This window comes from Phyllostomus discolor, chromosome 5 (assembly GCF_004126475.2).
Source record: "Phyllostomus discolor isolate MPI-MPIP mPhyDis1 chromosome 5, mPhyDis1.pri.v3, whole genome shotgun sequence".
Classification (NCBI taxonomy): Eukaryota; Metazoa; Chordata; class Mammalia; order Chiroptera; family Phyllostomidae; genus Phyllostomus; species Phyllostomus discolor.
Window position 1 is genome coordinate 93622176 of NC_040907.2, and position 72089 is coordinate 93694264.

General features: G+C 40.4%; 1 protein-coding gene across 5 annotated transcripts; it reads left to right on the plus strand.

Annotated features, from left to right (window-relative positions):
• The first annotated feature begins 18379 nt into the window (after window positions 1-18379).
• On the plus strand, window positions 18380-56520 carry LOC114497501 (serpin B6-like). Of its 5 annotated transcripts, none has more exons than XM_036026591.1 (7): window positions 18380-18569; window positions 31001-31175; window positions 34214-34363; window positions 51451-51568; window positions 52498-52640; window positions 55604-55759; window positions 55978-56520. In XM_036026591.1, the coding sequence occupies exons 2-7, from the start codon at window positions 31011-31013 to the stop codon at window positions 56380-56382; spliced, it is 1137 nt and encodes a 378-aa protein (XP_035882484.1). In that variant the 5' UTR covers window positions 18380-18569; window positions 31001-31010; the 3' UTR covers window positions 56383-56520. The 5 variants fall into 5 exon arrangements, with proteins under 5 accessions (XP_035882484.1, XP_035882486.1, XP_028369087.1 ...); XM_036026593.1 differs by having other exon boundaries at window positions 18383-18540; XM_028513286.2 differs by lacking the exon at window positions 18380-18569 and adding an exon at window positions 18704-18726.
• Window positions 56521-72089: the final 15569 nt, after the last annotated feature.

Consider the following 72089-nt stretch of genomic DNA (forward strand, 5'->3'; position numbering starts at 1 on the left):
CTCCCTAATCTATCACCAATGGATTTCTTGTAACCTTCTTGGGTCTTCTCTTTTGATTGTAATGTATAAAATAAGGTGCTAAACTGCTGTTCTCCAGAGCATTTTTCAATACATTGACACTTTGCTTCCTGGCAGTTGTCAGTTTGGTTCAGATAAACTCACAAAAATTCTCTATAGGTTTGAATGTTTCTTATGTTGACAGTTGCATGCAGCATGGCACAAGGCACACATTGGCTGAAATTTGCCTTGTAACTGTTGAGTCCTGGCATTTGAGAGAGCAGATTCCTTAAACTTCTCATGCAAATATCTAGTTCCCTTCAGCAATGACCTGGGAACTCAGAGTATGGCTGCCCAGAGCCTGCTGCCCCGTCTCAGTTATTTATTTATCATTTAGCTGTATTTCAAGTCTTATGATGAGGAATTATCAGCTTTTTCCTATATTTATATTTATTTTTAATGATTACATATTATTTAAGTATTTTATTTATTATTTAGCTATTTATTAAAATTTTATGATCAAGTATAAAGGACACATGGACAAAAACTAGGGGCAGGTGGAAATGGGAGGGAGGTGGGGAGGGCTGGGTGGGTGGGCTGGGATGGGAGTAAAAGATAGAAAAATTGTACTTGAACAATAATTAAAATAAAATTTAAAAAATTATGATCCAGAATATTAAAAAATACCTAGAGTAACAAGATCCTCTTAATTTAACTGAGATTTTAAATAAGAGAGTATAATTTTAAGAGAAATACTGAATAAAATAACTGAATAAAGTGAGATAACTGAAACCCAGATTCTGAAAAACATTTTTCAGATTTTGGGTTTTGGGTGAAAAGTGTCACATACTAAATGTGGCAAGCTCAGGGGAGGCCTGTGTGGCAGCCTTACAAACTTGGAGACCTAAGTAACCACACAAGATGGTCTACAGTTAAAAAACTTTCTAACTGAAAGCAGGTTGTGGTGGACAGTCATATCCCAGGCTTGAATCTTCCTGACAAAAGTCAGTCTTTACCTTAATCGAGCCTGTCTATTGTCTTTCTGCATCTATGATAATATACCTTTGGAATGTCAGATTTCCTTTTTCTGGACCCCTCAAAGCACAGGGCATCACCCCATAGGAGCCCTCATATTGTCTCCTTGTTATTGTTATCATGTTCATTGTGACTGTTAACAATCCTGCACCCAGCTATATAAAAGAAGTATGTGCCTATCGTTTTATTTTTTATCCAATCTCAGAAGTCCCTCTGTCCTCCCACCCCCACTTTGCTTTCTCCCACCTCCCTAATCTGTCACCAAGGGATTTCACATAACCAATTTAGGTTTTCTGTTTTGATTGTAATGTATAAATAAGGTGCAAAAACTGCCATTTCCTGGAGCACTTTCTCAATCCATCGAGGTTTTGCTTCCCAGCAGTTGTCGTCAGTTTGGTTCAAATAAACTCATAAAAATTCTTACAGTCTTGGACCTTTCTTACATTGACAAGGTACAGTGAATCACACTACTTCTAAGTCTTACTGCCCCTCCCCCCCTTTTAATGGGCACCTGTCTTTCAGGTGCTAAGTTGACATGTCAATTGAAAAATGCAAACTCTATTTGAGATACTGGATTAAAGATGACCTTAGATAACAAAATAATTGTCAAGATAGAAATAAACAGAATTACTTGCTTCACTATTTGACTCTTGAGAAAACAATCATTTTTTAGTTTAGATATTTTTTTAAATCAGAAAACTTTCTAATTTCCTAGTATTTCATAAGTTGTTTGTAATGGTCAAAAAGCAAAAAACTAGTCAAAAAGCAAACAACATGCTCAATTCTGTTTTGTCCTTAAAAAACAATCTTCCTTTCTAGCTTACCTCCAGCCCTATCTCTCTCTCTCTTTCACAGCTAAGTTTCTTCAAAGAGTATCTTAAGTCAGCTGTCTTCACATTTATCTTTCAATGCCTGAATCCCACTCACTTTGGCATTTATCCCACCTGTCACTAATGTAACTATTGATCTGGGAATGAGAAGTGGTCTCTTTTCATTCTGATGCTCCACTTCCTCTCAAAACCAGCAGCCAGTGCTATTAAACTCTGTGTCCATTGTCCAGTCTTTTTTTGGTCTCCATTTTCTTTGCTGTGTGGTCTTTTTTCCAGAAGTCTTTTATGATATTGGTTGGTGTACTGTAGCTTCTGTCTTCAGACAGCTACCTTCCTGATAAACAAGCTTGGCCAGGCCAGTGTGTTCCTCTTATGGCTATTGGTGTGTATCCCATACCTCTGGCTTTATTTCTACCTGTCTCCTAGATGTGTTCACCTAAATGTTTTACAAGTGCTATAAACTCCTTTTGACTCAAAACAATTTTTCATTTGATCCTCAAACCTTCCCCTAATAGTCCCTCTTTCAGTTAATCATATCATCAGGTATCAAGTTACCTTAGTTACAACACTAAAAGTCATCTGGAACTCCATTCTTTTCCCTGTTGCTTCCCCCAGATCTAGTTGGTCACTATGTATGAGGTTTGTCCAGAAGGTATCCAGCCATGTAATATGAAAAATAAAGACATTTATTGAAGAAGATAGAAGATACAACAAACTTTGTGGACAATGACACCTCAGTCCCCTTCAAAGTAGGTACCTTGTGGCCTCACACAGTTCTTCCAGTCACTATCAGCTTTCCCATGGTATTTTCCTGAATCTCATTGATGATCTAAAATCTCTTCCCTTTCAAAGATAATTTTAGTTTAGGGAAAAGCCAGAAGTCACAAGGCACCAAGTATGGGCTATAGGTGGACTGAGACACCTGGGTGATTTGGTGTTCCACCAAAAATCTCTGCATGAAACTTGATGCATGAGTGGGCAGGCTGTTGTGATGAAGCTGCCAATCACCAGTTGGTCATAGCTATGGCCCTCTGAAGCATCTAAATAGTTTCCATGAAGGAATGTTCAAGATTAATGCAAAATTTGATGCAGATTCATTGCTTTACTTCCTCAGTCATTTTGAGTGTGATGGCCACACAGTACACATGTTCACTCAATAGTGTCGACTGCCCCCAATGACTAGTAGAGTGACATTGTCATTATTCACTCATGCAGGTTCCAGTCCATTCTTCTCAGATGCCAGGTTACATTGGTGTCGCACAAACTGTTCTTGTTATGTTAATAATACCTGGGCTATTTCCAGACAGGCCCCTTACTATGATTTATGCCTCCCAATTAGCTGTCTGCATCACCAAAATCAACACTGCCCCTTCGTAGGCCCCTGCTGCCACCTTCTTCTGTGTACAATGTATTCTATGGCTACAACTGGGGACAGAAAAGAAGGAAGAAGCCAGGAGCAAAGAAGAGAGAGAAGGAAGGAAGGAAAGAGTTAAAATATACATGAAAGGCCAAAGTGAGAGGCAACAAGCATTTATTTGAGATTTAAAAAAAATAACTGGTTGGGATTCTGGACAAGATGGAGGCATAGGTAGACACACTGTGCCTTCTCACAAAACCAAAAGAATAACAACAACAATTTAAAAACAAAAAACAACCAGAACTTACAGAAAATTGAACTGTGGAAGTCCAACAACCAAGGAATTAAAGAAGAAACATTATTCCAGACTGATAGGAGGAGTGGAGACCAGACAGTGAGGACTCAAGGCAAGGCAGCAGCTGGTGGACTAGGTGGTCCCACATTCATGTGTAGATAAATCAGGAGGAACAACTGGAGAGCGAAACAGACCTCATAACACAGGGTCCCAGCTTGGGGAAATAAAGCCTCAAACCACCAATTGAAAACACTTGTGGGGGTTGAGGTGACAGCGGGAGAAACTCCCAGCCTCAAAGGAGAGTTTGTTGGAGAGACCCATAGGGTCCTAGAACGTACACAAACCCACCCACTTGGGAATCAGCACCAGAAGGGCCCAATTTGCTTGTGGGAAGTGGGGAAAGTGATTGAAATCTGGCAGAGAGCTGAGCAAGTGCCATTATTCCCTCTCGGACCCCTCCCCCACATACAGTGGCACAATGCAGTGACATGAAGAACATCTGTTCTGCCATGCAGAAAATCGAAGGCTCCGCCCCTTACTATGTAACAGGTGCTCCCAGACAAAAAAAAAAGGCCCAAATGAAAGAACAGATCAAAGTTCCAGAAAAAAACCACAACTAAGTGACGAAGAGATAGCCACCCTATCAGATGTGCAGTTAAAAACACTGGTAATCAGGATGCTCACAGAATTGGTTGAATATGGTTGCAAATTAGATGAATAAATGAAGGCTACACTAACTGAAATAATGTAGAATGTACAGGGAAACAATGACAGGAAGGAAACCGAGACTCAAGTCAATGGTGTGAACCAGAAGGAAAAAAGAAATATTTAACCAGAACAGAATGGAGAAACAAGAATAAAGAAAAAATGAGGAGAGTCTTAGAAACTTCCAGGACATCTTTAAATATCCCAACAACTGAATCATAAGGGTGCCAGAAGGAGAAGAGGAAGACCAAGAAATTGAGAACTTATTTGAAAGAATAATGAAGGAGAACTTCCCCAACCTGGCAAAGGAAATAACCTTCTAGGAAGTCCAGGAAGCTCAGAGTCCCAAACAAGTTGGACCCGAAGAGGAACATACCAAGGCACATCATAATTACATTACCCAAGATTAAAGATGAGGAGAGAATCTTAAAAGCAGCAAGTGAAAAGGAGACAGCTATCTACAAAGGAGTTCCTATCAGACTGTCAGCTGATTTCTCAAAAGAGACCTTGCAGGCAAGAAGGGGCTGGAAGGGAGCATTCCAAGGCATGAAAGGCAATGATCTACACCCAAGATTGCTCTATCCAGCAAAGATTCCATTTAGAATGGAAGGGCAGATAAAGTGCTTCTCAGATAAGGTCAAGTTAAAGGAATTCATCATCACCAAGCCCTTATTATAAAAAATACGAACGGTAAAATGACAACAAACTCACAGTTATTACGAACTGAACCTAAAACAAAAACAAAGTAAGTAAACAATTAGAACAGGTACAGATTTACAGAAATGGAGATCACATGGAGGATTATCATCAGGGGAGTGGGAGGGGGAGAGGGGGGAAAAGGTACAGAGAATAAGAAGCATAAATGGTAGGTAGAAAATAAACAGGCAGAGGTTAAGAATAGTATAGGAAATGTAGAAGCCAAAGAATTTACTTATATGACCCATGGACATGAACTAAAGGGGGGGAATGTGGGTGGGAGGGGGTGTGCAGGGTGAAGGGGAATAAAGGGGGAAAATGGGACAACTGTAATAGCATAATCAATAAAACATATTTTAAAAAAAGAAAGTCCTGGGAAAAAATAACTATTTGCCCTGGTTGGTGTGGCTCAGTGGACTGAGTGCCAGCCTGTGAACCTGGAGGTCACCTGTTGATTCCTGGTCAGGGCACATGCAGGAGTCCAAAGCCAGGTCCCCAGTTGGTGTTGTGTGAGAGGCAACCGACTGATGTAACCCTCACACAGTAATGCTTTTTTCCCTTTCTCCCTCCCTTCCCCTCTCTCTAAAAATAAATTAAATCTTTAAAAAAATTAACTATTCACGGCACATTGATTCAGACAGAAAACCTAAACAGGTTTCTGATTAAGAGATAACAGCAAGGGGTATTCATGAGAGAGGGAAGGAGAGCAACTCTGTCAGTAGAAGGAAGACATTTCTATTGATACAGTTAAGCTAACACAATGATGCTAATTCTAAACAATGTTGTTAATTTTCAGCCTCGTTGTCACTCATCTAGTAATTTTATCTGTTTTCTTGTTATCCTTGCAAATAGTTGCTCAGCACATAACGGAAGTCAAGGCAAAAATAAATGAACTGGATTATATCAAACTAAAACTTTCTGTATAGCAAAAGAAACTGCAAACTAAAACAAAAAGTCAACCAACTGTATGGGGGATTTTGCAAACCAGAGCTTTGACAAGGGATCAGTATCCAAAATACATAAAGAACTCATACAACTCAACACCAAGGAAACAAACAATCCTATTGAAAAATGGGCAGAGAACCTGAACAGACACTTCTTCCAAGAAGACATACAAATGGCCAACAGATATATAAAAAGATATTAAATTTCACCAGCTATTAGGGAAAAGCAAATCAAAACTACAATGAGCTACTACCTCACACTTATTAGAATGGCTATTATCAACAAGACAGGTAATAAGTGTTAGAGAAATTTTGCATAAAAAGGAACCTTCATTCACTGCTGGTGGGATCATAAACTGGGACAACCACTATGGAAAACAATGTGGAGGCTACTTAAATTGAGAATAGAGTTATCTCCCTGGCCAGGTGTCTTTGTTGGAGAACTGTCCCATATACCAAAATGTTGCAAGTTCAATCTCTAGTCAGGGCACATACATAGGTTGCAGGTTCAATACCTGGTCAGAGTACGTAAGGGAGGCAAACAATCCATGTTTCTTTCTCACACTGATATTTCTCCCTCTCCTTTCCTCTCTCTTTGAAATCAGTGAACATATCCTCAGGTGAAGATTAAAAAAAAAGAGATACAGTTACAATGTGACCCAGCAATTCCTCTTTTAGGTATCTACTCAAAAAAATTGAAAACATGTATTTGCAATGACATATACACCCCAATGTTCATTGCAGCAATATCGATGGTGGCCAACACATGGAAAAAACCAAAGTGTCCTTCAATAGAGGATTAAATAAAGTGTGGTACACATGTACTATGAAATAATACTCAGTCATAAGAAAAAAAATGAAATACTGCTATTTGTGACAATATGGATGGACCTTGAGAATATTATGCTAAGCAAAATAAGTCAAAAAAGGTTAAGAACCGTATGATTTCACTCATATGTGGGAAATCAAACTGAAACTTGTAGCCACAGACAATACAGCATGTTAGCTACCAAAGGGTAGGGAATGTAGGGGTAGTAAATGGGTAAAAGGAGCCAATATATGGTGACAAAACATGATTTGATTTTGGATGGTGGGTACATAGTGCAATATATAGATCATGTGTCATAGAAATGTACACTTGAAATTGATTTGATCTTATTAACCAATGTCATCCCAATAAATGCAAGAAAAAAAGGGAAATAAACACAGAAGAACTCTGAGTCATGATAAAATGATCACCTTTAGACCTTTTTTAGGTTTTCAGCTCTAAAGTATTGTTTTCTGGGGGTGTTTATTAAAGAATTTTAGGATTTTCAAGATGGTGGCAGAGTAGGTGGAAGCTATGCTCATGTTCTACAGGACCAAACTGTAACAACAACTAAAGGAAAGAACAATCATTTTGAATAACTGAGGACTAGCTAAAGAGGAATCTTATAAACAAGGATTTAGAGAATATGACCCTAGTAAACATTTATGCACTGAACATAGGAGCACCTGAATATGTAAAGCAAATCTTGATGGATATAAAGGGAGAGATTGACAGTAATACTGTCATAATAGGGGATTTTGGCACCATATTGACATCAATGGATAGATCTTTCAGACAGAAAGTTAACAGAGAAACTTTGACCTAAAATGACAAACTAGATCAGATGCATCTAATTGATCTCTTCAGAGCATTTTACCCCAAAGCAGCCAAATATATGTTCAAGTACACGTGGACATTTTTCTAGAATATTACCACATGTTAGGACACAAAACAAGTCTCAATAAATTTAAGAAGACTGAAATCATATCAAGGATCTTTTATGACCATAATAGTATGAAACTAGAAATCAATTGCAAGTTTAAAAAAGTGCAAACACCTAAACACATGGAGACTAAATGACATGTCACTAAACAATTAATGAGTTAACAATAAGATCGAGGAAGTAATCAAAAGATACTGTGAAACCAATGAAAATGAGAACACAACAACCCCAAATCTATGGGACACAGCAAACTCATTCCTAAGAGGGAAATTCATAGCATCACAGACCTATATCAAAAAAAGAGGAAAAATCTCCAATAAACAATCTAACTTCACAGTTGAGGGAACTTGAAAAAGAACAACAAACAAAGCTCAAAGTGAGAAGGAAGGAAATGATACAGGTCATAGCAGAATTAAACAAAATAGAGTCTAAAAATAATCAAAAATTGATGAAACTAAGAGCTGGTTCTTTGGAAAGATAAACAAGATTGACAAATCTTTATCCAGACTCATAAAGAACAAAAGAGAGAAGACCTAAATAAATAAATATATTTAGAAATGAAAGAGGAGAAGTAACAACTGACACCAAAGAAATACAAAGGATTGTAAGAAAATATTACACACAGCTATATGCCAACAAATAGGACAATCTCAGACAACTGTAATAGACAACAATAAAATATTTAATTAAAAAATGGGACCATCTGGAAAAAAAGGATAAATTAATGGAAACATACAGTCTTCCACAACTGAATCAGGAAGAATCAGAGAATCCAAATAGACAGATTAAAACTAGATAAATTGAAGCAGTAATAAAAAAAAACTCCCAGGAACAAAAGTCCTAAACCAGAATGGCTTCATAAGTGAATTTCACCCAAACATTCAAAAAAGAATGAACACCTATCCTTTTTCAAACTATTCCAAAAAATTCAAGAGTAGGGAAGACTCTCAAGATCACTTTAATGAGGCCAGCATCATCCTATTTCCAAAACCAGGTAAAGACACTACATAGAAAAAAAATTATAGGCCAAAGATGTAGGTGTAGGTAGATAATGCTTTGTTTCCTCACACAACCAAAAGATGGACAACAACCAAAACAAAATACAACCAGAACTGCCAGAAAATTGAACTTTATGGAAGTTCGACAACCAAGGAGTTAAAGAAAAAACATTCATCCATGCTGGTAGGAGGGGTGGTATGGGCAGCCAAGGCTGAGAGAATACATGGCAAGGGTGCTGGCTGGAGGACCAGGCAGTCTCACATTCGCATGAGAATATACCAACAGGAACAACTGGAGAGTGAGACAAACTGTGGCAACCAGGGTTCCAGCACAGGAAAGAAAAGCCTCAAAACCTCTTGCTGTAAAACTCTCTGGGAGTTGCAGCTTTGGGAAAAACTCCCAGTCTCACGGGAGATTCCATTGGAGGTACCCACGGGTCCTGGAATGTACACAAAACCCACCCACCTGGGAATAAGCACCAGAAAGGCTGAATCAGCTTGCGGGCAGTGGGAGAAGAGACTGAAAGTGGGGGCAACAACTGAGCAGCAGCATTGTTCCCTCTTTGACCCCTTCCCCACATATAGTGCCAGAATGCAGTGTGTGGGTTGCCCCACCCTGGTGAATACCAAAGTGTCCACCACTTACAACATAAACAGGTACAACTGAGACCAAAAAAATATGACCCACATGAAAGAACAGATCAAAACTCCAGAAAAAGAACTAAGCAGTAAGGAGATAGCTAACCTATCAGATACAGAGTTGAAAACATTGTAATCAGGATGCACAGAGAAATAACTGAGTATAGCTGTGAAACAAAGGAAGAAATGAAAGCTACATAAAGTGGTATAAAGAAATACACAGGGGACCAACAGTGAAGGGAGGGAAACTGGAACTCAAATCAACAATTTGGAACAGAAGGAAGAAATAAGCATTCAACCTGAACACAATGATGAAACAAGAATTAAAAAAATATGAAAAGAGGCTTTGGAATCTCTTGGACAATTTTAAATGTTTCAACATCCAAAATCATAGGAGTGCCAGAAAAAGAAGAAGAGGAGCAAGAAATGAAAACTTATTTGAAAAAATATGAAGGAAACTTCCCCAATCTGGTGACGGAGACCAGACACACAAGTTCAGGAAGCTAGAGAATCCCAAAGAAGTTGGATCCAAGGAGAAACACACCCAGGCACATCATTTAAATTACTCATGATTAGAGATATGGAGAGAATCTTAAAAGCAGCAAGAGAAAAAGAGAGATTTACCTACAAAGGAGTTCCCATAAGACTATCAGCTGATATCTCAAAGAAACCTTGCAGACAAGAGGGGCTGGAAAGAAGTATTGGAAGGCAGGAAAGACAAGGACCTACATCCAAGGTTACTCTATCCAGCTATCATTTAAAATAGAAGAGCAGATAAAGTGCTTCTCAGATAAGGTCAAGTTAAAGGAGTTCATCATCACCACTCCCATACTATGTGAAATGTGAAAGGGACTTATCTAAGAAAAAGAAGATCAAACTATGAACAGTAAAATGACAACAAACTCACAACTATCAGCAACTGAACCTAAAAAACAAAAACAAGAACCAACTAAGCAAACAACTAGAACTGGAACAGAATCATAGATAAGGAGATCACATGGAGGGTTATCAGTTGGAAGGGGAGAATTGGGTAAAAGGAACAGGGTATTAAGAAACATAAATGAGCCCTGGTTGGCGTAGCTCAGTGGATTGAGCAGGGCTTTGAACCAAAGTGTTGCAGGTTCGATTCCCAGTCAGGGCACATGCCTCGGTTGCAGGCCATGACCCCCAGCAACCACACATTGATGTCTGTCTGTCTGTCTGTCTGTCTCTCTCTCTCTCTCCCTCCCTTCACTCTCTAAAAATAAATAAATAAAATCTTAAAAAAAAAGAAACAAATGGTAGGTAGAAATAGACAGGGAGAGGTTAGAATAGTATATGAAATGGAGAAGCCCAAGAGCTTATATGTATGACCCATGGACATGTACTAAAGGATGTGGGGAATGCTGAAGGGGGTGTGCAAGGTGGAGGAAGATAAAAGTGAGGAGAAAATGGGACAACTGTAATAGCATAATCAATAAAATATACTTAAAAAATTATAGGCTGATATTCCTGGTGAACAAAAATGCTAAAATCCTCAACAAATATTAATAAACCAGATCCAGTAATACATTAAAAAGGTCATACACCATGAACAAGTGGGATTTATTCCAATGGTGAAAGTTTGGTACAATATCTGCAAACTGATGAATGTGATATATCACATAATCAAAATGAAGTGTAAAACCACATGGTCATAACAATAGATGCAGGAAAAGCATTTGATAAAATCCAGCCATGGATTTTCATGAATCCATTTATGATAAAAATGCTCAGCAAAGTGTGAATAGTGGGAACATACCTCAATGTGATAAAGGCCATATATGACAAACCTACAGCCAATAGCATACTCAATGGGTAAAAAATAAAGGGTTTCCCTTAATATTAGGAACAAGATAGAGATGTCTGCTTTCAGCACTGTTATTCAGCATAGTACTGGAAATTCTAGCTACGGAAGTCAGACAAGATTAAAAAACAAGAGGTATTCAAGTTGGAAAAGAATAAGTAAAACTGTCATTATTTGCAGATAACATGATATTATAAATAGAAAACCTAAAGATTCGGCTAAAAAACTACTAGAACTGATCAATGAATTCAGTGTGTAGCAGGATACAAAATAAATATCCAGAAATCAGTGCATTTTTATACACCAATAATGAACTATCAGGATAAGAAACTGGGAAAATCTCACAATTTCTTCAAAAATATGTATAATAAATAGGAATAAATTTAACTAAGAATGTAAAGGAACTGCGCTTGAAAAAGTAGGAGACACTGAAGTAGTAAAATGAAAAAGATACAAATAAGTGGAAGCATATACTGTGTTCATGGATGGGAAGAATTAACATCATTACAAGGTCCATACTACCCAAAGCAATCTATAGATTGAATGCAATTCCTACATAGATACCCATGGCATATTTCACAGCACTAGAACAAATATTCCAAAAATTTTATGGAACCACACAAGACCTCAAATTGCCACAGCAATTTTGAGAAAGAAGAACAAAGTTAGAGGAATCACACTGCCTGATATCAAACTATAGTAAAAGGACATAGTAATTAACATATGTAGTTAACATAGTAACAGCATGGAACTGGTATAAAAACTGATAATTAGATCAATGGAACAGAATAGAGAGTCCAAAAATAAATCCATGACTTTATAGTCAATTAGTATTTCACAAAAGATCTAAAACATAATGGGGGTAAAGATAGCCTATTCAATAAATCCTGTTGTGAAAATTGGACACATAGGTGGTAAAAAATAAAACTAGAACATTTTCTTATACCATATCCAAGAATAAACTCAGAATTGATTAAAGACTTCAGTGTTAGATTCAAAACCATAAAAATCCTAGAAGAAAAATAGGCAGTAAAATGTTGGACATTCCTTGCAGCAATATTTTTTTCTGACATATCTCTTCAAGCAAGGGAAACAAAATAATTAAACAAATGGGACTACATCAAACTAAAAGTTTTTTCCAATGAAAAAGAAACCATCAATGAAAAGAAAACCTAGTCAATGAGAGAACATATTCACCAATACATCTGTTAAGGGCTTAATATCCAAAATTTATAAGGATATTATAAACTCAACACCAAAAACAAACAATCCTATTAAAAAATAAGCAAAGAACCTGAATAGGTACTTCTACAAAAAGGATATACAGATGGCAAATAGACATATGAAAAGATGCTCAACACCATTAATAATCAGAGAGATGCAAATAAAAACCATAATGAGATATCATCTCACACCTGTCAGAATGGCTGTCATCAATAAGTGCACAAACAACTGTTGGCAAGGACATGGAGAAAAGGGAATCCTCATGCACTGTTGGTGGGAAGGCACACTGGTGCTGCCACTGTGGAAAGCAGTATAGAGTTACCTCAAATTATTAAATATGGAAATTCCTTATGACCCAGAAGGTCTACTTTTGGGAATATAAGAAACCAAAAACTTGGGGACTTCTGGCCAAGATGGAGGCGTAGGGAGACACACTGTGCCTTCTTGCACAACCAAAAGAAGGACAACAATTTAAAAACAAAACAACAGCCAGTACTGTATGGAAGTCCGACAACCAAGGAGTTAAAGAAGACATATTCATCCAGACTGGTGGGAGGGGCAGAGTTGGGCAACCGAGGCAGAGAGGACTTGTGGCAAAGTGGTGGCTGGAGGACCCTAGGTGCGCAGGGTGGCATCTGGAAGACCTAGCAGGGTGGCAGATTGTGGAGCACAGTGCAGTGTGCAAGGCGGCGGGCAGTCTCACATTTGCATGTAGATGAACCAGGCAAAACTGGGGAACAAGATGGACTGTGCAACCCAGGGCCCCAGCACAGGGAAATAAAGCCTCAAAACACTAACCAACTGAAAACACCTGTGGAGGTTGACGTGCCCGGAGAGATTCCCAGCTTCGAAGGAGAGTTCATTAGAGAGACCCACTAGGTCCTAAAATGTACACAAACCCACCCACACAGGTATCAGCACCAAAAGGGCCCAATTTGCTTGTGGGAAATGGGGGAAGTGACTGAAATCCAGCAGAGAGCAGAGCAAGTGCCATTGCTCCCTCTTGGACCCCTGTCCCACGTACAGCGTCACAGCCCAGTGACTGGGTTGCCCCACCCTGGTGAACACCTAAGGCTCCACCTCTCACTACAAAACGGCATGCCAAGACAAAAAAAAAAAAATGGTCCAAATGAAAGAACAGATCAAAGCTACAGAAAAAATACAACTAAGCGATGAAGAAATAGCCAACCTATCAGATGCATAGTTCAAAACACTGGTAATCAGGATGCTCACAGAATTGCTTGAATTTGGTCACAAATTAGATGAAAAAGTAAAGGCAACGCTAAGTGAAATAAAGGAAAACGTACAGGGAACCAATAGTGATGGGAAGGAAACTGGGACTCAAATCAATGGAGTGGACCAGAAGGAAGAAAGAAACATCCAATCAGAAAAGAATGAAAAAACAAGAATTCAAAAAAATGAGGAGAGGCTTAGAAACCTCCAGGACATCCTTAAACGTTCCAACACCTGAATTATAGGGATACTAGAAGAAGAAGAGGAAGAGCAATAAGTGGAAAACTTATTTGAACAAATAATAAAGGAGAACTTCCCCAATCTGTCCCCAATCTGTGGCCTTCTAGGAAGTCCAGGAAGCTCAGAGAGTCCCAAAGAAGTTGAACCCAAAGAGGGACACACCAAGGTACATCATAATTACACTACCCAAGATTAAAGATGAGGAGAGAATCTTAAAAGTAGCAAGTAAAAAGGGGACAGTTACCTACAAAAGAGTTCCCATCAGACTGTCAGCTGATTTCTCAAAAGAAACCTTGCAGGCAAGAAGGGGCTGGAAAGAAGTATTCCAAGTCACAAAAGGCAAGGACCTACACCCAAGATTGCTCTATCCAGCAAAGCTTCCATTTAGAATGGAAAGGCAGGTAAACTGCTTCTCAGATAAGGTCAAGTTAAAGGAGTTCATCATCACCAAGCCCTTATTATATGGAATGTGAAAGGGACCTATCTAAGAAAAAGAAGATCAAAACTATGAACAGTAAAATGCCAGCAAACTCACAATTATTAACTACCACACCTAAAACAAAAACAAAAACAAACTACACAAACAACTAGAACAGGGACAGTACTACAGAAATGGAGATTTCATGGAGGGTTATCAACAGGGGAGTGGGAGGAGGAGAGCGGGGGAAAGGTACAGAGAATAAGTAGCGTAGATGTTAGGTAGAAAATAGACGGGGGAGGGTAAGAATGGTATGGGAAATGTAGAAGCCAAAGAACTTATAAGTATGACACATGGACATGAACTAAAGAGGGGAAATGTGCCTGGGAGGGGGTGTGCAGGGTGGAGGGAGTTGAAGGGGGGAAATGGGACAACTGTAATAGTATAATCAATAAAACATATTAAAGAAAAAAAGAAACCAAAAACTTGAAGCATGTATGCACCCTTATGTTCATTGTAGAGTTATTTACTCTAGCCATGATTTGGAAGCAGCCCAGGTGTCCATCAATAGTTGATTGCCGATAAAAGCTACAATAAAATTATACAATGAAATACTACTCAGCCATAAAAAGGAAGGAAACCTTACTTTTTGTGACAGCATTGATGGACCTGGAAGGTGTGATGCTAAGAGAGATAAACCAGTCAGAGAAAGACAAGCAACATATATTTTCACTTATATCTGGAGTGTAGTGAACAAAATAAACTAACAAACAAAGTGGAGACAGACTCATGGATACAGAAAAAGACAGACAGCTGTCAGAGGGGAGGGTGTTGGAAAGGGTGAAAAGGGTAAAGGAATTAAAGAAAAAAAAAGACTCATGGACACAGAGAACAGTATGTTGGTTGCTAGAGGGAAAAGGGGGATGGAGGGAGGTATAAGAGTGCAATGGGGGGATAAATGGTGATAAACACTTGACTTGGGGTGGTAAGCACACGAAACAATATACAGATGATGTGCTGTAGACTTGCTTACCTGAAACCTATATAATTTTATTATCAATGTCACCACATTAAATTCAATTAAAAAAAGATTTCTAGCAACTTCCTCCCCTCTGTAAATTAGTGGCTCAAAGGAGAGGAGAACAGTCCTGGAAGCATTTCCAGTGATGCTACATCAACTGGTGTTTTGTGTTTGGTTATAGACAACTAAAACCCAGGGCTTTGTCACGTAAACTGTGATCAGAATAGTTCGTTTTCTTTATTATGTACTCATTACTTATTTTAAAATATCTGATCCTTTCAGTTTTGATTATATTTGACTATATTTTAATTGTAAGCCTTTTAGGATATTAGTGAGATATGAAAATGTGAAAACATGCATTCAACAACCTCATGCTAAGATAACTCTATTTTGGAGAATGCTGAGCCTAGAATTACTAACCTATGTAATTTGGAACTAGTTCAACTTAATTTAAAACCAAGCAGGACAGTAAAGAATACTCGTCTACAGAACCTTGTCTATGCTTCCCTGCCAAGTAAACCTATTTCTATTTAGAAAAAGCAAATGAGGTTAAGAATGGCTTGTTTTTTGGAGAAGCCATGCTGGATTCTTGTGCTCACTTTTTTTATTTTATAAGCATTAACATCACAACTGATTATGTAATTTACTCTCTTGGAGGTGTTAGCCAATGCAATCAAAGAAGAGAAAACAAAGGTATGAAAATTAGAGGAAGAAGTTCAGCTATTTGAATGTGCAGTGATATTACATTGCTGTAGGACTCAAAAGAATCAAGGAACAAAAACATAAAACAAATAGAAAATTCAGCAAGGCACCAACCTATAAAGTAATGCATAAAAACAGTTAATATTTTTATATACAAACAAAAGAAAGTATAATGGAAAAATGTTTCTACCTATAATATCAATAGAAAGAAAATAAGTAGGAATACACTAAACATAAAATGTGCAAATCTTATATAAAGAAAACTTTATATTGATTTAAAAAATATTTTAATTACTAATTTACAGAGAGAGGGGAAGGGAGGGAGAAAGAGAAGGAGAGCCCTGGTTGGTGTAGCTCATTTTGTCGTTGCATTGTCCCATACACCAAAAGGTTGTGGGTTTGATTCCTGGTCAGGGCACATACCTGAGTTGATGTTCAATTCCCTTGGTCAGGGTGTGTACAGGGGGCAACTAATTTGCCTCTCCTACGTGCCCCAACCAGGGATGGCAACCCAAACATGTGCCCTGACTGGGAATTGAACCCATGACCTTTTGTTTTGCCAGGATACCCAACCAACTGAACCATACAGGCCAGGGCTATGTAGAAAAACTTTAAAACAATGGTCCAAAGACCTGAATAGACAGGTCTCCAAAGAGGACATACAGATGGCCAATAGACATATGAAAGGATGTTCAAGGTCACTAATCATCAGAGAGATGCAAATGAAAACCAGGATGAGATACCATCTCACACCTGTGAGAATGGCTACCATCAATAAATTAACAAAGAGTAAGTGCTGGTGAGGATGTGGAGAAAGGGAAACACTTTTGCAATGTTGGTGGGAATGCAGACTGGTGTAGCCACTGTAGAAAGCAGTATGGAGTTACCTCAAAAAATTAAAAATGGATATGCTTTTTCACCCAGAAGTCCCACTTCTGGGAATATATCAGGAACCCAAGAGACAAATTTGAAAGAACATAAACACCCTTATGTTCATTACAGTGTTATTTATAATTGTCAAGATATGGAAGCAGCCCAAGTGTTCACTACTCAATAAATGAGTGGATAAAACAACTATGGGGCATTTACACAATAGAATTCTACTTGGCCATAAAATTAAAAACAAAAGAAAATTTTACTCTTTACAACAGTATGGATGCAACTGGAGAGCATCATGCTAAGTGAAATAAGCCAGTCAGAAAAAGACAAATACCATATGATTTCACTCATATGTGGAATCTAGTGAACAAACTGAAATAACAAGCAAAACAAAGACAGACTCATAGATGGAGAGCAGATGACAGCTGGTTGGGTGGGGACGTTAGGGCGTGGAGGGATTGAGCAAAAAGGACTCATGGACATGGACAAGGATGTGGTGATTGCTGGGGGTTAGGGAGGTATAGGGGGACTAAATGGTAATGGAAAAAAATACAATAAAGATTAAATTAAAATAATAAATAAAACACTCCCCAAAAAGAAAAAAATTGAGCAAATATTCAGCATGTTCTTGGATAGGACAATTACATAAACATGCAGATGTGGATTCACCACGAAGTAAAATGCAGTATGATCTGAAGGGAAGCAGAGTATGCCTCCCAAAATTGTGCCACTTTGGCACGTGGATTATTTTTGCTAAAGGAAATAGAGACCCAGAAGATTTAGGGAAAACTATTCGCTCTCCCTTACCTACCTAAAAGAATTTAAATAGAGTGCCTGTCCCAAAAGAGAGCATTTACCAGAGGTAGTTTTTTTATTCAAAAGACTTACCAGCTCTGCAACAGAGCCAATATCTGATTATCAAATATCTGCTCTCCTTATCTCTGCCTTTGAATTGCCCTCCTCCCATTTGAAGGCCCACGCCTCTATCCCATTCATTAGCTCAGGATGGCAATAAACCTCAATTGCCTGCCAGCTTTTGGTTAGATTCTTTGGCAGATATAATAATGACATTGACATCTTAACAGGAGAAAATGAAATTTAATTTCAACCTATAGGAGCTCCAAAGATATAAGACTTAGGGCAAGTCAGGCTTTCATAGTATTTGCATGATTTGTCAGTTCCCTGGAGCCTAATTCACAGGATCCAGAGGATTACTGGAGTCTTTGGATACACAGGAGGATCGAGTAGCCTTTGCCGAAGTGAAATTTGTCTTCTGCACTGTCAAAGCTTAAATCAATGTACCAGGAACCCACGCTTTCCTGTTTACCGAGGACATAATTTACAGTTTCTACAAAGCCTGCATAACACGCTGGTGGGGCCATGCACGGTTGTGTCCGGGTGAAAAACCTCGGGCGAGTCAGGCCTTTGATTCAACTCTCTGGTCAGTGGGCGAGGTGACTACAACTGCGACAGAAAAGTAGGCGCGGTCCCTCTGGCAGTGGGAGCGTGTCCGGAGGCTGCGGATCTGCCCAGCTCCTGGGTTGCAAGCCGTAGAAGGCTACTTGGCGCCCTCCCACCTGCAGAGACAGCGGAGGGCGGTCGTGGACTCCGGCTTGGGTGGGGCTCTGGCTCACTGTCAGGACTCCTCCCGCCTCCCAGCACCACAGGTTATTAGAGGCCCCGAGCAGTTCAAGTCCCTCCAGCTGCTCCTTCGCTCACTGCCGCTTGTTTGCAGACACTCCGACGTACAAGTTTGTGGTGGGACCCACTGGGAGGCAAAGCAAGTACCCGAGTCAGGGAGGGGAGGCTGGGCCTTGCTGGACAGTCCTCCGACTGTGGGGCTGGAGCAGGAGGGGGCGGGGGGGGGGGGGGGGGAGGCTTCCGGCTCGGGTTCGCTTTAGGAGCCCTGCGGCAGCAGCGAACCATGACGCCGCTTGGTGAGCTGTGCCTGGCGGTGCCGGCCCCTGGACGCCGAGCCTCGTACGGAACGCTACGCTCAGCCTCGCGCCCGCTGGGGAGGCGGCCGGGGGCACGGGGGCGGCTCCGAGCCTCCCAGGTTGCTGTGTGGGGCCCCTGGGCCACAAGTGACGCCCGCCCATCCCCGCGACTCAAATTACCCAGCCTCTCCTTCGACTACAGTGACCTTGCCCGCCCTGCGGCCGGGAGACCGGGGGCGCGCGCATCACGCGCCTGTCGTTGGGAACCGGTGGGGACAGGGAAAATGATGAGGAGTGGGCGTGGCGGGGGGCCACCGAGAAGCGGAGGGCTCCAGTCGTGACGCGGGGGGCGGGGGGGGCTCCCGGCTTCCGGCTGCTAGGCCCTCGCCGGGTGCACTGGGTGTGGCCTGTGCTCGGGAGGTTGGCAAATTCTGCACTGTTGAGGTCACTCAGTCCTGCGTAGATAAAAGTGAGGACCGTACCAGATCTTGTTACTTCTCCGCTTTTTATTAACCTTACTGCAGGCAAAATATTACTTGATTTGGTGTCTTCTGGGCTAACAAGACCTGGGGAAACTTAGAGTTATACTTGGGGTTTGTGGTGCTAGGAGTAATTGGTGCTTAAGCCACTTTCTTTCCCCTCTTCCCTCTCCACACCAAGCTGGGCTTTGGAAATGAGAGGTCTAACAAATTAAAATCAAATGCCACCAGGAATACTCAGATGCTAAAGGTAAGCTGGGTCAGCGCTGGGACTTCCTGGGCCCAGTTGTAACCGATGACAGGGGTATGAGTCGGGATATGAGTCAAGCCTGCTTGCTTCCTCCTCTGTGTGGTTTAGAACTGATAGGGCGAGATGAGGAGGTCAAAGTTAATCTTTGGATTAAAGTACTGCAGTGTAGTTGTATCGCTGGGGCTAAGTAATGTGCACAGTGATAGCATGAATGAATGACTGCTGTTATTGCTAATATAGGGTGTGTTGTAGTGTTTCATGACTAACGAGTAATTGCATCTTTCATTTTATGCCAACACAGATAGAAAGGGTACATTTTTTTCTTGTACTTGGGGCCAGTGGACTAAGTGTTTAAAATTATATGAGGCCAATTCCAATCCAAGTCATTTTATTACAGTTTAGTACATTAGAGTTAACTACAGCCAGTAACAGTAGAGTGTAATTAGAATGAATGGAATCACCATTTTTGTCTACTTATACCAGTGATTTTCAACTGGGTGTGCAGCAAAAATTTTTAAAACATGCAGTATCTGACTCTTAGGGGGATCCCCCAAAACCACAATTATCTTCTGGAGCCTTTAGTCCAGGCTTCCCCCACTAGGTGAGTGTTCTAGGAACCCATGTGTATCAATGTACTAGTAGGCGCTGTTGTGAGAGGCTGTGTTTGGCCTCGGTGAATTTTTTTTTTGAAGACTCAGTGATGATTTATGAGTGCACCTTCCCATGCCATGCATAGTATTCAGCAGTTTTTGACCAAAATAGTAGGACCCCTGGGCCTCACTCTCCCTGTTCACCCAATTTGGCCCCTAGTGACTTTTTTGTGTGTGCCAATGTGGAAGAGATGATACAAAAAACAGCAGCACTAAAAGGCATCAAAATTTATGAGTTCAAAAACTATTTTTAGCAGTGGAAAAAAGTCCCCATAATGAGTATTGCATCAAATGTAGAGTCCTTTGAAGGTGACTGAAGTTTACACGTGTAAGAATAAATACACAATTTTTTATAAATAAATTCCTTTTTTGTGGGGTCCCCCCTCATATTTAGTTAGGGAAACTGACCTCTTTTCCCTTGGATTGTCAACTAAAAAAAGACAACAGACAACAATACCCCTCCAGTGTAAATGTCCTGTCTTGAACCACAAGTATATAGGTCATATAATAGAGTTGCATCTTACTGGTCACATCTCATAATAAGGTTGTGTCTGATTGGTTGATTCTTGGTACCAGAAATCCTTATATACAAATATAGGCACATGATTTTTTAAAAAGTCACTTTGGAGCAGAAAGGTAGGTAATTATGGTTTTTTTCCTACATTAATCAAAATTATACCTATTTCTTGTCAGATTGGAAAAAATGTATATATTTTTAGGAGTTTATGTGTGCCATGAGATAAGAAAAGTTGAAAATCGCTGGTTGATACTAAGAACATCCTATATCACCAAGTATATATTGCATGATCTGGGGAAGGTCACACACCTTACATTTCCATTTGCTAGACCTGAGATTAGGCCTAGATATCAGAAGAAAGAAAATAATGTATAATTTCCCCACCATTTATTGAATTAGATAAAAAATGGTGTGCAAGACCTTAGTTTATTTAATGTTTATAGTAAACTTGCAAAGTAAAAGGAATAGTTGTCTGCTAACATATTACTTAACTGCTGGTCAGAGAAGTTAAACACATACACACACACACACACACACACACACACACACACGCACCCAGAAAACAAAGGTAGGAACAAAGCAGAAGCCCAAGTCTCCATTAAATCAATCTTTAAATAGTTGAATTTTGTGGGAGATTAAGACATCCTTAATGAAGGAAGGCAAGAGGTACAATTAGTAACATTTTAAAAAATATTTTATTTATTTTTAGACAGAGGGAAAGGGAGAAGGAGAGGGAAACATCAATGTGTGGTTGCCTCTCATGTACCACCTACTGGGGACCTGGCCTGCAGCCCAGGCATGTCCCCTGACTGGGAATGGAACCTGCAGTCCTTCAGTTCTCTGACTGGCACGCAATACACTGAGCCACAGCACCCAAGGTTTAGTAACACCTTTTAAAAATCATTAAGATTTGATCCATTGGATAAAATGAATTATGAACATTAACTATTCCAGGTCACTAGTGATACTGTAAGGAAAAATGGAGCTAAGATTTGTGAGACTTGTTGTGTACATACACACACCTGGGTTCATACACATACAAACTTGTATACTAAGAAAAGGCCTTAATACCTATTTTTTCTGCTAGTGAATAAATATTTCTTAAAGGGTTTTTTTTATGTGAGATAAGGGAGGAAGGGGTCTGGGATTTTAAAGGGAAAGCAGGCAATTTAAATGTAGGTGAGAAAGAGCAAATAAGTGGTAAATAAACATAAATTCTTGCAGGGCTGCCCAGAGACAATGGGGCACAAAGGGAGCACAACAAACAGGCTTTGCTGGGTTTATTCCCCACCACTTTTAGTTTACATTTTGATGCTAAGATGATACTATTTTCCTTTAGCAGGTTTTTATGTCTGAATTCCTACAGGCAGGTGAAGGGAGGGAATTGAACCAGTCTTTCTCAGTCATTTGTTTCTTAATTACCATCTTATAAATCAATATCCCAAGAGGCATATTTTGTGAGGCAAAAATTTGGTCCTTCTCCACAGCATGATATTTTAGGTACTTGAAGAAAAACCTCTATCCAGCTTTGGGACTTGTGTGGCCCACAAAAAACACCAAAACTTGTAAGTTCCTTGAGAATTCAGATCTTGTACTTTGCAACTCCTCTGGAATGATTTGCTTTGTCTGGTTCAAGCTCAGGAGGAGCTATGGGATGATAGCTGCTAGATGAATTGACAGCTCAGTATGGGATGGACAGGTGGACACTGGAGGCCACATGGACTCACGGGCTGCAACGAAATGCAGCAAGATGTTGTTTGTTGTATTTTGTTGTTTGTTCTTTGTGTTGACTCTGTCCCTGCATTAAGTTGCACTCTCACAAAACAGTTTCCTAAGTATTGTGTGTTTAAAAAAACCCCAAAACCTGGAGGTCTGATACCTGTGTGTTTAGATTAGTAAGAAATTCAAATGTGTGTATAAGACTTCATTGTTGCTGCAATACAAGGATGTTTGAGATCACTACATCCCAAGAAAAAGTAACCAATTAAAGAGAACCCACCATCCCAGCTATGACACTCTGAGAACCAAGGAGAAAACAAACATCAGCTAATTGAAATATATTACTTGTAAAAAGCCATGAGTCCATTAGTAAGTTCAGATGGGGCAAACAAGGTATGTGTTAAAAGACACAAGATATGCTTCACTAATGTTTCAGGAAATGCTGTGTGATGATCCATCCATGATTGCTATGTAAGCAGTTTGATTATTTCAGTTTCCTCCGCCAAGAAGCACAGTAGTTACACAAATGATCTGAAAGGCCTAAAAGTTAAACTAAAAGTGTTTAAGCCAAATTATATAACCAAGTTATACAACCCAGACAGAGGAAAACTCAAATGATACTTTGTTTTAAGGAAAGACACCATGCTACAAGACACTGACATTTGGTGTTTGGCTGAGGCCTTGTAAAATCTCTGTGAAGGGGAAACTGGAATCATAAAACTGTCCCAAGTACTCAAATGTCCTCAGCTCCCAACGAGTGCTGGGCTTGAGAAGCACCTGGGGTAGCACAAAGACCCCAGAATAAGCATTACTAATGCCTTGGGAAAAGTATAAAAATATATAACAAAGACAGGGTAAATTAAACCCATGGTTTTAATACCTTTGTTCTGGACTTAATAAGTACAGGTATAGAAATATGTTTTGTAATAATTGTACCTTTTTGTGTGTTTTTAAACATGTTTGAAGGTGTTAGATGATTCTTGCTTACTAGATTTGTGAGTTTTGATTTATTAGGTTTATAGAAGTTTAAATGTTTGCTAAGATTGGTTGGAATTTTTAAGTTTGGTTTAAAAGGTGTTTACTGAATTAAAAAGTCTGATCTATTAATATATGTAACCAATGCTTAAATTGTTAAGAAAAAAATAACTTCTTTGTTGTGTAAGCAGTATGCTTTGTTTGAGAAAACAGTATTTTCACCAGACTGACAATTGACCATTAACTAAAGTATTTTAATAGGAAATGCCATTCTCTGTCTATGAAAATTCCTCTTTGAAAATGAAAACCCCTTTGTTCACTAGCAGGGTGAGAGACTGGGAGAGGAGAAGGGAGCCAGTAGACTATTCAATGTATCTGAGCACGTGAAGGAATTACCAAAAAGGTTTGACTGACATGTGGAACATTTGGGGAAAAGTTGCCACACATACACAGAAAACTAGAGAAATAGGGTGGGGAGAGGCAATATTAACATAGCAATTAAGAGAGTGAACTCCAGAGTCCCACACACCTGGTTTCCAACCCTCTCTGTGTGACTTGTAGTCCTGTGACTGCAGGGATAAGGCACTCAGAGAACTAAGACTTGATTTCTTTGCTTATCCGATGATGATATTCTCAACATGACTCACAGGGTTGTAAGGATCTTTTAGGAAAAGTGCTAACATAGGACCTAGTGCATAATATATACTCAAAAATGTATATTTTCTGAAGTTAAAACTTTGTAATATAATAGCTATTGTTTTCTTTTTCTTTTTTAAAAAATATTTCTTTTTAGAGAGGGGAAGAGAAGAAGAAAGAGAGGGAGAGAAACATTGATGTGAGAGAGAAACATCAATCAGTTGCCTCTTGCACAAGCCCTGACTAGGGACCAAACCTGCAACCCAGGCATGTGCCCTGATGGGGAATTGAACTGGTGACCCTTTGCTTTGTGGGATGATGCCCAACTGAACTGAGCCACACTGGGTCAGGGCTGTTTTTCTTAAATTTTTTTTTCATTATTTCTTTATTTGGTAAATGTTTTGCTATTATCCTTGGTACATATTTCTACTGCAGTCTTTTTTAGTTGATTTTCTCAATAAACTTTTTGAAGCTCATTTTACTGCATTCTCTTACTAAATTTAAGAGTATTCCATGCTCTGGCTGGTGTGGCTCTGTGGATTGAGCTTCCGCCTAAGAACCAAAAGGTCACTGATTTGATTCCCAGTCAGGGCACATGTGTGGGTTGTAGGCCACATCCCCAGTTGGGGACATGCAAGAGACAACCTGTCGATGTTACTTTTCCTTTCTGCCTCCTTCCCCTCTCTCTCTAAAAAATGAGTAAATAAAATCTTTAAAAAAGAAATAAAAAGTATTTCATTGGTTTTGGTTGCCTTTTAAATAGGCCATTACATAGTTTGCTAATTATGCTTATTTTGTTTTATTGCTGATAAATTTCCTTCTAATTATGTTTCATGAGTTCTTTTTGTCTTGGCCAGAACTATTAGAACAAAGTTACACGAGTATCAGATAACAGATGTCTATATCATGTATCTGTTTGGGAAACAAGAGAACCACCTCTAATATTTTATCAGTGACGATGTTGGCTGCTAAAGGAGATAATCTTTGTCATGTTAAGGAAGTATGGAAAGTATTTTCTGTTTAAGGACCTTTATCATAACAGGAATATCCAGTTATTTTATAGTGAACGTATTTTCTGCTAAACAATTATCCTGTGTACCTTGGGTAAACCTGCAGGGTATTGTTGATTTATTGTTTCTTATTTATTTAGCAATTTGTATAGGACATGGATATAATTTTACCTTTAAAGGCTATCAGCAGTCATTTTCAACTGAGAAATGTGTGGGAGCTAAAAGAATGAATGCTTCCCACTTTCTAAGTTCTTCTAGCTGGGCTAATACTTAAATGAACAAATTAACAGGAGAAAATCAAAGTTTTAATACATGTGCATGAGGAACTCACATAGGTTTGAAAATTCCAAAGATCATGAGGCAACCTTGGGTATGTAAGATATTTTTGGACAAAGGAGAAAATGGGGGGATAGGGGTCTTAGATATGAGAAGCGGGAGGGGGTGGTTTACAGGTAGATGAGGAAGAGTGGAACACACATGGCAGGAGAATTTTGCCAGGCAAATCAGAAACAGTGGGACAAGGTGGGTATCTAGCTATTTGCCCCTGCCTGAAGCTTTCCTGTTTATCATACTTAATAAGAATCAGGCTAAATTGACATCCTCAGATCTCCTTCCAGAAGCCAGTTTCTCTGTCTGAATCTCTTGGGCAGGAAAGGAGGGAGGGTCAAAGGTTTTTTCTGAGTTTTGTTTCTTAACAGGTTAAAATCAATTGTCCTGAAAGGCATCTTAAAGGTGGCAAAACTTTGATTCCCTTCAAATGTAATGCTGTTACGGACTTTTATGAGCTCTGGAGTTTGAGCTGTTTTTGCTCCTCTTCTGCATTAATGTTAATAACTGTTGGCTATTAAAGACAGAAGGGAAAACAGATTGTCTGAAATATCCCCTTTCTCATACAGGGAACAGAAGTCAAGTACTTTATTCAGGCAGGGTTCCAGAGCTGGGAATGCATACCCTGCCTCCTTCCTGACTCTTCCCTTTTCCTCTGAATGTCCTTGTTTTTCTTTCAGTTCAGTATTTTTCAGGAGACTGAACCTGCTTTATATTGAGGAACTGTTGATCTTTTAGTTTTAAATTTCCATGACAAAAAGAAACAAAAATGCACTGATTTCTCTCAGCAGCAGTAGAGCGCTGAGGGCTGGTCAGGCTAGTGCCTACCTTGTAGGAGAGGGAAGGCAGGTGGGCCTTTTTGATATCAGTGACAGAAAGGTCAGAGTCTAAAACAGATTTGTTAGGGACATTATCAGATACACAGTGTTTTATTAATGGTCTTTCTTAGGTTGGCATTTCCATTTGAATTAATACTCCTTCAACATTTAAGGGGAAAATGTGTGTGGATGGTAACAGTCTTGTGTGGGGTAATGAGGGGGATCTTTCCTTGGCCAGTTGAACTTGGAACAAACCTGATATGCCCAGGGTCCTAACACTCTGTGCTTTCTCAGTTCACCTAGAAGAGGCTGAGTGACTAGGGGCTTCATGACCCAGCAACCTCTCTATGTGGACTGAGCCATTTTAGGGCCAAAGCCAGAGGTGTCCCTGTCCCAGGCAAGAGATGACCAGTGTGGTGGAATGGGTCCACAGACACTTGTCTGAGTCTTGACATTTGATTGTATTAGGAATGTTCAAGATTGTGTGTCTTGCTTTGGGATATCTCCTTCTTTTCTAATTACTAATTCAGAAGTTTCCCCATTTTTTTATTGGTGGAAAATAAGTTCTTCCAGTGCCTGGAGGAAAAGAATTTCCTGAGACCTGCATGGGAGGGTGGGCTCCATGGTGAGCTTTACTGATGATGTAAAATTAAGGGGGTTCCCTTCCTGACTTCCCAATGTCCCCATCTCCATCTGTCTTGCCATGGAAAAGGCCCAATCATGTCTTCAACAGGGGTAGGATGAAGGTCACTGTGCAGAGTTTCTGGACTCCATATTGAAGTCCAGTCCAGTCCAGCATCTGGCCAGTTTAGCGTGTGTTTCCGCTGTAGTCCATTGCTGTGCTGAGGTGTTTAGGCTCCTTCTGGGAGCCTGCATTGGAGTCCCACTGCCATGAGCCATGTGGCTGTTAAGGCCACATGGTTATGGAGAGAGCAGGCTAGTGCAAGTGCATTACCTGGTTGGGGGGTGGGGGGAGAGAGAGATTTTTGTTCCCCTGGGATTCTATTAGCCTGAGTTTGGGATGGACCAGGTGTCTTTTCAAAATGACTAATCAACTTCCTAAATTTTCTTGGGCTTTGGATGGGTTTACACCCCTAGTTAGACTGACAGACCTCTATTGCCCAGCACCTTCCCCCAACATTCCTCAACAATCCCATACTAGAGGGTGGAAGGGGGGGCTGTTAATCGCCTTGGATGAGTAGTTCTGTAGTACCCTGGAGTGTGAAAAGCTGTAGCTTCCTGGTGAGGCAAACAGGCTCATGCTCCCTATTTTATTGAGTTCAATGTCTAAGTCCCTTTGCTCCCCATTTCTAGCTAAGTACTGATGGTAACAGTTTTACCAGCAGCTGTTTCTCTGAAAATTAATAAGCAGTCAGCTTTTCCTGATATAAAATCCAGATAACCAAAAATACATGTAATTTTGCATCAGTTTTGTATAATGCCTACTTTTATTTATATCACTTTTTCCAGGGCACTGCAAAATCTTCAGGTTATTTCTGTATCATCAAAGCATCAATTCTATGCAGAAGCATTTTAATAATGTATATGGTCCATTGTATTCTCATTAAAAATTACATGCATTTGTTGTGTATAATGTGCAAAATTTTTGCCCAAATTTTTGCATTTTTAAGTTTTTTTAAAGATTGTATTTATTTATTTTTAGAGAGGGAAGGGAAGGAGAAAGAGAGAGAGAGAAACATCAATGTGCCGTTGCTGGGGGCCAAGGCCTGCAACCCAGGCATGTGCCCTGACTGGGAATCGAACCTGCGACACTTTGGTTCGCAGCCTGCACTCAATCCACTGAGCTACGCCAGCCAGGCGCATTTTTAATTTTTAAAAATTCTATTTATTTTTAGAAAGAGGGAAGGGAGGGAGAGAGGGAGAGAAACATCAGTGTGTGGCTGCCTCTCACATGCCCTCTGCTGGTGACCTGGCCAGTAACCCAGGTGTGTGCTCTGGGAATCAAACCAGCGACCCTTTGGTTGGCAGGCCTGCACTCAATCCATTGAACCATACCAGCCAGAGCTTTTGCCCAAATTTTTGAGGGAAAAATGAAGATATGCATTTTGCATGGATAATACTAATACCGTACCCATATAAATGTTTTTAATTCCTTTATTTGTGCTTATGTGTTAAAAGTATAACTCTAGAAAGCAATAACAATACCCATATGCAAAATTATACCCTAGAATATGATCATCATTTTTTTCTAAATATAAGTAAATAAAGAATTAAATGAAAAAATTAAAACGAAAGATTTTTTCCTGAAAGTTTGGGCCAAAAATGTGAGTGCGCATTATACGTGGGAGCTCACCCTACACGACAAGATGCGATAGTGATCTAAGATGTGTATGAAAGTCTCAGCAAACCAGGTATAGTCAGTGCCCCAATATTCTGTATAATGAGTAAAGAAGAGTTTGAAAACAAAATGTTTAAACAAGGACAGTAAACAAATGTATCAGTTATATTAATTATATTAGTGTCCAGTGGCTCCTGTGAGAAATTTCCACAAACTCAGTTTGTTTATTCTCTCATAGTTCTTAAGGCCAGAGAAGTTTGAAATAGGTTTCACTGAGTGGGACTGAGGCGTTGGCATGGAGGGTCTCACTCCCTCTGGAAGCTGAAGAGGAGAATCTATCTCTTTGAGCTTATAGCTTCTAGAGCTGCGTTCCTTGCACTCACTGGTTGTCTCCCCTCCCCTGAGTTTCCAAGTCAGCAGGGCAGCATCTTGCTTCAGTCCTCATAGTACCCTCTTCTTCAGTGAAATTTCCCTCTGCCTCCCTCTTGTAAGGATTCAAGTGACTGCATTTAGGGACCACTTGAATGATCTTCCCTATCTCAGTGATAATCTCATCTCAAAGTCCTAAATTTAATCACATCTGCATTCTCTTTTGCTATATAAATGAAGAATAACAGGTTATATGGATTTAAATGGGGACACCTTATTCAGCTATGAGGGGTGAAAAAATAATACTTTTTATTCCACCTTCTAAGTTCTAGCTGGGCTTTAATCAAATCAACTGAGACAGATCAACAGTATAAAATCAAATTTTAATACAAGTCCATGGGGAATTCACATAAGCATGAAAATTCCAAAGACACTGAGGCAAAATTTGGTATATATTTTCATTTTGGACAAAGGAGAAGGGGTGGGGGAGTGGGTTTTTAGGTTTCAGAAGTGGGAATGGGCCACTTAACAGGTAATTGAGGAACAGCCAAACACACATGGCAGGCAGATTTTTGCCTCAAGGGGACATGGGGTAATCTGGCTACCAGGCCCCTGCTTGGTGCCTTCCTGGATGTCATTCTTAATTCAAATTAGGCTGAAGTGAACATCCTCGGTTTCCTTCCTGAAGGTGCAGTTTCTCTCTGCATCTCTTAGGCAGAAAAGGGAGAAAGTCAAAGGTTCTTTTTGAGTCTTTGTTTCTTAATAACAACCTTAAAATTAATATCCCAAAAGGCAGCTAGCTTCCAGGTGGCAAAACCTTGCCTTGGTCCTCTTCATAGTTTTGGGGCCATTATGTTATTTGGTGATTACAGTTACAAATGTAAAGGTGTGCTGGGGAAGAATGGGTTAGCTCTGCAGTCTTCACAGGTCTTTCAGTTAGATACCTCCCTTCATACCCCAAAACTGCTGCTCTTGCTTTCCCCTTTTCTTGTTCTGTAGGTTCCCACTCACTGCTCAGATGAGTCATTTCCCCACTCTCTTAACTGGGAAATACTAGTTTGGTCAATGTTTTAAAAGATGCTGTTCCCTCAGAGACCCCTCCTCCGGGGCCTGCTATGCTGTATCTGCAACTCCTGACTGACAGGCCCTTCACTGCCTTTGTCCTCTCTACTGGTTCCTCCTAGATGCACCCTTCAGGCTCTCTCTTGAGTAACGACTTTTAGGGTAGCAGTCTAAAGATAGGGCATTGGCCCCAAGTTCAGTGTGTCTTGCTCCTTACCTTGTGACAAGAAAAAATTTGAGATGTTTTAAGTTAAAATGACAGCAGTCATCGAGTGAGAGAGACAGAACAGTTAGCCTGTTAATAGCTGTGGACCAGCTCTGACAAAAAAAGACTGCTCATTCTCCTGTGTATCCTGTGTTGGGATTTAGGATTAATTTCTAAGTGGGTATTTCCAAAATTATCCAAAAGAGATAATAGCCAGGAGCCATCAAATCCCAGGAGCCTCCACTATCTTGACCTCAGGAGCCTGACTTGTTCTTCACACATGAACTTGCCAGTCCACAGCTAATCTACAGGTGCAGACACTTCCTTGCTGACTCTGTGCTTACCCCAGAGCTGGCCATGCTTTAGCTTCTCCCACCCCCTTAATCTACAGCTAATGTCATTTTTTTTACAGTGGCTTACATCTCTTTTGTCTTAAGACTTCAGGGTGCCCTAAAATGGAGTCTTCTCTTCTATATTATAAAAACATTCAACCATCTTTTCTTATGTTACTTTGTGATTGGATTTATCATTAGGAATGATTTTTAAATTATAAAGTAATGCTTATAAGCCCATACAGCACACCAAACAGTACAGAAACAGAACTAAAAGTGCATAACTCCTTCACCGATCTCTCCCCCGGGAAGCTAACTAGGATAAGTGGCTGAGTGTCTATCTTTCTCCATTTTCTCTGGGCTCACAGACAAGTGTGCAGGTATAAGTCCTCCCCCTTACCCCCACAAACCAGGATCACATTATAAACTGAACTGTAATTTTCTTTTTACTTAATATTAGAAACACACAAAATAATTTTGAGGTTTGCCCCAAAGAAATAGAGTTTTGTATGTGCATGTATTTGCTGATAGACCCGAAGTGTCAGTGGTAACTATGAACATAGTGAGTTGCAGTCAACGTGTAAACCTGTATTTATGCGATGCTGATTTTAAGTCCATTGTTTCAGACTTACCATCATGGATGCTCTGTCAGAGGCAAATGGTACTTTTGCCTTAAACCTGTTGAGAAAGCTGGGTGAAGACAACTCCAAAAATGTGTTTTTCTCTCCCATGAGCATATCCTCTGCCCTGGCCATGGTCCTCCTGGGGGCAAAGGGAAACACCGCTGCCCAGATGGTCCAGGTACGTGTCTGACGCCATTTCTGGACAACAGTGAACACTATTAATTTGTCAGTTAACTGTTCTTCCACCTTTCCAATCCCAAAGGACTTACTCTCTGGTAGTGTTGCAGGGGTGTGGGTAAAATGTTGCCAGGGAGGGACATGTTAGCCCTGTGCAAGTGCCTTGGGGTGAGCACCCCTGATCCGTTAGGGGTAGAGTGGCACCCTTTAGTCAGGAGAATGAGTGATTTTACCACCACCTGGTAATTGTTTGTCTAGGAGTTTGTGAGTAGAAACAAAGTCACAAGGTCCAGGTTGAGTCCTCTGGTAGTCTTTGGGTATTGTCAAATGCTTTTCAATTGTTAAAAAATTTATTTTAATTTTCTTATTTAACTGTAAAACCTTTCAGTGGTGTTTCAGTTATTTGTGTTGAGTAACTACCACCCCAAAACTTAGCACTTAAGATGAAGATTTACTCTGGATGGATTGGGTGGTGCTTCTGTTCCACTTGGCTCTGCTGAGTCACTGGCGGGAGTCCTCCGGCCTCTTCCGCCCAGATGGCCTCCTCTGTGGACTGCCTCGGCCCCTAGGCCTCCCACCACATGGTGTCTCTTTGGTAGGGTACTTGGGCTTCTTCACAGGACAGTGTCTAGCTTATAAGAGGACAAGCTTAAGTGTGCAAGTACTCATCAAGCCTCTGTTCTGTCCCACTTTCTCATGCCCTACTCACTGAAGCCAGTCACATGGCCAGAGTCAGCCCCCAGAGGGACTGTACAGGGCATGAACACTGAAGACACAGCTCATTGGGGACCCTCCCTGAGAGCCATGGTCTGCCTTCTGGCTCCTAGTGGTTCACAGCCCTTGCATAGGTAAGATACACTTAACCCTCCCAAGACCACAGAGTCTAATATCATTATGGGGCCATACTCAGGCTTGAAATTTAGAAGAGGACTGTTGGGCTACTCAATGTGGTTCCTGGGTGCAGAGCTTTGTGAACTACAGAAAAATTATTGCCCCCTCACCTCCCAATATGTAGTGGTGACAATATGCAGTGGACATGCCCTTCACATATTATAAAGGGAGGTGTCTCAGACTGCTAGAGCTGCCATAACCAAGTACCACACACTAAGTGGTCTAAACAAGAGAAATTTGCCCTGGCTGGTGTTTCTCAGTGGATTGAACACCAGCCTGTGAACAAACAGATCGCTGGTTCAATTCTCAGTCAGGGCACATGCCAGGGTTGGGGGCCTGGTCCCCAGTAAGGGGTGCACAAGAGGCAACCAACTACCCATTGATGTTTCTCTCCCTTCCTTTCCCTAAAAATAAATAAATAAATAAAATGTTTCAGAAAAAAACACATTAAAAAAACCCAGAAATTTATTTCCTCCCAGTTCTGGAGGCTGGAAGTCTAAGAAACGGTGTCAGCAGGTATTCTAAACAGTTGTGGGATTTCTATATAACTTAAATCTGCTTCATTGGACAAAAGCACATGTCTAATACCTTTTTGAGGCAGGACTCTGGGCTGGGGGACAATGTCCTTAAGATGCTCAGAAGGCCTGTTTGCCTAGCAAGAGGATCTGTGAGGCATTTCTTTAATATTTCTAAGGTTTTAACAAAGCATCTTGCCCTGGCTGGCATAGCTCAGTGGATTGAGCGCAGGCTGCGAACCAAAGCATTGCAAGTTCGATTCCCAGTCAGGGCACATGCCTGGGTTGCAGGCCACGGCCCCTAGCAACTGCACATTGATGTTTCTCTCTCTCTCTTTCTCCTTCCCTTCCCTCTCTAAAAATAAATAAATTAATTAATTTTTTTTTAAAAAAAAAACATCTTTATCTTGCCCTTGGGGTCTGTGGCTTGGATTTGACTATTGCCCTGAGATCACTTCTTAGTTTTAGAATCATTTGCCTGCTGGAGAGGCTGGGAATAAGAAACATTAGAAACATTTTTATTTTTTACCCAGCAAGTCCTACATTGGAAATATTTCTTTTAAATTCTGCTTGAAAATGAAACAATTTTTTTCTTTAGCTCATGCTTACATTCCCATACTTCATCCCAGGGAGCTAAAAAACCCCACACATTTTGTGGACATGTCCTTAACCAGGTTCATGATTCATTGGCAAAACGTCCAACCTTTCCCTTCATTGCAGGTAATAGTCTGTCCAGTCCTTCTGCCAGTACATGCATGATCTTCTTTTCTCCAGCCTTCAGTAGGAATGTCTTCACTGTCCTCCTAGCCTCTACTCACAGTCTCCTGACCCCTTTCATTCAGCCTCTGTCAGCTGCCCAGGTTTGAAGCAAGTGCTAGACACACTGTAGGTTTTTGTTATGGCACAACGCCATGTCTAGATTGTTGCATGGATCTTCTGTGGCTGTGAAAGAAAATGACAATGGTTGATTATTTTTCAGATTTTGTGGCCTGACCCCAGGGTGCCAGCTGGGATCACTCATGGTCCAAGAAAGGCCTCTATCACATGTCTGGGGCCTTGGTGCTGGCTGTTGGCTGAGGCCGCCATTCTACAAGTGGCTCTCCGCCTGTGGTGTTGCTCTCCAGGGCTTTCTACATGACTTCTGCAGAACAGCTCGAACTTCCTTATAGCATGGTGGCTGGGGTACAGGAGAACGACTGTGAAGCTGCCAGGCCTTTCAAGACCCAGTGTCACTTCTCTTTCATTCTGTGGTTAGAGCAATCACAGGGCCAGTCTGGACCCAGGACGAGGGGAGAGGCTGCACCTTTTGGTATCAGGAGTGGCCTGTCTTTACTGGAATGAAAAGCCACGTTGACAGCCTTATTTTTAGATAGACTACAAGAATTGAGCACCCAGAACCCGGGTTTGTGAGGGGCATTTTCTTCTCCTGCCAGTGCAGACAGGGCTCTGATCCATGCAGGAAGTATTATAGGGATAGAGTGGCTTTCAAATTACTTTCTGTCTTTAATTGAATGAATCTTCTTTTAAGCTGTAGTGAGGATCTGTACAATTCTTAGAGTTTAGTGTTGTATCCAGTTTCCTGAAGTCCAAGCATTACTGGAGTTGAACGTTTTTATTCTGTTTTTCATTTTAGGCACTTTCTTTAAGTAAGAGTGGAGGCGGAGGTGAAGATGTCCACCAAGGTTTCCAATCACTTCTCACTGAAGTTAACAGGACGGGCACACAGTACTTGCTTAGAACTGCCAACAGGCTCTTTGGAGAAAAGTCTTATGCTTTCAACTCAGTAAGTTATACTTGCCATTTTTCACCAAGTAATGAAAGACCACAATGTGGTGGGGAGAGGGGGCCATGTGGTGCACTAGAAAGCTGGTGGGCTATAAATTTGCACAGATTTACATGAACTCAGGACTCACACACTTCCTTTAACTCCCAGTTTTACCCTCTGTAAAATGACCCTTATCACAAATACTGTCTGAATACTAATTCAGCTTAAGTGAATTATTGTTTTTTAAAAACTAACATACAGCACAGTACAATTCAAGATGACTTGGCCAAAACAAAGAAATGATCAAAATGGTATTTCTAATTATTATTTTTTATTTATTGGTAATTTTTTGTACAGTGTGAGATGTTAAACTTTTTGCACATGTAAATACTTTGTTTATTCCAACTCAGAAATCTTTTAAGTTGTTATTTGTGTAAGTATATTGGTTTTTTTAATACCGCTTTCCATTTTTCAAAAAACACTTAGGTGGTATGTAAATATAGACTTCTTATTTAAAAACACAAAAAAGCAGACAAAGCAAGAGCCCTCAAATCTTCTTTTCCATACCCTATTGCTCCCCTCCCCCATATAAGAGCATTTATAGATTTGAAGTGTATATCCCCATAAATATAGGAATTTGTTTTGTGGGGTTTTTCCCTATATAATGTTATTGTACCATACATATTCTTTTGTAATTTATTTCTTTCCAACTAACACTATGACTTAAATTCTTTGCATCTTAGTATATGTGGATTTGCCTTACACTTTAATTATTATTTGGTATTCTCTTTTTTTTTGCTATTTTTTCTTAGCTTTTTTTTCCTCACAGGAGAATACTTTCACTGTTTTTAGAGTAGAGGGGAGGAGAGAGAGAGACAGAATGAGAAGGAAAGAGGAATAGAAACATCAGTGTGAAAAAGAATCATCCAATAGTTGCCTCCCTTAGGTACTCTGACTGGGGATCGAACTAGCAACCAAAGAATGTGCTGTAACAGGCATTGAACTGGCAACCTTTTGGTGTATGGGAAAGTGCTCCCACTGACTGAATCACCTGGCCAGGGACTTAGTTTTGGGGGTTTTGTTTGTTTGTTTGTTTGTTTAAATTTATTTTTGTTTTCTCTTTTTGGTTGTCTGGTATTCTTTTACTTTTCTCTCTCTTTTTTTTTTACTTTATTTTTGTTGTTGACACTAATACAGATGTCCCCATTTTCCCCCGCTTTGCCCATATCCACCCAACCTCTAAAACTCCTTCCCTCTGGCCATCACCACACTGTTGTCTGTATTTGGGCAATACATACATGTTCTTTGGCTAATCCCTTCACCTTCTTTCATCCAGTCAGTCCTCCCTGCTGACAGCTGTCAGTCTGTTCGTGTCCATGTCTCTGTTTCTATTTTATTCATCAGTTTAATTTTGTTAATTACATTCCACATATAAGTGAGATCATACAGTATTTGTCTTTCTCTGACTGGCATATTTCACTTAGCCTAATAATCTCTAGGTCATCCATTCTCCATTCTGTAAAAAAGATAAGAATTCTTTCTTTTTACATCTGCATAGTATTCCATTGTATAAATGTACCACACTTTTTAATCTACTCATCTGATGGGCACTTGAGCTGTTTCCAGATCGTGGCTATTGTAAATAATGCTGCTAAGAATTAAGGGTACCTATTTTCTTTTGAATTGGTATTTCAGGATTCTTAAGATATATTCTCAGGAGTAGAATCTCTGGGTCAAAAGGCAGTTCCATTCTTCATTTTTCCACAGACACTGTGGAAAACTCCATACTGTTTTCCACGGTGGCTGTGCCAGTATGCATTCCCCCCAGGAGTGCACTGGGGTTCCCTTTTCTCTACATTCTTGCCAGCACTTGTTTGTTGACTTATTGTTGGCAGCCATTCTGGCAGGTATGAGATGATATCTCACTGTGGTTTTAATTTGCATCTTTCTGATGATTAATGACACTAATCATTTTTTTATATGTTTATTGGTCATCTTTATGTCCTCTTTGGAGAAGTGTCTACTCAGGTCCTTTGTCCATTTTTAAATTGTATTGTTTGTCTTCCTGGTGTTGACCTGTGTTAAGTTCGTTTTTTTTTTAATTTTATTTTAATCATTGTTCAAGTACAGTTTTCTCCCACTTATTCCCATTCCAGCCCACCCACCCAACCCTCCCGTCTTCCCCCCATTACCCCCCACCCCAAGTTTTTGTCCATGTGTCCTCCAAATTTGTTCCTGTAAACCCTACCCATTCCCCCCTGAAATTCCCTCTTCTCTCCCCTCTGGTCACTGTCAGTCTGTCCCCTATTTCAGTGTCTTTGGTTATATTTTGCTTGTTTCTTTGTTTTGTTGTTTAGGTTCCTGTTAAAGGTGATATCATGTGGTATTTGTCTTTCACTGCCTGGCTTGTTTCCCTTAGCATAATGCTTTCCAGCTCCATCCATGCTGTTGCAAAGGATAGGAGCTCCTTCTTTCTTTTTGCTGCATAGAATTCCATTGTGTAAATATACCATAGTTTTTTGATCCATTCATTTACTGATGGGCACTTAGGTTGCTTCCAGAACTTGGCTATTGTAAATTGTGCTGCTATGAACATTGGAGTGCATAGGTTCTTTTATATTGGTGTTTCAGTGTTCTTAGGATATAGTCCCAGCAGTGGAATTGCAGGGTCAAAAGGCAGATTCATTTTTAGTTTTCTGAGGAAGTTCCAAACTGCTTTCCATAGTGGTTGTACCAGTCTGCAGTCCCCCCAACAGTGCATTAGGGACCCCTTTTCTCCACAACCTTTCCAACACTTGTTGTTTGCTGCTTTGTTTATGATGGCCATTCTGACTGGTGTGAAGTGGTATCTCATTGTGGTTTTAATTTGCATCTCTCTGATAGCTAGCGATATTGAACATCGTTTCATGTGTCTTTGGACTTTCTGTATGTCCTCCTTGGAGAAGTGTCTGTTCAAGTCCTTTGCCCATTTTTTAATTGGGTTGCTTGTCTTCTTGGAGTGGAGTCGTGTAAGTTCTTTATATATTTTGGAGATTAAAGCCTTGTCTGAGGTATCATTGGCAAATATGTTTTCCCATACAGTTGGTTCTCTTTTTATTTTGATACTGTTTTCTTTAGCTGTGCAAAAGCTTTTTATTTTGATGAGGTCCCATTTGTTTATTCTTTCCTTTATGTCCCTTGCTCTAGGATACATGTCAGTAAAAAAGTTTCTTCGTGAAATATCTGAGATTTTCCTACCTACGTTCTGTTCTAGGACTTTAATGGTGTCACGGTTTATATTTAAGTCTTTTATCCACCTTGAATTTATTTTTGTATAAGGTGTAAGTTGGTGCTCGAGTTTCATTTTTTTGCACGTAGCTGTCTAGTTCTCCCAACGCCATTTGTTGAAGAGGCTATTTTTACTACATTTTCTGCTTCTTCCCCCTTTCTCAAATATTAATTGATTGTAGAGACTTGGGTTTATTTCTGGGCTCTCTGTTCTGTTCCATTGGTCTATGTGTCTGTTCTTATGCCAGTACCAGGTTGTTTTTATTACAGTGTCCTTGTAATACAGTTTGATATCAGGTATTGTGATCCCTCCTACTTTGTTTTTCTTTCTCAAAATTGCAGCAGCTATTCGGGGTCATTTATGGTTCCATATAAATTTTTGAAGTGTTTGTTCTATGTCTGTGAAATAAGCCACTGGTACTTTAATAGGTATTGCATTGAATGTGTAAATTGCTTTTGGTAGTATGGACATTTTGATGATATTAATTCTTCCAATCCATGAACACTGTATACATTTCCATTTGTTTGTGTCTTCCTTGATTTCTCTCCTCAGTGTTATGTAGTTTTCTGAATATAGGTCTTTTACCTCTTTGGTTAGGTTTATTCCTAGGTATTTTATTTTTCTTTTTGCTATTTCAAATGGGATTTTTTTCTTCATTTCTGCTTCTGCTGTTTCATTGTTGTTGTACAGAAATGCCTTTGATTTCTGGATATTGACTTTGTATCCCACTGTTTTGCCAAATTCATTTATTAGGTCAAGCAATTTTTAAGTGGAGTCTATAGGATTTTCTATGTACACTATCATGTCATCTGCAAACAGTGACAGTTTTGTTTCCTCCTTTCTGATTTGGATTCCTTTTATTTCTTTTTGTTGTCTGATTGCTGTGGCTAAAACTTCCAGTACTATATTGAATAGAAGTGGTGAAAGTGGACATCCTTGTCTTGTTCCTGTTCTTAGTGGAAAAGATTTTAATTTTTGCCCATTGAGTGTAATGTTGGCTGTAGGTTTCTCATATATGGCTTTATTATGTTGAGGAATGCTCCCTCTATTTGCACTTTGCTGAGTGTTTTTATCATAAATGGGTGCTGTACCTTATCAAATGCTTTTTCTGCATCTATTGATGTGATCATGTGATTTTTGTCTTTGCTTTTGTTTACGTGATGTATTACATTTACTGATTTGCGAATTTTGTACCATCCTTGCATCCCTGGAATGAATCCCATGGTGTATGATCTTCTTAATGTACTGTTGGATGTGGTTTGCCAGTATCTTGTTGAGGATTTTAGCGTCAATGTTCATCAGCGACATTGGCCTGATGTTTTCTTTCTTTCTTGTGTCTTTATCTGGTTTTGGAATTAGGATGATGGCCTCATAAAAAAGAGTTTGGGAGTCTTCCATCTTTTTGGGGTTTTTGAAATAGTCTGTGAAGGATAGGGGTTAGCTCTTCCTTAAATGCTTTGTAGAATTGTCCTGTGAAACCTTCTGGTCCAGGGCTTTTGTGGTCTTGGGAGTTTTTTGATTACTGCTTCAATTTCTTTTGCTGTTATTGGTTTGTTCAGGCTTTCTGCTTCTTTTTTATTGAGTTTTGGAAGATTATATCTTTCTAGAAATTTGTCCATTTCATCTTGGTTTTCAAATTTCTTGGCATACAGTTCTTTGTAGTAATTTCTTACAATTCTTTGTATCTCTGTGGTATCTGTTGTAATCTCTCCTCTTTCATTTCTGATTGTGTTTATTTGGGTTTTCTCTCTGTTTTTCTTGATGAGTCTGCTTAAAGGCTTGTCGATTTTGTTTATCTTTTCAAAGAACCAGCTCTTGGATTCATTGATCTTTAGAATTGTGCTTTTAGTCTCTATGTCATTTAATTCTGCTCTGATCTTGGTTATTTCCTTCCTTCTGCTTGCTCTGGGCTGTCTTTGTTGTTGTTCCTCGAGTTCTTGTAGATGTAGGGTTAGGTTGTTTGTTTGGAATGTTTCTAACCTTTTTAGGTGGGCCTGTATTACTATGAACTTCCCTCTCAGGACTGCCTTGGCTGTGTCCCATAAGTTTTGGGTTGTTGTGAGTTTGTTTTCATTTGTTTCCAGAAACCTTTTGATTTCTTTCCTAATATCATTCTTGACCCATCCATTGTTTAATAGCATGCTATTTAATCTCCATGAATTTGAGTGGTTTGGATTTTCTTCCTTGAGGTTGGTTTCTAGTTTCAGTCCCTTGTGATCTGAGAAAATGCTTGGTATGATTTCAATTTTTTTGAAATTATTGAGGCTTGTTTTGTGTCCTATCATGTGGTCAATCTTTGAAAATGTTCCGTGTACATTTGAAAAAAATGTGTATTTAGCTACTTTGGGATTGAGGGTTCTGTATATATCAGTAAAGCCCATTTCATCTAGGGTATTGTTCAATGCCACAATATCTTTGTTGATATTTTGTTTGGAAGATCTGCCCATTTTTGATAGTGGGGTGTTAAAATCCCCCACAATAATTGTGTTGCTGTCAATATCTTTCTTGAAGTCCTTTAAGATTTTCTTTATGTATTTGGGTGCTCCTATGTTGGGTGCATATATATTTACAATACTTATGTCTTCTTGGTGGATTCTTCCCTTGAGTTTTATGAAATGACCTTCTGGGTCTCTCTTTATGGTCCTTTTTTGGAAGTCTATTTTGTCAGATATGAGTATTGCTACCCCAGGTTTTTTTTCCTGTCCATTTGCTTGGAAAATTTGTTTCCAGCCCTTCACTTTCAGCCTATGCAGATCTTTTATCCTGAGGTGGGTCTCTTGTAGGCAGCATATGTGTAGGTCATGTTTTCTTATCCAATCAGCTATTCTATGTCTTTTGATTGGAGCATTTAATCCATTTACGTTTAAGGTTATTATTGATGGGTACTTATTCATTGCCTTTTATGTACGTGTGTTCCTCTCTCACTCTCTCTTTTCCTTTCTTTCCTTAAAGCAGTCTCTTTAGCATCTCTGGCAGAGCTGGTTTAGTGGAGGTGTATTCTTTTAGACTTGTTTTGTCTGAGAAGCTTCTTATTTGGCCTTCTATCTTGATTGAGAGCCTTGCTGGCTAAAGTAGCCTTGGTTGCAGACCTCTGGTTCTCATTACTTGGAATATTTCTTGCCATTCTCTTCTGCCTTGGAGTGTTTCCATTGAGAAGTCAGGTGTTAGCCTTATTGGGGCTCCCTTGTATGTTACTTCCTGTTTCTCCCTGGCTGCCTTTAATATTCTCTCTTTGTCTTGAAATTTTGCCATTTTAATTATGATGTGTCTTGAGGTGAGTCTCTTTGGGTCCTCTTGATTGGGACTCTCTGTGTTTCCTGGATTTGTGTGACTTTTTCTCTCATCAGGTTAGGGAAGTTTTCCATCATTACTTTTTCAAATAGGTTTTCTATCCCTTGTTCTTCTTCTCCTTCTGGTATCCCTATTATACGGATATCATTACATTTCATATTGTCTTGCATTTATCTTAATCCCTCTTCATTCTTTCTGAGCCTTTTTTCCTTTCCTTGCTCTTTCTGGGTGTTTTCTTCTACTTTGTCCTCTAGCTCGCTGATTTGATATTCTGCTTCATCAATCCTGCTTTTCATTCCTTCTACTGTGTTCTTCGGTTCAGAAATTGTATTCTTCATTTCCTCTTGGCCCTTGTTGAGAGTTTCTATTTCCTTTTTCATGCTGATGTAGTTTGCAGTGAGTTCATTGGAGCTTCCCTGTAGTTTCTGGTAGCTCATTGTGAGCTCATTGAACTTCCTGACAATCATTGCTTTGAACTCAATATTGATAGTTGAATTTCCTCTATTTCATTTAGCATTCTTTCTGAGGCTTCCTCCTTTCCTTTCATTTGGGTATTGTTTCTTTGTCTTCCCATTGTTTGTGAGACTCTTCTTGTTCGCCTCAACTTCTTATATTGAACTGTTCTGGCTCCCGGGGTTTATGTTGTGAACTTCTTTAGTAGAATAGCAGTGATTTTCAGTGGTGCTGTTTCCTTGATCTTCCAAGCTCACTGGTCTTGGTTTGTTGTTTAAGTTGGCTTTGTGTTTGCCTTTGGGTTTTGATTGTTGTTGAGACCTTCTTTGGTGGTTCCTTCCCACCAGCTGGTTAAATGAGGGTCACTCTGTCCACTACCTCCTGTATTTTGTTGTGCTGGTGAGGGCAGGTTGTGTTGAAGCTGGTTCTTCTGTGTGTATAAGGTTTAAAGAATTCTTGTTCAGTTGTTTTTCCTGGGTACTGTCTCTACTGTTTAGTTGTATTTCCAGATAGGTCCTGGATTGAGGTTTGTGTGGTTACTACTCCCTCCTTCACCTTCTTCTGTTGTTATCTGTTATTGGTTCCTTTGTTGTTTGGTTTCCTCTTCCATTGGGTATTCTGGTGTTCACCTCCTCCACCTATTCTTTTTTTGTCATCAGTTGGAGGGGGAAGGCAAAATGGTTTAAGACAACAACAGAGAATTCTATGCTATTTACAGTAGTAGCAAGTAGGGAAGAGATAGGAGATCGTTTGACTATGTATAGTGTTAACCATGATCTTCCACCCAGCTAGCTGATTTTTAGAAAGGATGGAAAGAAGATAAGACTCTTGTTGGGGAAGGAAGGATTGTGAGTTGGATCTATAAAGCAGGGATGCTGTGGGAGGTCAGATTCTAGGGTAAGGTGAGAGTAAAGGATAGTAAATACGTGTAGTGTGTGAGAGAATAGAGTTAACCACTACAGTAATAGAGTTCAGGAAACTTTGAAATGGGCTAAGATCTGGGCAGGGTGGGGGTGTTGTTGTGAAGTAATTACAATCGCATGGAACAGCAGTTATTTACAATAATATTATGGCAACAATCATATGACAGAGTCTATGAGATCTAGGTAACAAGAATAGGGTGTACGGAACCTTGAGTAGTGTGCTAATGGGACACAGGTGTGTTAAAGGACAGTAGATTAGTAATACAGTATGGAAAGAGATATCAGGGGAAAGCTGTCAGGTCATACAATATATCCAGCCTAGCAAAGCAGACTATACAAAAAGAAGAGGGATATAAAAATACTATCTAAAAAAGGTGTAGGAATACTGGAAAAATAATAATAATACAAATATGCAGTAACTTGCAGGTTCTCTGTAATAGCAGAGTGAAATTTATCTCACTGTCCCAGCTGTTGTGATGCTCCTTTGGGCTCAACTTTGGTCTTTTCACAAATCCAGGATTTTGTCTCACTTGTAGGTATTTAGAAAAAATTTTAAAAAGTAAAAATAGAAAAAGCAGGCGAAGGAAGGAAGAAGAGATAAAATTGGAGGACAGGAAGGAGGAAGGAATAAAACAAGAAATCAGGAAAGAGAGGAAAAAGAAATCACAAGAGAATAAAAACAATAAAAAATAAAAAATTAAAAGTTGTTAAAAAAAAGAATCAAATTAAAAAGTTTCTTGGTTTCAAAGTGGCCAAACCGGTTTTTCTGCTCTTGCTGCCTGAGGCAGGCTGAAGGATGATTGTTTTGGCTTTTCTTCCTTGGCCAGCGGAGCTGCACTGGCTCCTCAACCTTGGGCCCTGGGTGTGGGAATTAGGTCTTTCCCCAGGGTTACTGCAGTGGACTGGGGTGCGGGGATGCTGTCCCTGCATGCACACACGTGCGCCCATGCGTCCCGTGGGCTGGTGCGCCCACGGCTGGGTAGCAGGGAGGCTGGAGCCACTGATCACTTTAGGAGAATTCAACAAACAGTGTCTGTGTCTATTCACTCCTTCCTCTTGAGAAATTTCTCCTGTTCAGGCCTGCCGCTCCCCACAGTGGCCTGGCTTCTCCCACCGCCAAATTCTCAAGCCAGACCGGTGACAGTGGGGGTCCGGGTCCGCTATGCTACTCAGCCCCTCCGGTGTCCACCGCCTCCAAAGGTGCTCACAGCCTCCTTGTGTTTGTCAGCACCTGGATTCCTCCCAGAGCCGCTCAGACCTTGCTTGGCTGGGGAGGGAGCAGGTGACCTGGCTCTCTCCCAAGGACCCTATGGCAAACCTAGCAGCAGGCCCGGGCCTGGGGCTGCAGCCCCAGGACCACATGCTGGTCCTGGGACCCTACCTTGTTGCAGCACTCTTCTTAGGGTCTGTTCTTTGGTCTTTCGGTTCTGCCACAATCCTTGGTCCCCTATTTTCAATAATGCTGAAGTATGTTGGTTGCTTGCCTCTCTACTCCATAGATTGGTCAGGATTTTCTCCCCTGAGCAGAGGAAAGCCAAATCTGCTCCTTCCTACTCTGATGCCATCTTAGCCCCCTTTAAGTTCTTTATATACTTTGGAAATTAACCCCTTTTCAAATGTATCATTGGTAAATATGTTCTTCTCTACAGTGGATTCCCTTTTTATTTTGCTGTTGGTTCTTTTGCTGTGCAGAAGCTTTTTAGTTTGAAGTATTAAATAGTTGGCATTTGTTTATTTTTTCCTTTGTTTCCCTTACCCTAGGAGACATTGGCAAAATATTGTTATGAGAATTAACTGAGATTTTACTGCCTATGTCTTCTTCTAGGATTTGTATGGTTTCTTGACTTATATTTAAGTCTTTTATTTATTTTGAATTTATTCTTGTGTATAGTGTAAGTTGGTAGTCCAGTTTCATTCTTTTTCATGTACCTGTGCAATTTTCCCAACAGCATCTGTTGAAGAGACTGTTTTTCATCCATGTTATGCTCTTGCCTCCTGTGTCAGATATTAATTGACCACACAGCCATGGTTGATTTTGGGGCTTTCTGTTCTGTGCCATTGATCTATATGCCTGTTTTTATGCCAGTGCCAGGCTGTTTTGATTACAGTGGCCTTGTATAGTTTCATATCAGGTATTGTGTTACCTCCAAGTTTTTTTTTTTTCTCAAGATTACTGAGGCTCTTTGGGGCCTTTTTGGTTCCAAATATATTTTTGGAATTTTTTTCTAGATCCGTGAAATGTGCTATTGATATTTTAATAGGAATTGTGTTGAATCTGTAGCTAGTATGGAATCTTTAGATAGTATGGATATTTTAATGATGTTAATTCTTCTAATCCATGAACATGATATATGCTTCCACTTATTTGTATCTTTCTCAATTTCTTTCTTCAATGTCCTATAGTTTTCCAAATACAGGTCTTTTACCTCCTTGGTTAAATTTATTCCTAGGTTTCTTATTTTTGTTGTTGCAATAGTAAATTGCATTATTTTCTTAGTTTCTCTTTCTTATAGTTTGTTATTGGTGTATAGGAATGCCACCAGTTTCTGAATAATTTTGTATCTTGCTACTTTGCCAAATTCCTTTATTAGATCTAGTAGCTTTTTTGTGGAGTTTTTAGGGTTTTCTATATACAATATCATGTCATCTGTGAATAATGACAGTTGTACTTCCTCCTGTCCAGTTTGGATGCCATTTATTTTTTCTTCTTGTCTGATTGCTGTGGCTAAGACTTCTAGTACTATGTTGAATAAGATTGTTGAGAGCAGACATCTGTGTCTCATTCCTGGTTTTAAGGGAAACACTTTTAGATATTGCCCATTGAGTATGATGTTGGCTATGGGTTTGTCATATATGGCCTTCATTTTGTTGAGGTATGTTATCTGCTATTTCTAAGTATCAGTGTCCTGTAATCATTTCTTCCATTGATGTGCATTTAGTTTGTTCCCAACCTGAGCCATTTGTATGGTATTTTAACATGAACTTGTAAAAGAAAGTAAGGGAGCGAAGTTTTTAAGTGAATATTAGAGAATATTGTGAAATTGCTGTCCAAAATGCCCTAGCCACATCACAGTGTGATACTTTATTTTTACAACTTGGTTTACTCAGTCTTAGAGATTTTCTAGTTAATTATCATCTTTTTATAAGACTTATTTATAAAGAAAAACAGAACTTTCAATAGTCACAAAGGGTCCCAGGATCACGTGTGATTATAACAAATTAAGGAATACACACAAACACACAACCAAAAGAAGTAAAAATAATGACAAAAACATAAATATAGAGGGCTTGAGTAAAAAATGTAGTGATTTTAGAATGTATTAGAATATAAGCCACTATCAACTTAAAATAGACTGCTGTCAACATAGTGTGGTATGTATGAAGCACATCATTACCACAAACCAAAAATCTATAAGAGATATACAATCAATAAAAAGAAAGGAATACAAACACACTGTAGAAAGTCATCAGTGTTGAAGAGAAGAGATCAAGACAAAAGAAGAGAACAGAGAACTATAAAAACAACCAGAAAACAATACAATGGCAATAACTATATACCTATGAATAGCTACTTGAAATGTAAATGGGCTAAACACACCAATTAAGAGACATAGGGTGGCTTAATGGCTAAAAAAAAAAAAAGAGATCTGTACATAGGTTGCCTATAAGAGATGTGGCTCAGATTGAAAGACATATAGACTGAAAGTAAATGGATTGGAAAAAAATTGAAAAATGATAAAATATAAAATGAAAGTAAAAGGGCATCGATAGCTGTATCAGACAAAATAGACTTTAAAACAAAATATGTAAAAAGAAACAAAGAAGGCATTTCATAGTGATAAAGGGATCAATCCAACAAGGGGTTATAACTCTTTTAAACATTTATACACCCCAAATAGGAGCACCTAAATATAAAACTCAAATATTGACAGACCTAAAGGGAGAGATAGACAGTAATACAGTCATAGTGGGGGACTCTAACACCTACCTCATTGACATCAAGGGATGATTCAGCCAGACAGAAAATCAATAAGGAAACAGAACCCATAAATGACACATTAGACCAGATGAGGTTAATAGATATCTTTAGAACATTTCAGCTAAAAGCAAAAGAATATACATTCTTTTCAAGTGCTCATAGAACATTTTTTTAGGATAGAATATATGTTAGGGCACAAAAAAATCTCATTAAATTAAGAAAATTGAAATCATGTCAAACATCTTCTCTGATCATAGTGGTATGAAATCAGAAATCAAGTATAAAAATTAAACTACAAAACACGCACACAGGTGGAGGGCAAATAACATGTTACTAAACAATTGGTTAATCACAATATCAAGGGAGGAATCAAAGTATGTATATCCTGAGACAATGAAAATGAAAACACAATGACCCAAAGTCCTAGTCAGAGCAGTTAGGCAAGAAAAAGAACAAAAGACATCCAAACAGGAAAGGGAGAAGTAAAATTGTCACTATATTCAGGTAATATGATTCTATATGTAGAAAACCCTAGATTCCACCAAAATACTGTTAGAACTAATGAAGAATTCAATAAAATTGCAGGATATAAAATTAATATACAAAACTCTATTGTATCTCCATACACTAATAATGACTGGAAAGAGAAATTAAGAAACAATTATTTCTTAATGTACAAAAGCATCAAAATGAACAAATTACCTAGGAATAAATATAACAAAGGAGGTGAAAGACTTGTATCTGGTAACTATAAAACATTGATAAAAGAAATTGGAGAAAGCACAAATAAATCTAAAGATATGATGTTCTCATGGATAGAAAGAATTAATATTGTTAAGATGTCCACAATACCCAAAGCAATGTATAGATTCAATGCAATCTGAATGAAAATACCAGGGGCATTTTTTGCAGAACTAGATTAAACAATCCTAAAATTTTTTTAAAACATTTTTTAAATTGTTGTTCAGGTACAGTTTTCTGCCTCCCCCCCCCCCCACCCCTCTCCACCATCCCAGTCCTCCCCACTTCCCTCCCCTGTTTCCACACCCCCCCACCATTGTTATTGTCCATGTGTCCTTTATAATTGTTCCTGCAAACCCTTCACCCTTTCTCCCTATAGTCCCCTTCTCTCTCCCCTCTGGTCATTGTCAGCATGTTCTCAATTTCAGTCTTTGGTTCTGTTTTGCTTGCTTGTTTGTTTTGCTGTTTAGGTTCCTGTTAAAGCTGAGATCATATGGTATTTGTCTTTCACCACCTGGCTTATTTCACTTAGCATAATGTTCTCCAGTTCCATCCATGCTGTTGCAAAGGATAGGAGCTCCTTCTTTCTTTCTGCTGCATAGAATTCCATTGTGTAAATATACCATAGTTTTTTGATCCATTCATTTACTGATGGGCACTTAGGTTGCTTCCAGAACTTGGCTATTGTAAATTGTGCTGCTATGAACATTGGGGTGCATAGGTTCTTTTGGATTGGTGTTTCAGGGTTCTTAGGATAAAATCCTAGCAGTGGCATTGCTGGGTCAAAAGGCAGTTCCATTTTTAGTTTTCTGAGGAAATTCCATACTGTTTTCCATAGTGGTTGCACCAGTCTGCAATCCCACCAACAGTGTACTAGGGTTCCCTTTTCTCCACAACCTCTCCAACACTTGTTGTTTGTTGCTTTATTTATCATGGCCATTCTCAATGGCCATGAAGTTGTGAAGTGGTATCTCATTGTGGTTTTAACTATCCTAAAATTTTTATGAGACTGTAATAAATCCTGAATAGCCAAAGCAGTCTTGAAGAACAAAGTTGGGGAGTCATGCTGACTACCTGATATCAGACCATGCTACAAGGCTATAGTTATCAAAACAACATGATAATGGTATAAACACAAATGCATAGATCAAAGGAACAGAATAGCTCAGAAATAAACTCACCAATATGGCCAATTAATCTGTGACAAAGGAGAAAAGAATATTCAATGGGGTAAAGACAGTTTCTTCAATAAATGATGTTGGGATACATGCAAAAAGTGAAACCAGATCATTTTCTTATAAGACATGTAAGAATAAACTCAAAATTGGTTAATGACTTAGATGTAAGACCTGAAGCCTAAACAATCCTAGAAGAAAACACAGGCAATGAACTTTTTGAAATCACTCTGAACAATATTTTTTTGGACATGTCTTCTACAGCAGGGGAAGCAAAAGAAAAAATAAACAAATGGTACTACATCAAAGTAAAAAGCTTCTGCACAGTGAAGGAAACAGTTAACAAAATGAAAAGACAACTTACTGAATGGGAAAAGATATGTTCCAGTGATACATCTGATTAGGAGTTAATATCTATAATATGTAAGGACCTCATCATACAACTTAACACCAAAAATAAGGAAATCCCAAACAAAACAAAAAAGAATCTAATTAAAATGGGCAGAGGGCCTAAATAGACATTATCTCTGAAGAGGACATACAGATGGCCAATAGACATAGGAAAAGGTGTCAACATCAGTAATCATCAGCGATATGCAAATTAACACCACTATGAGATATTACCTCACACTTGTGAGAATGGCTATCATCAATAAATCCACAACCAGTATTGGTGAAGATGTGGAAAGAAAGGATCCTTCGTGCACTATTGGTGGGATTGCAAATTGGTGCAGCCACTATGGAAAAGAGTATGGAGGTTACTCAAAAAAGTAAAAATAGAACTGCCATATGACCCAGAAATTTTACTTCTATGTAAAATTTCTGGGTCATTTCTTCTATTTATCTGAGGAAATTTAAAACTTTAATTTGAAAGTATACATGCACCCTTATGTGCATTGCAGCATTATTTACAATAGCCAAGATATGGGAGCAACCTAAGTGTCCGTCAAGAGATGAATGGGTAAAGAAGAAGTAATACATATATACTATAGAATATTACTCAGCCATCAAAAATCAAAACTTGCCACTTGTGACAACATGAGTGAACCTTAAAGGGTATAATACTAAGTGAAATAAGTCAGACAGAGAAAGACAAATACTGTATTTTGCCATGTATATGCATACCCACATTTTTGGCCCAAAGTTTAAGGGAAAAAATATTTTGTTTTAATTCAATTTTTTATTTATTTGTATTTAGATCCTTGTTTTTTGTATTATAAAGGAATTTTATAATTCCTTTATTTTTGAACATACTATGGTACGAGAAATTTTATGTAAAAAGTAGTTACACAACTAGAGTTACACTTTTAAGACATAAGCACAAATAAAAGAATTAAAAACATGTATCTAGATATGAATTAGTATTGCCCATGTGTAACACTCATCCTTATTTTTCCCTCAAAAATTTGGGCAAAAACATGTGCATTATACATGGCAAAATAAGGTACTATGATTTCACTTATATGTAGAATCTAAAGAAAAATAAATGAATGAACGAAACAAAAACAAACATATAGATACAGAGAACAAAGTGATGATTGCCAGATGGGTGAGGGTTGGAGAACCAGTTGAAGAGATTAAAAAATACAGATTATAATTTACAAATAATCACAAGGATGTAAGGTACAGCATAGGGAATGTAGTCAATTATATTGTATAACTATGTATGGTATCAAATACGTCATAGACTTATGGGGGCAATTAATTTGTAAGCTGTATAAATGTCTAATCACTATGTTGGATATCTGAAACTAATGTAATATTGAATGTCAACTATAACTGAAAAGTGAAAAATAACAACAAAACAGCAGAAAAATTGGCAAAGCATGAATTATGTGAATATTAAATAGATGATATAACTAGATCATTTGGTACAGTGGGTCCAGCATACCAAGAATTCAGATGTTACATAAAACAGTACTAATGATAACTCACCTGGTCCTCAACATAACTCTCTGAGATGCAGGCTCTGCTGAATCATCATTGACAGGGGAGGACAGGGAAACTTGAGAATCAAAGCAACTTTTTTAAGGCCACACAGCTATTAAGTCACAGGACTTATGTTCATAACTATTGTACTACATTGCTTTTCTTCTGCTACACTGAAAGAGAAATGTGAAATTCTGTAATACAAAAACCATCCTGAAAAGTGGAATTAAGTACTTAGCTGCAAACTGGTCAAAAGAAAGATTAGAAACCCATTTCACATTGCCCTGTCATCAAATTCATTGTTTCATTCCATTTGTTTTCCATAAGATTGTCTGCTTTTACATGGCATAATGTAGGTGTTCATTAATATTGTCATTTCATAGATTATATTAACAAAATACAGTTTAAGCTTTTGGAGGGAGTCTCTCACACTCTAGAATGATCTACCCAAAATGGTAGCCACTAGACACATGTAGCTATTTAAATTTCAGTATAGTTAATTAAAGGAAAACAAAGTTAAATGTTTAGTTGCTTAGCAGGAGTAGCCATATTTCAAGTGCCCAGTTGTCATGTGTGGCTTAGATTTAGAACACTTCTGTCCTCACAGAAAGGTGTGGTGGAAGTGGTGGTGAAAAGTTACACAATTCCTCTACATTATATGAACCAGTAGAAAAAACAAAACCAATAAGCCCTGGTTCTGAAATGTAGAGGGAGCCATGGCTCTTACTGTGGATAGGATGTCACTTCACAAATGCAATGGCTTGTTGGGAGTGACAGTCTGTAGTTGCTCCTTCTAGTGTCTTTGTATTTACCTCATTGATTCACAGCTACTCCCTTAAGGATCTAGCAGTTTATGATGTTTATTTGATAATCAGATCACTATTGTACTTAGTTTATAAACTAAGATCAAATGCAGCTGAAAATTGATAAAGTGGATTTCAGGTTAAGTCCTTATTTATCTATCTTTCAATTTATTTGTTTATTTATTTATTTATTCCCCAATATTTTTATTCCTCATATTCATTCCTCATATTAAATGTAAATAATAAAATTATCCATGTTCTATTTGTCACAATGAGGACTTAAGCTCTGGCTGGTGTGGCTCGGTGGATTGCGTGCCGGACTGCAAACCAAAGTGTCACTAGTTCCATTCTCAGTCAGGGCACATGCATGGATTATGGGCCAGGTCCCCACTAGGGGGCATGTGAGAGGCAACCACACACTGATGTTTTTCTTCCTCTTTCTCTCTCCCTTCTCCTCTCTAAAAATAAATAAATAAAATCTTTTTTAAAAAGGTTTAAGCAGGTGATGTTGCTTGTTTTTGTGACCATTGCTGTCTATCCCAGTCTTTCAAAGAGTCCTGCCACAAATTCTACCAAGCAGAGATGGAAGAGCTCGACTTCTGCAAAGCTATAGAGGAGGCCAGGACACACATAAACTCCTGGGTAGCAAAGAAGACAGAAGGTGAAAATATATTGTTATTCTATTTTAATAGTATTTTAATCAATTTTACTGACAGTTTCTTCATAAGAACATCAAATGTAAATGAATAATTTTTTTCTCAAAATAACTGTAAATTTCCCTGGCCAGGTAGGTAGGTCAGTTGATAAGAGCATCATCCTGAGATGCCAAAGTTTTGGGTTTGATCCCAGTCAGGGCACATAAAAGAATCAACCAATGAATGTGTAAGTGGAAAACAAATCAGTGTTTGTTTGTCTGTCTCCCTTCCCCTCCCCATTCCCCTCCCCATTCCCCTCCTTCTCGCCCTCACTCTCTCCTTCTTCTCTCTCTTTATGATCCATAAATTAAAAAATTATAAAAAACTATAAACTTTTAAAATCCACTGACAATGTATGATTATTTTTTCTAGCATTTTCCTGTTCTTATCAAAATAAATGTGATGTGTCTAAATATCCAGTACACCTCTTCCAGAACAATCCACACTTTGACTTTTGTTGTTAATGTTAATCTAGCTTTTCTTTTCACAAATAGTGCAAAGAAGCACTTGGACGCAGGTCTCAGGCTGTCTTCCTATACAGTATGGCTCATGTCCTGCAGAGTCCTATGCAGAATGCTCAGTGCACCTTCACCTCATTGTGATTCTTCCTTTAAACTGTTCTTTATGCCTGCTAGGAACTTGCACCTTTCTTTAGGCACTAGGCATTCCTATCTCACTTGTGATGAATTCATCCTGCATATATTTGTTAATTTTCCATGTTTCATTCACATAGTAGTATTTTTAAAGTATCCCTTTATATGGTGATATTTGGGGGGTCATGAACTCCTTTATCTGAGTACTTGTTTGTGCAAGGAGATGGCCTAATATGAATATTATTCCTGAAGCATACATCAGGACACTCTTAGCTAACTGGTTCTGTAATTCTTCTTTTCAGGTAAAATTACAGAGTTGCTGCCTCTAGGTTCAGTTAATCCAAATACTCGTCTGGTTCTTGTGAATGCCATCTACTTCAAAGGAAACTGGGATATTCAGTTTAACAAAGAGCACACCAAGGAAAGATCATTTAAAATCAGCAAGGTGAGGACTTCTGGCCAGGATGGAGGCATAGGTAGACACACTGTGCCTCCTTGCACAACCAAAATAAGGTCAGCAACAATTTAGAAACAAGATAACAACCAGATATGACAGAAAATTGAACTGTATGGAAGTCAGACAACCAAGGAGTTAAAATATACACATTCATCCAGACTGCTAGGAGGAGCAGAGTCAGGCAGCCGGGCTGAGAGGGGTTGGTGGAGAGGGGTCATGGCACAAAAAAATGGTGGCACTGGGTGTGTAAGGCATCCTGAGTGCAAGACAGCAGTGGGCAGACCCTGGGTAGGCAGACAGCTGGTAGACCCAGCGAGGTGGCGACTGTGAAACGAGACACTGTGAGCAAGGTGCCTGGCTGTCCAGGAGGTCCCACATTCGCATGCAGATAGGCCAGGAGAAATCAGGCAGTGAGACAGAACTCGCAGCCCAGGGTCCCAGTGCCCGGAAATAGAGCCTCGGGACACTGATTCAAAACACCTGTGGGAGTTGAGGTGCAGAGAGAGAGTTCCAGCCTCACAGGAGAGTGTGTTGGAGAGACCCACAGGGCCCTAGAACATACACAAGCCCACCCACACAGGAAGTAGCACCAGAATGGCCCAGTTTGCTTGGGGGAAGTGGCAAACGGATGGAAATCTGACATAGAGTGGAGCAAGCGCCATTGTTCCCTCTGGGACCCTGCTCTCACATAAGCATCACAACCCAGTGACTAGGTTGTCCCACCCTAGTGAACACCTAAGGCTCTGCCCCTTGTATGTAACAGGGATGTCAAGACAAAAAAAAAAGGCCCAAACCAAAGAACAGATCAAAGCTACACAGCAAATACAACTAAGTGATGAAGAGATAGCCAACCTATCAGATGTACAGTTCAAAGCACTGGTGACCAGGATGCTCACAGAATTGGTTGAATTTGGTTGTGAGTTAGATGAATAAATGAAGGCTATGATAAGTGAAATGAAGGAAAATGTACAGGGAACCGATAGGGATGGGAAGGAAACTGAGACTCAAATCAATGGAGTGGACCAGAAGAAAGAAAGAAACATCCAATCAGAAAAGAATGAAGAAACAAGGATTCAAAAAAATGAGGAGAGGCTTAGGAACCTTCAGGACACCTTAAATGTTCCAACATCCGAATTATAAGAGTACCAGAAGGGGAAGAGGAAAAGCAACAAGTGGAAAAGTTATTTGAACAAATAATGAAGGAGAACTTCCCCAATCTGGCAAAGGAAATAGACTCCCAGGAAGTCCAGGAAGCTCAGAGAGTCCCAAACAAGTTGGACCCAAGGAGGAACACACCAAGGCACATCATAATTACATTAGCCAAGATTAAAATGAAGGAGAGAATCCTAGAAGCAGCAAGAGATAAGGAGGCAGTTACCTACAAAGGACTTCCCATCAGACTGTCAGCTGATTTCTCAAAAGAGACCTTGCAGGCAAGAAGGGGCTGGAAAGAAGTATTCCAAGTCATGAAAGACAAGGACCTACATCCAAGATTGCTCTATCCAGCAAAGCTTTCATTTAGAATGGAAGGGCCAATAAAGTGCTTCTCAGATAAGGTCAAGTTAAAGGAGTTCATCATCACCAAGCCCTTATTATATGAAATGTTAAAGGGACTTATCTAAGAAAAAGGAGATAAAAAATACAAACGATAAACTGACAACAAACTCACAGTTATTAACAACTACACCTAAAACAAAAACAAAAACAAACTAAGCAAACAAGTAGAACAGGAACAGAACCACAGAAATGAAGATCACATGGAGGTTTATCAACAGGGGAGTGGGAGGGGGAGAGAGGGGGAAAGGGTGCAGAGAATAAGTAGCATAGATGGTAGGTAGAGAATAGACAGGGGGAGGGCAAGAATAGTATGGGAAATGCAGAAGCTGAAGAACTTATGACACATGGACATGAACTAAAAGGGGGAATGTGGGTGGGAGAGGGTATACAGGGTAAAGGGGAATGAAGGGGGGAAATGGGACAACTGTAATAGCATAATCAATAAAATTAAAAAATAAAAATCAGGAAGGTGAAAATTTTTGCAATAACAACGGAGATTCTTGGAAACAGTGCCTGTGTTCAAGGGTGTGTGCTCTCAGTCTTGGCGGCTCCTGTGGCTCTAGCAGATGAAGGGAGATGGAAACAGAGGACATAGGGGACCAAGCTCTTGTCACAATTACAAGTTGCTTTTAGGACTTGTGTGTTCCCTCCCTTGGAGTGGAGGGGGAGCCATGGAAAGGTGTTTAGTCAAAGAGTGATGTGGTCTGATTTAATATGGGATTTATCAGATCTCTCTGGCCACTGGGTGAGCAAATCAGAAGGGGGAAGGACACTTATAGGGTCTCTTCGGAGGTCATCCCAGTGACCAGGCCTAGGCTCATAGCAGTGGAGATAGAAAGAGCAAGTCAGATTGTTGTTAAATTTTAAATGTGGAGCTAAGATGATTTACGAATGATTCTGATATGGGCTGTGAATGACAGGAGTCAGAGATATGTCAGGGATTTTGACAATAGGATGAGTGGCATAGGCATCAGTTGAGATGGGGAAATTGTAGAATGAGCAGACTTGGAAGGGAATATGAGGAGCCCAGTGTGACATGTAGCATTGGAGGTTTCTTTTATGTCCAAATGCAGGTGTCAAGTAAGCAGTATAATATGTGAATATTGAGTACAGGGGACAGGTCCCAGCTAGCAGTATGAATTTGGGAATGCTACTTAACGTCACAAGACTGAATGATGTCACCAAGGGAGAAGCAGCGTAAGAAGTGAGCCCTGGTTACCCCAGTGACCAGAGGTTGAAGCAATGAATTCATACCACCAAAAGAGGGGGCTGATGGGTTGTGGAAGCCAAGAAAGTATTTCTAGGGGCCTGGAGTAGCTGGCTTTGCTGATTTGTTCAATATGTAAACAGGGTCTTGTTTCAACTTAATGTTTATCCTTTTTATTTTTTAATAGAATGAGGAGAAGCCTGTGGAAATGATGTTTAAGAAATCTACCTTTAATATGACTTACATAGGAGAAATATTCACCAAAATTCTGGTGCTGCCTTATGTCGGCAACGAGCTGAATATGATCATCATGCTTCCTGATGAAAATGTTGATCTGCAAATGGTAATGAGTGCTAAGGAACAATTGTGCTGTGATGACAAGGAATTACACTTGCATTTCTGCTTGGCAGTTTTCCACATTTCCCAGTAATATTTCTAAAGTAGTATAACTTCCTATTACTGCCATCTTGTACTGCACAGTATAGAGCACTCACTTCATAGCATAGGTTCTATTGGGCAGCACCATTGTAGATCATAAAATCTTCAACCCTCCTCTTCTAGGTGGAAAAAAGCCTTACTTATGAGAAATTCATAGAATGGACCAGGCCAGATATGATGGATGAAGAAGAAGTGGATGTGTTCCTGCCTAGATTTAAACTGGAGGAGAATTATGACATGGAGGATGTACTTCGTTCTCTGGGCATGACTGATGCCTTTGAGCAAGCCACGGCAGACTTTTCTGGAATGTCATCTGCGAGAGATCTGTTTCTGTCCAAGGTCATGCACAAGTCCTTTGTGGAGGTCAACGAGGAAGGCACGGAGGCCGCAGCCGCCACTGCCGCCATCATGATGCTTCGATGTGCAAGAATCACCCCTAGGTTCTGTGCTGACCACCCCTTCCTTTTCTTTATTCAGCACAGCAAAACCAACAGTATTCTGTTTTGTGGCCGATTCTCCTCCCCTTAAGGAAATGGTTAGCACTGCCTGTAGCCCTTCTTCTGTCTCTCACTGACCCACTTTTCCTCTGACACTTTACAATGTGCCTGAACCCAAAGTGACCTTTGATAACAATCCAAAAATAAAGGGCCCGATTTTGAAGTTCCATGTTTAGAACTCTGTGTATTTGTATGTTCACATGTCAGTGCTTTCTAGGATTTGAAATTACCATTCAGGGTGGTCTGAGGTCATACTGGCAGAGCAGCACTGGCTGTTTATCAAGTACTCTACCCGTGCTGTGAGAAGGGTCCCCCAATCCTCACACCTGTGCAAGGCCTCGGGGCTTCACTTGCTGGCAGAGTGCTGTGCTCACAGGGCTGTGAAGCTTTTCTCCAGGCTCAAGGGGATTGGTGGTCCTTCTCTCTCTTCTCTACATATTGGCATTATTAGTGAGACAATAGTGTGGAACAGGGACTATGAGCCTATGAGCAACGGTGGGAAGCAGGTCTCAGAGACCCTCAGCAGGGAGCTCTGTTGCAAAACTTGTGGTGAGCTCTCCAGAAGGCAGCACAGGAGCAGGGAGAGCAGTTACCTTAGGCTCACGATCAGTCCCATTTCCCACACGTGTTTCTGCTTTTATTGTACCTTGCTTTTGTGATCTGTTGTCACCAGATGCAAATGCACAACCATCCCTTCCCCTGAAAAAGTTAAATTGTTAGCAGGGGTTAGGGGTAGGTCTGTTCACAGTAATTTAAGACAGCTTCATGAGTACACACCAGATGATGTTCTATTTTACTGCAAGTATTCAAATAAAAGAGGTGGCTAAGGTTTCTGCAGCCACTTGGGTTACTTGCTAGAAATGTGATCGGTGCACACAGTGATATAGGAACCAAATGAGGTGTGAAGTTTAAGTGGCAGAGCTGTGCTGTGTTCTTGGGGACAGCAGCAAGGACTGCCCCACTGACCTATTTGCAGTCATCTAGAGCCCGGATTCCATCTAAATTAACTGATGTGATGGATATTTTCGTTTTGTCACTGGTGCCCTTTCCCAGGTATAGTCAAGTGAGCAACTTAGCTGTGGGGAATGACTGGGACTGAGGAACCGTTGATACTATGAGTGTGATGAGAAGAGGAAAGAGTTATGAGGGGTGGCTGGTTTTGTCACCACCCTCTGCTCAGCGCTAAGTGGATTTGCCAGGTGTTGTACAATAGTCCCTAACCTTTCAGGTCTCAAGGTGTTTTCCCTTTTCTTGGATGAGAACCTTCAGGCACATCAGGAGTAAGCTATGAAAATGAATGCCTGTGGTTTTGTTATAGACCTATATAATATGGTAAGAACATGCAGACTTCTGGCCAAGATGGAGGCATAGGCAGACACACAGTGCATCCTAGCACAACCAAAATAAGGACAACGAGAATTTAGAAACAAAATAAAAACCAGAAATGACAGAAAATTGAACTGTATGGAAGTTCGACAACCAAGGAGTTAAAATAGACACATTCATCCAGACCCGTAGGCAGGGTGGAGTGGTGCAGCTGGGCTGAGAGGGTTCGCAGCACAAAGAGTGGTGGCACCGGGTGCACAAGGCAACAGCTTACAAACTCCGGGTACACAAGACAGCAGTGGACGGACCCTGGGCATGCAGGCGGCGGCTGACAGACCCTGGGTTTGGGATGACAGCTGGCAGACTCAGTGAGGCGGTGATTGTGAAGCAAGGCATGGTGCACAAGGCAGCTAGCTGACCGGGTGGTCAAACATTTGAGTGCAGATAAACCAGGTGAAACTGGGGAGCAAGACAGACCACGCAACCCAGGGTCCTAGCACCAGTAAATAAAACACCAATTGAAAACACCTGAGGGGGTTGAGGTGCCTGGAGAGATTCCCAGCCTCACAGGAGAGTGTGTTGGAGAGACCCACAGGGCCCTAAAACATACACAAGCCCACCCACACAAGAAGTAGCACCAGAATGGCCCAGTTTGCTTGGGGGAAGTGGCGAAGGGACGGAAATGTGACAGAGAGTGGAGCAAGCGCCATTGTTCCCTTTGGGACCCTGCTCTCACATAAGCATCACAACCCAGTGACTAGGTTGTCCCACCCTGGTGAACACCTAAGGCTCTGCCCCTTGTATGTAACAGGGATGTCAAGACAAAAAAAAAGGCCCAAACCAAAGAACAGATAAAGCTACACAGCAAATACAACTAAGTGGTGAAGAGATAGCCAACCTATCAGATGCACAGTTCAAAGCACTGGTGACCAGGATGCTCACAGAATTGGTTGAATTTGGTTGCGAGTTAGATGAATAAATGAAGGCTATGATAAGTGAAATGAAGGAAAATGTACAGGGAACCGATAGGGATGGGAAGGAAACTGAGACTCAAATTAATGGAGTGGACCAGAAGAAAGAAAGAAACATCCAATCAGAAAAGAATGAAGAAACAAGGATTCAAAAAAATGAGGAGAGGCTTAGGAACCTTCAGGACACCTTAAATGTTCCAACATCCGAATTATAAGGGTACTGGAAGGGGAAGAGGAAAAGCAACAAGTGGAAAAGTTATTTGAACAAATAATGAAGGAGAACTTCCCCAATCTGGCAAAGGAAATAGACTCCCAGGAAGTCCAGGAAGCTCAGAGAGTCCCAAACAAGTTGGACCCAAGGAGGAACACACCAAGGCACATCATAATTACATTAGCCAAGATTAAAATGAAGGAGAGAATCCTAGAAGCAGCAAGAGGTAAGGAGGCAGTTACCTACAAAGGACTTCCCATCAGACTGTCAGCTGATTTCTCAAAAGAGACCTTGCAGGCAAGAAGGGGCTGGAAAGAAGTATTCCAAGTCATGAAAGACAAGGACCTACATCCAAGATTGCTCTATCCAGCAAAGCTTTCATTTAGAATGGAAGGGCCAATAAAGTGCTTCTCGGATAAAGTCAAGTTAAAGGAGTTCATCATCACCAAGCCCTTATTATATGAAATGTTAAAGAGACTTATCTAAGAAAAAGGAGATAAAAAATACAAACGATAAACTGACAACAAACTCACAGTTATTAACAACTACACCTAAAACAAAAACAAAAACAAACTAAGCAAACAAGTAGAACAGGAACAGAACCACAGAAATGGAGATCACATGGAGGTTTATCAACAGGGGAGTGGGAGGGGGAGAGAGGGAGAAAGGGTACAGAGAATAAGTAGCATAGATGGTAGGTAGAGAATAGACAGGGGGAGGGCAAGAATAGTATGGGAAATGTAGAAGCTGAAGAACTTATGACACATGGACATGAACTAAAGGGGGGGAATGTGGGTGGGAGAGGGTATACAGGGTAAAGGGGAATGAAGCGGGGAAATGGGACAACTGTAACAGCATAATCAATAAAATATAATTAAAAAAAGAAAAGAAAAATGAAATAGAACAGTGAAAGGAAAAATGTATACAAGAATACCAGAAGAAACAAGAAAATTGATTATGAGAGGAGACGAGGAAGAGAAACAATAAGAGTAAGGAATAGAAAGAGGAATGTGGCAAAAAAGAATAAAGGAAGAGAAAGAATGAAAAATTAAAAAAGCAAAAGGAAGGAAAAGAATAGAGTATGAAAAGGAAAGAGGAAAATAAGAGATATGAAAGAAAATAAAAGAAAAAATAGAGGAAACAAATTAAATAATAAAACAACAATAAAAAGGCTATGAAAAAGAAAAAATAACACAAATAAATAAAAACCAAAGCAGAATTAATCTCAGCAGAGTTTAGTGCTTGCCAGCTTCATTCGTCCTTTGGATGCATCTCTAATGTTGTCTGAAGCTGCTGTCAGCCAATGTGAGATGCTGCCCATGTCTAGCCATTGGCAGCCTGTTCAATGCTACTAGGAAATCAGAGTTTGTGGCTGTCTCCTGCAGGCTTCACTGTGCCCAGGACAGGCCAAGCTGCACTGCCAGCCTGGCTTTTATGAGCACAGGGCCCATGGTGGGTCTGCAAACATCCTAAGGCACTGCAGGCTCTGCCTCTGCCTACCTCTGCCTGCAGTCCTGCTGTCAGTCTTAGTTGCTAACCCAACAGTTTCTGAGAGAGTTTTTGGCAGAATTGGGGTTGGGGGATATGGGACTTCTGAATCTCTCATGGCAGGTACCTTTCAAAGTCAGGGAAAATGGTGTATATCTTCCTCTGCCTCTGAGCCACAGTTGGAGTCTGTCCCAGATTATTTCCCTTAACTCCACAGGGTGCAGCCCCTAGTAGGAAACTGGGTGGGGCCTCCAGGGCCCAGAGTTTGGGTCTGTTGGAAACCAGCAGTGTGTTACTATGGCTCTCCCTTGAGGTAAAGGCACCAGTCTGGTTCCCCGGGAAAGTGCATGGGATGGTCATGTCCTAAAGCCAGTCTCTGACACCCCCTGAGTCTGCCTATATTGTTGTCTTCTCAGCAGGGCTTAAGATACATGGTGGAGAAAAAAAGAAAGAAAAAGAAAAAAAAAGAGTCAGGGTGGGGTGAGCAGGATTCTAGAGGGTAGAGCAAGTGGTATTTCACAGGGTAGGGATTTTCCCCTGGGAGGAGCTTGCTCTTCTCAAGAAAAATGGCTGCTGCAGTGTCAGGGGATGTCCTGGCACTGAGATCCCGGCAGCTGCTTTCCCATATCTCCCCAACTGCCTCCCACTCCAGACTCTGTTCAGGCAACTCCAGTCAGCTCCACCTTTCCTTGCTGAAGCCCAAGATGCATGTCGGTGAACAAAAAAATCTGTGCTTTGGCTCCTTAAAAAAAATTAGTGGCTTTGCCTCCAGTGGGCTCTGTCCCTACCAGCAGACAGAAACCCTGCTGCCTTTTACCACTGGATGCTACGTGGGTGGCTGATTGCAGCACTTGTGCCCTGTGTTTGGGAGCCCAGTTTGGATTCCAGTCTTCACTCCTCCCAGGGGGAAGATCCCACATCTGGGCTGTAACCTTGGCCTGTCGCCCGTGGGAGGGGTCTCAAGGTGGTTTCTGCTTGTCCTTGGTTAAAAGTCTCCTCTTCAGGTAGTCTTTGGTTGGTTATTTTGGGTGGATGTTCCCCTTTTTAGTTTTATTTCCAGTTTGGTTCTCAAAGGAGGTACAAGAAAGATCCTCCTACTTTGCCACCATCTTGCAAACACCCGCTGAACTTCAATATTTTATTGCATAGTAGCCCAGCCAATATAATAACTCCAGCTTTATTAAGTAAGCTTTAAAAAAATAAACAATGCTAGACTTACAGTAACTTGCTAAAATTATAATCATCAATGGCAAATACTAATAATTTTTGACTTAGTCATAAAGCTTTTTTCAGGAATATCTTTTCTTCTTTCTTCCTGCTCTCCAGGGTGCATATGGATGAATCCTGCTGCTCCTTTCCTGGGAACATGTGTCTCAGAGCTGCCGTGAGACATTCAGAGGCCAGCCCCTGATGCCCACCTGAAGGCTGTAGACTCCAGCTTATTTGTAGAACATTGTTGATAAATTATGTTAGACACACAACAAACACTTAGAGGGAACCAGCAGCAATAGGGGGGCGTTATGTAATGATTCAGGCTGTGTAATCAAACTGCTGGTTCCAGTCCTGACTTAATCAATGGTGAGTGCCTGTTGGATTTAGAATAAACTCAGCCTACTCCCCTCTAAGGCAAGGTAACTGCACTGACCCCAGTGTGTTGTTGTGAGGATTACATGAGATAATGTGTGTGAATTGCTGTAAGCAGTTCCTGGCACAGAGAAGGGCTGGCCGTTGGGGCACAAAGCTGGGTACAGGAGGCAGGTCCTGGAGTGTGTCTGTGTGCCTGCTGTGGCAGTGTTCCTCAGGGCCACCAGTCATGAGCCCAGGCAGCCAGGATTGGCTTCTCTGTGAGCAAATCAGTGTATTAGTTTTTCACTGCAGCTGTAACAAATTACCACAAAGTCAGTGGCTAAAAACAATTGAAGTTTATTATTTTACAATTCTGGAGGTCAGAAGTGCAGGAACAAGTAGGAGAGCTGGTTCTTTCTGGAGGCTCTGGGGCAAAATTCCTTTCCTTTCCTTTATCAACTTAGAGGCCACCTGAATTCCTTGGCTGGTGGCCCTCCATCACTCTGACTTTTCTGCTGTCATCCCATCTTTTTCTCTGATTCTGACCCTTGTGCTTCTATCCTATAAAAACCTTAGGATTACATTGAGCCCACCCAGATAACCTAGGATAATCTCCCCAACTCAAAATCCTAAACTTGATCTCATTTGTAAAGTCATTTTTGCCATGTCACAGTCTCAGGATCCAGGGATTAGGATGTGGACATCTTTGCAGGGCTGTTACTCTATTGACCACACCCAATGTCTACTGCCAGGGGCATCAACAACTAGGTGGCTAAAAGAGGCCTTGGTGGATGTGCTTCTGGGTTAAGCTTTAGGTCCAGACTCTCCCTGATGACCCTTTACACCGCAGTCTTGCCTGTATAGCAGGAAATATGTTTTTCTCGACCCTGAGCCTCTCCTCTGCCCCGGCCATGGTCTTCATGGGAACAAAAGGAAACACCGCTGCCCAGATGGCCCAGGTATGCATGGCTCTTACAGGGGAAGAACAGTGGCATGTTTTCTTATTTCACAGAGCTGATATTTTCAAACCTTCACACCAGCTGATGAAAGTCAATGTGGCCCCTAGGTGGCACATGGGGCACTGTGCTGATAGACAAAGGGCAGACATGGGTAGAGAGGTGCCTTACAGACCAGGGCATTACGCATAGTGTTTGCAGAAGAAATCAATAATATGGTTATTTTCTCTATACAAAAGCAGAATATATTATGGTAAAATAGTATCTTTGATAAGTAAGGTAAAACTACAATACTATTTCACAAAATGTCAAAGGATTTCAAATTTTTTTTATTTTAAACTTTGACTAAAAGTACATTTAGAACTGAAATGCAGCTATTGAAATAAACTTCCTATAAAATGGGTCATTCTTAGTCTGTGATTATGCATAGTGGAAGAAAAATAGAACACCAATGAGAACTATCTTCTGAAGTTATTTAGTGGGAATATATAATGTATGCTCTCAAATGGGTCATGTGTGACCTTATGTATGAATAAGGTAGTAGGTAATACTTTAGGGACGTATTGTGTTTTAGATTTCTTTGACAATCTGGCAAAAGTGTCCTAAAATTTCCATATGCACAACATTTTGCAAGTAATATCAGTAAGTGCAGGGATGTTACACTGAAGTGTATCCATGGACCCCAATTGGGGTTCCCCTGGTTCTTTCTTCCAGCTCACAGGAAGTGGGAGGCAGTGGGCTGGGGTGGGAGGGAGATACACGAACAATGTAATTGTCATTCTGACTTGACATTTAAGTCACTTTCTGTTTTGGAGAACTGTAAAACTACAGACACAACACTTTCACTGTTATTTCTGCTCTTTCTTATATTTTGGGGGGATTATGTTGGATAAAATCCCAAAGAATAATTTTTTTTGTTGGCCTCCTATCATCATGTTTTCCTGACATAAATACGTCTGCTACACTGGTTTTCAGCTGGGGCAGTTGCACCCCTCCAAAGACCTTCGTCAGCATCAGCAGACCTTTGTGGTTGCCATAACTGAGGAAGTGCTACTGGCATTTGGTGGGTAAAAGCCAGGGATGCTGCTAATCATCCTTCGATGCACAGGACTGCCCCCTCAATGAGGGGTCACCTGGTCCCAAATGTCAGCAGTGCTGCAGCTGAGAAACCCTATGTTAGAATTAAAGTCCTTTTCCATATAGAACCCATATAACATTTCATGCAGGCATTTGTTTGGAGGTTATTCTTTGGGCAGTAGAAGGTGTCATTGGAAACTAGTGGTGGTGTTTTCTGTGAACAGGCACTTTCTGTAATCACAGATGGGAAAGCTCACCAAAGTTTCCAGTCACTTCTCAAAGAAGTTAACAAACACAGCATGGACCACGTTCTTAGACGTGCTGACAAAGTCCTTGAGGAAAAAGTATTTAAATTTCTTTTCAGGAAGTATTCCTCATATATTGATGAAAACAGAAATAAAAAAAGAAATTACAGAAGAGCAGACAGGGAAGTATAACTTTACTGCCTTAAAAACAGGCTTAGAAATACTCTTATGAAGTTAATTTTTAATTTTAATATAACTTCTGAATTATGTGTGTTTTATTGTTTCTGACATATGTCTTCATGGTGTCAGTCTCAATGTGTACACCCCACTACACCCTCACCTGCTTCTTTCCATTGACTCCCTATTTCTCACCATGATGTAGAAGGCAGAAGTTCAGCCATCCTGGGTTCTTTCCAGTCTTACCTCTGGTTGTGGGGTTGGTGTTCTCTTTAGGTCTCTTAAGTTTTCTGTCTCTTCTGAGGCTAACTCTTATCATCTGGGTTCAGTGTCTCACCATATTTCCTTCATTGTTATTTAAATTGCTTTTTAACTGGCCTCTCCAAGTCCAGTCTGGTTCCCCACTTTGTCTCAGAAATCCACACTGAAACAGTAGTATTTCTAAATAAAAATCAGTTTGGGAAACTCAGGCTTTAAATTTGAAAAGCTCTTACAAAATGTTTAGTCCAGAAAAACTCTTGCATAATGCACTAAGTGAAGTCCAAAAAAATTCTGTCATGTAGTGTTGGGGCCCACTTTGTGTGGTATCAGAGATTGTAGTCCTGCGCAAGCTAGGCCTTGAAAGAGGCCTGTAAGACTTGACCAGAAAACTGGAATGCAGGAGGCAGGCACGACCCAATGCTAGCACTGAGAGTTCCTGTGGGAAATCGGGCCTGAAGAATATATTGTATCCTTTCGTAGCTTGCTTTGCTTTGATATAAACCAGATGTTTAAGTTCAAAGCATAAGGAGTGAACTCCTTATCTCATGAAACATGACTTAAGGATCATCTGGTGTCAGCATGTCTAACAGACACTGACCTGAGGCAGATCTCTGTGTTTCTTCAATTGTTATATGTAGATAATATCTGTTTTCTATAACTATAGCCTTTGGACATTGATTGATGAGCTATGCATGCATGCTGTATACCCCTGCACATACTGATCCCAGTAAAAGCCGTTTCGGAGAAGGGCTCGGGGCATTCTTCACTAGAGGGAATCACCACCTTCTCTCCCACCAGATGGATTGTGGCCGGGCCAACTAATTTCATCAGTGACTGGAAGAATTCCGTGGGATGGGGTTCACCTCATTGTAGTGTGCAGAGTGATGTTATTGTGCGATGAATGGACTGATAAGTGATCCTGCTCATTTGATTGATTCTCAGGACTGAATGTTACTCAGTAAGCTCAATATATCATCGTCATCACCACTCTCATTGCCACCCCATGGAGATGACTTATCTGGGCTGAGATCTCATTTAGGGATAATTCTAGGGCCTTTGGCTGGTTGGGTCTTCCTGGTTGGTGATTCCAGGAACCTACTCGTTAATTGGTGTTCATTTTGAACATCAGCCTGATCTTCCAATGTTGTAGAATATTGAGAACACAGAACCACCTGCCACCCTTCTTGACTGCTAGTCTTATCATCCCCTATACTTCTTTCTTCTAGAGAAGCTGAAGAAACAGGAGATGTGCAGAAAATGAGAAACAGTTGCCGAGTGCTTTATACCTAAGTCCAGGTAATTGGGGTGGTGGGTAGTTATAACTGGGTTTTAGTGTATTGGGTACAGACCCTTCATGATTTGGTTTCAACTTGTGTTTCAAGGTTGTTCTCTGCCTTTATGTTCTCCCTAAACCCTCATTTCCTGTCCTGGGCACACACACACAGCGCTCTTCAGACTGATCCCAGTCTATTCCATGCTTCCTGTTCTCTTAAGTTATTATCGTGATCCAGGTCTAAAATCCTGTTTTCATCTTTGTCCAATTGGAGAGCTATACTATTTTTTGGTAATCACATCCCACTGTGAAACCTCTCAGTAATTCAACAGTAAGTTTCATATACTGTGGGTGATGCCACTAATACGAAAATTGGTAGAGTTAGACTGTTTGAAGGCTATGTATCTAGCTGAAGAGACAGGAGATTCGATAGAAAGTCTGAACAGATATTAAGTATCTGACAGGGATATTCTTTGAGTGTAGGGGTGTGGCTGCCACCATCTCTTTTCCCATAAAAACTTGACAGCATATTTGTGTATTTTGGTCTTTTTCATCAGACTGAGCAAATTCTGGTCAAATATCCTATCTTCAGCTTGGTACCAGGCACAGCATCAAGTTAGTTATTGAGTCTATGACTGTGACTGTGTCACAGACATGATTGATGGTGTGAGTGTTTGGTTCGGCAGACTTCAAGTTAGAAAGGAAAGAAAGGCTGAGTTTGGCTGGGGTGTTGTCTTCTCAGGGCCAGTGGTATGAACTGGTTATCTGAGCTCTCTTTGTGTGTGTGCTTGCCAAGTTTTCAGGCCTAAAACACAATTCTGGATTTTCTTTTGTGCTCATCAGATCATGAAATGGTAATTTTTTTTAAAAAATACTTTTTTATTTTTTAATTATGATTGACATATAATGTCTACTAGCCTCAGGTGTACTACCCAACAACTTTACATTACTTATGAAGTGATCACTCTGATAAAACTAGTACCCATGTGAAACCATATGTAGGTATTGCAAAAATATTGACCATATTCTCAATGGTACAGTTTACATCCTGTAGAGAGTGGTGGGTAAAAGTAGGTCAACAGTTGATTGTATTGAAAGTACACAAAAATTAATACATAATAATACAAGAATAAACTGTGTTTTGCATACTCACAACTGTAAACCTACTATACTTCACCTCTGTACTATATACCATTCTGTAGCTACCATTTTGTACTTCTTAATTTCTTCATCTTTTTCACCATCCCAATAAGTGCCTCCCATTCTGGCAACTATCAAAATGTTCTCTGTATCTACAAGTATGTTTCCATTCTCCTTGTTTCTTTATGCTGTTTTTTAGTTTCCAAATATAATCGAAACCATATGGCATTTGTTTTTCTCTCTCTGATTTACTTCATTCAGTGCACTACCATCTAGGTTCATCTATGTTGTGGCAGATGGCAAGATTTCATTCTTTTTATGGTTGCGTGATGAAAGTGTAATGTTTGAAAAATACTTCAACCTCCTTTCTCTGGACTTTGCTGGAAACAATACTTCCTCTTTGGAGGCCTTTTTATCTTTTATCAGAAAGGACCCTTAAATATCAACCATATACAGAAATATTTTTTTCAGGTATATGCCACTTAATACAATAATTTGGGAATCAACCCTGGCTGGTATGGCTCAGTGGACTAAGTGCCAGCCTGTGAACCAAAAGGTCACAGGTTCAGCTCCCAGACAGGGCACATGCCTGGGTTGCAGGCCAGGTCCCCAGTTGGAAGTGCACAAGAGGCAAATGATTAAAGTCTCTTTTACACATCAATGTTTCTCTTCCTCTCTTTCTCCCTTCCTTCCTCTTTAAAAATAAATAAATAAAAATCTTTAAGAAATAAAGTAACATGGGAAAGATAACTTATTTTAGAATCTCTCCTCTTGGCCACGTGTATCTTTCGTTAAGCGAAGGGGGGGAAAGCACTACAGCCATTTTCTTAATGGGAGCTCTGTTTTTCCATTCTGGGTCAAGTACATCTTTCACTCCTGGTGAAATTATCTGGTTTGGAAGGAGGTTTCCGCTAAGCCTTGAAGTAAAGAGGCAGTCTGCACATTTGTGTTATTCCATCATGCATAACTTTCATTTACTCAAACACCTTCTTGCGATGTCAGTGTTAACTAGGCCTATTTGTTGCTTTAAAATTTATGGCTCTACCACCCAGAACAGAAGAAAAAAGCGTTACCAGCTGTGAAGGCTAACTGTAAACGCCTTTCCTACTCCTTTTTGAATGTGATTATGGTAGCGATCAATAGCATGGATTTGGGCTCACACAGCCTAATAATAGTGTTACCGAACAACAAGGGGGCCAAGAGGGGCTGAAATACTATTACCTGAAAGGAACCCCCCAGGTTCGTTATGTCCGCCGCCAGAGGAAAGACGCCTCTCAATGCCAGAGATTCGTGAAAGGAAAGGAAATGTTTATTTAATGCTATACAAACTTAAAGTAGTGACCTAATGTGTTCATCAAAATCTGAAAGTCCCTTAAAACACCCACAAACACACACAGTTCTTCCTTCCCCCCTTTGCCCAGTCTGGGGTACTGTATCTCAGGAAAAGAAATAGAGGTCCGTGGCTCAGGTAGCCCCCAGTTCTTCCCAGTAATCTGTCTTGGATGGTAGGCCTCCCTTGGTTCCCGGCACCATCAGTTATGTTTCAGGGATCTCTGCTAAAGCCAGGTGGTGGTTCCCCCTTCTAAAGCTGCAGGGGTCCCCACTCTGGCAAAGCTGTGAGGTTCTGTCTCCCAGGGCCACAGGAGTCCCCACTCAGCCAAAACTGCATGGATCTACCTGCACAATGGCTGCTAGGAATGGGGTCTCCACTCTGCCAAAGCTGAGTGGCAGTTCTCCGCTAAAGCCGCATGGTGAGTCTCTCTTGTAGGGTTGCGGGAGTCCTCACTCTGCTAAAGACCAAGTAGTTCTCTCCCTTCACAACAGCTGCCGAGTCTGGGTTTAAATCTCCGCACCAATCTTCCTCTGCAGCCCCATTTCCGACCCCTCCCACAGTCAGCTACACTTGCTAGCCCTCTCATATCCTTCCAGCTTTACTGGGCTGCCATTGTGAGTCTGGGCAGGCATGGCCCCATATCATGGAGCAAATCTTTTCCAAGCTCTTATGCAGGTGCTGCAACTTGGGGGAACTGCCTCCCAGTTACGTCTTGGGGAGAAGTTACTTCCATTCCCCTGGTTCAGAGCATGGACACAGCTATTTAACATATCTCTGTAACCAGCTGAAGGTTATAGATATGTTAAATGACCACACCAGAGGTTAGCTGCAAAGCTGTTGCTATGCAAAACAGCTCTCAATGGCCCTGCTTCATTTGTCCCTTCCCCCATCTCACACGTGAAGGGGAAGGGGTGAAGACATCTCAATATTTCCTGGACACCCTGAATTCTGGGCCCCATTCCAAATCCCTATTTGCGGCCCCCCTCTTGGCTGCACCCTGTTACAATAGCACACTGCTCAAATAGCACATTTCTGTATATGGCTGATATTTAAGTGTCCATAAAACTATGTTATATTTGATGCAAGCTTTCAAAATAACTTATCCTACACATCTTGTACAAGTTCCTTTCCCCCCAAAACCAAAGATGTAAAATCAATGATATAACTGGGCAACAGGATAAAAGTATACGTCCTTTTGTCCTAAAATATTTTTCTGAATGGAACCCTCCCTCCAAAGACCTGAATATTACTTGATGGTCTTTTAAACTTCGAGCAATAATTTTAAGGACCATGAGAGTGTTTCTCTATGCAACTTCTCAAAAGAATCCCCACCACCACCACAAGTTCTCCCAAAAGTGGTATTGAGAGTTTATGCCTCCATTTTCAAACTCATTTTCTCTAATCCGGTAATATTTCATCTGTGGGAACAATAACATATTGTACTGAACACTAGGGTGAACTGATTAAGATTTTATATTTATCAAAGTTGCTGGCAAATGGCTTTGCAAACCCAGAGGTGGTGGTGGTATGTGTTTGGGGTAGAAAAGAGGAAGCCCTGATTCATACCATTTTCTGGTATGGTGGTGTAAATACTCTCACCACAATTGACTTTAGGTTACTGGGAATTCACAAGAGGCTTGCAAAGTCTTGGAAACTGAGGAATGGATTCTCAGTGCAGGTAGGTGGCACCTGTTCCAGCTCCCTGCACAGAATGCTGTGGTGGGCCTGCCTGATTTCCTGTCTTCCCTCATGGGATCTGAAGGAGCTTTCCTCATGGAATCACGAATAAGATCTGTCATAGCTACTTAAGAAGACAATGAGAACTGGGGGTAGAGCAAGTGTCCAAACAGCCGTCATGCACCTTGGCTCCAGGTGGTAAAGAGAAAATCAAGAGCAGATGGAAGTCCCCTCTCCCACCTGCCTTTCTAAATTCTTCCTTATGGACGCTGTGAGAGAGTGCTGTCTCCTGGAGGACTAGAAGCTAAGTCCAGGGCAGGCAGCTAGCACGGTACGTGAGGGCAAATGGGGATTCCAAAGCAGAAACCCGGTGATTTTCATTTCTGTTCTCCCCTTTTCTATGCACACCGTTCTGCCTGTGCAGATGATCCCTGATTCCCTCCTGTCCTGGCAGTCAGAGCTCTGAGCCATTATCTTTATGTTTCCTCTGTCAGACTATCTTCTGAAGGGCAGGTATGTGTGGGCATTGCACAAATATTCCAATTGGTTATGAGAGTTTTTAAATTAACATTTAAAATGAGTTTAGAGCAGATAGTTCTTCCATAAAATCCTGTTTGTCTCACGTGTTTTCATCTTGTATCTATAGGACAGGGAAAACTAGACAAACTGGTGTGGTTCATAAGAGAAAACCAAATCTCTGAATTGTCCTGCACAACAACTTACCACCTAGTTCACAGGTGGCGAACACAAGGCCCGCAGGCTGAATCCGTCCCTTCACCTTGTTTTATCACGCCCGGCACCTTGTTTCTACCTGGGGCAGCGCCGAGCTTTCGCTTAACTATTAAGGAGGAGTTTCATTTATACAATCCTAAAAGTTACATTCGGCCTTTTGAAGGCAACTGAGAGGCTGATGTGGCCCCTGGTGAGAATGAGTTTGACACCCCTGACCTAGTTAATTAGGAGTGTGGGGATGGGAGGTAGGTAGTGAGGTAATAAATGTGTAGGTGGGCATGTGTGCTACATTTAAATTGTAAGATTTGTCTCTGTTTTGCCAGGTGGAAAAAAAAACTTACATATGAGAAGTTCAGAGCCTGAAAAAAATCCAGAAAAGCCAACTGAGTAAACTTCAAGGTATTCTCCCCAGATTAAAGCTGGCTGAGACCTGTGGCTTAGAGTTGGTTCTCTGAAGTTTAGGAAAAACTGGTGCATTTAAGAAAGCAAAGGTGGCCCTGGCTATTGTAGCTCATTGGATTGAATGTGTGTGTGGGCTGCGAACCAAAGGGTTGTTGGTTTGATTCCCAGTCAGGGCACATGCCTGGGTTTCAGGCCAGGTCCCCAGTGGGGGCCACGTGAGAGTCAACTACACATTGGTGTTTCCCTCTCTTTTTCCCCCTGTTTCCCTCTCTAAAAATAAATAAATACATAAGATCTTTTTTAAAAGAAAGAAAAGGTGAGAGTCGACTACACATTGGTGTTTCCCTCTGTTCCCCCGCTTCCCCTCTCTAAAAATAAATAAATAAAATCTTTTTAAAAAGAAAGCAAAGGTGAACTGTGAACTTTTCTGGAATGTTGACTGAAAAGTATGTGTCCAAGGTCAAGCACAACCACTTTGCAGAGGCCATTGAAGAAGGCGTGGAGGTATCCACAGTGCTCAGGACTGCCTGGTGCATGCAGCACAACACTACCAAGACTTTGAAAACCACTCCTTCCTTCTGTTCACCAGTCACTGCAAAACCAGAAGCATTTTGTTCTGTGGCACATGCTTTTGTACATCAAGAGGTACAGTTGCTGTCTGTGTACCCCTTCCCCATCTGCCTAACTTGCCTTAATTTAAAACTTGAGGGGACCAAATTTTGCAGAGGTTCAAATGAAAGAAAGCATCTCATGGTTATGAATGTTGACATTTCACAGCTGCTGGGAGTAACTGAAGCTTCGCTTTTACGCAGTTTGGGGCTGAGAAAAGTGCGCTTGTTTTGGAGTGTCTGGGGTGCCCCTTAGTGTTTCTGCTCTCCCTACATGCCCTGGGACAGCTCCCCT

What these genes read in the sequence shown, in the direction of transcription:
- LOC114497501 (XM_036026591.1), top strand. Translation starts at nt 31,011, where the DNA reads ATGGATGCTCTGTCAGAGGCAAATGGTACTTTTGCCTTAAACCTGTTG. An exon ending in AGTCTTATGCTTTCAACTCA is followed by an intron (nt 34,364 to 51,450) that starts GTAAGTTATACT and finishes TGTCTATCCCAG; the next exon opens with TCTTTCAAAGAGTCCTGCCA. An exon ending in GATCATTTAAAATCAGCAAG is followed by an intron (nt 52,641 to 55,603) that starts GTGAGGACTTCT and finishes ATTTTTTAATAG; the next exon opens with AATGAGGAGAAGCCTGTGGA.